The 72,089-nt window shown below is 37.7% G+C and overlaps 1 pseudogene; it reads right to left on the minus strand.

Moving 5' to 3' along the window:
• Window positions 1–33,855: 33,855 nt before the first annotated feature.
• LOC144368100 (KH domain-containing RNA-binding protein QKI pseudogene) lies at window positions 33,856–34,630 on the minus strand (annotated as a pseudogene).
• Window positions 34,631–72,089: the final 37,459 nt, after the last annotated feature.

A 72,089-nucleotide genomic window follows, 5' to 3' on the forward strand; every position in this document is an offset into this window, starting at 1 on the left:
CTATATTTTTGATACATTGGCAATCTGGCATGAGATGACATCTTAAAGTAGTTTTGATTTGCATTTTTTCTATTGTTAGAGATGATGAATATTTTTTCCAATGTGTGTGGATTGGTTCTATTTATTCTTCCATAAAGTGTCTATTCAGTTCATTAGTCCATTTTTTATTGTTTTATTTGGCTTTCGGTGTTCAGGTTTTTCAGTTCTTCATATATCCTAGAGATTAGTGCTCTATCTGAGGTTTGTGTGGTAAAGGCTTCTTCCCATTATGTAGAATCTCTCATCAAGTTATTGCTTGTTTCCTTTGCTGAGAAGAAGTTTTTAGTGTCTGTCCATCCCATTATTGATTCTTGATTTTTCTCTTGAACTTAGACGTCTTGTTCAGGAAGTCAGGTCCTGAGCAAATGAGATGAAGATTTGAGGGAACTTTTTTTTCTATTGGGTGCATGGTCTCTGTTCTACTGTCAGTCTTTGATCCACTTTCAGTTGATTTTTTTGCAGGTGAAAGATAGTGGTTAAATGTCATTTTGCTACATATGTATTTCCAGTTCTCCCAGCATTATATATTGAAGAGGCTATGTTTACTCCAGTGTATATTTTTGGCACCAGTGTCTACTATGAGATAAGTATATCTATGTGGGTTCATCTCTGTGTCTTGTATTTTTGTGTTATTGTACCACATATGTCCTTTGGTACCAACACCATGCTGTTTTTGTTACTGTTGCTCCATAGTATAGTTTAAGTTCTGATATTGTTATGCCTTCTGCTTCATTCTTCTTGCTGAGGATTGCTTTGTCTATTCTAGGCCTCTTATTTTTCTAAATGAGCTCTGTGGTTTCTTTTTCTAGTTATGTGATGATTGCCATTCATTGGTAGAGATATAATACAAATCAAAAGTACTCCAAAGTTCTCACTCCCATAAGAATGGCAGCCATAAAGATTACAAACAACAATAAAAGTTGGCCAGAATGTAGAGGCAAAGGAACACTCATACATTTCTTATGGGACTGTAATATAATGTAGCTAATCAAGGAGTAATTATGGAGCTTTCATGAAAACTTGCAACATAACCACAATTTGACCATGCTATCCCACTCTTTGGCTTAGAAAAAAAAACAGTTTACTACAGGAACAGAGATACATCAATGTTTACAGCAGCACAATTTATAATAGCTAAATTGTTAAACCAAACCTGATACCCTTCAGTAGATAAATACACAGAGAAACTTTTATTTATATACACGATGAAATATTACTCAGAAATAAAAGAGAATAAAATAATAGCATTTACAAATAAATGGTTGGAGTTGTAGAATATAATTCTAAGTGAAGTAAGCCAATCCAAAAATACCAAAGGCCAAATGCTTTCTTTGATATGAGGATTCTGACTCATAATGATGATAGCAGGGCATGGGAGGAATGGAAGAACTTTAGAGAGGGCAAAGGGAAAGTATGGGAATGGAGAGGGCGCGGGGGTAAAAATGATGGTGGAATGAGTTAGACATCATTACCCTAAGTACATATATGAAGACATGAATTGTGTAAAAATACTTTTTGTTCAACCAGAAACTTGAAAAATGGTGCTCTCTATGTCTAATATGAAAGAAATTGCATTCTGCCATCATATATAACAAATTAAAATAAATAAATATTTTAATAGAAAAGTGAATAAATAAACAGGGGGAGGCCATCACCTTGTTTTCATGAAATTAAGAAATAAAGCCCACAGCAGCCATGGAAGTGAAATTTGGCGAACATGCCACTGGCTTTCTCCACAAGAAGGTGGTCTGATTCATTAACAATGAAGCTCTCCTGAAGAGTGGTGGCCCAGAGTTCTACATGGCCTTTCGCTGTCATCCCTGGAACAAGGTAGAGGAGCGGCTTTGCAGTGTGGTAATGGACTCTCAGGTGCCTCGAGACCTCAGAGAAAATGCACCTGAAGTGCCCTTGCCCTGGGTGTGCAAGCAGTGGCCAGGCACCGGGAGCAGCAGGGGTGTCATGCCTTTCTGCTGCAGGATTAACTGGAGGAAGGTGAGGCGTCTTTCTGGGCTTTGGTGTCTGAGCTGCAGCGGCTGTATGAGAACTGTGATGATGCTACTACTAAGCTGAACTTCACTCAAGTTGTCTTGCAACAGGCAATGGATGAGCATGAAGTGCTATGTGAGAGGCTACTTCAAGCTGAGAGGTCAGTCTTGGCAGATCCATTGCCCTCAAAGTTTGTACCTGTTATGAGAGCCCAACAGCATGGTACTTTGGCATGGTCCCTGGAAGGAGAGGAGCAGGCAGAGGTGGTAGCTCCTGGAGCACAGGGCATGCAACATTTGGAGGCCCAGATGCCAGCCCCAGAACCTTTGCTTTATGTGCCAGGACACCCATGTCCTTGGCTCCAGGCAACACAACTCCATGTGAAAATGTATGTGCCCCATCCAGTGCCTATCCCAGTGGGATGCTCATACTCAACATCTCTACAAGGCCCTGTAGTAATGGAATCAGAATCAGCAGGAGCAACAGCCCCAGCAGTGGCAGCAGTTGCACCCCAGGTGCCTAGTCTAGTGACCTATCCACCCGGCTTGTTGGCTCCAGTGGAGTGCCAGGAGGGAATGGCTCTTCGATGTGTCCAGAGTTACCGGTATTGCCCAGAGTTTCCAGAGTTGCCTTTTCCAGAGTTGCTGAGTTGCTAGAGCCAGGCAGAATATCCTGAGAACCACCCAGGCATATGCAACCTGGGAGATAGAAAAACCCCCAAGCAAAAAAAAAAAAAAGGTCCTGAAGGTCCACAGGGAATGGCTTCCCTGAGGGAAAGCATAAGCCAAAGCCAAAAAGAGGGTCAGGAGAGACCCCAGGGGAAAGACCCCATGTTGGAGAGCATTAGCCTTTGCCTGGTGCTTTTAATTAAAAAAAAAAAAGAACGTCGTTGGGATTTTAATAGGAATTGCATTAAATCTTTGTAAAAGTCTTGGTAGTATGGCCATTTTGGCTATATTAATTCTGCCTATCCAAGAGCATGAGACATCTTTCCATCTTCTAAGAACTTTTTCAATTTTTTTCCTTAGTGCTCTATAGTTTTCATTGTAGAGGTCTTGTACTTCTTTTGTTAGATTGATTCCCAAGTATTCAATTTATCCGAGTCTAGAGTCAATGAGGAGGTTTTCCTACTTTCTCTTGCTGTGGATTCATCGCTTATATAGAGAAATGCATTTGATTCATGGGTATTGATTATATATCCTAATTTTCTGAATGTATTTATTGGTTCTAGAAGCTTTTTGGAGGAATTTTTTTGGATCTTCTAAATATAGAAGTATGTCATCAGCAAATAGTGATGATTTGAGTTCTTATTCTATGCAAATCACTTTAATTACATTTATCTGTCTGATTGCTCTGACTAGAGTTTCAAAGAGGGCATCTCTGTCTCGTTTCTGTCCTTAGAGGAAATGTTTTCTCTTTTCTCATTTAGTAATAATATTGGCCTTGGATTTAGCATAGATAGCTTTTACAATGTGAAGGCATTGCATACATTGTTTGTATAGACCTCACCATGGCATGTTCAACCATGAGTTTTTGTGCTATGAGATGACAGGATAGGATGAGAAGCAAAAGAATAAATTCCACAGCAGGAGTCATGGAAGAGGAAGATTAATACAAATGACTGGATTAAATTTTACTAAATAGAAAATAGTTTTGTTTTCAAATTAAAAATAAGGGGGATGTGATCTTAAAATTTCTTTTTCCTGAAAATTTCTTCAACTCTTAAAGGGTAATACTTTGTATATATTTTCATTCTGAATCAAAAAGACGTTTGAAGTTTTTCTATCTACAAATATTTGAAGGTTCAGAAAGATTGAGACATGTGTAGGTTTATAATTAAAAACCAAGAATGGAATCTTCTTTGATTCTTAAAACTATAGATATCCATCCCTTTCATCTCATGATTTTTTGATAAATGAAATAATTTTGGGAGTAAATTCTTTTTTCCTAATTTAAATTATTTTCATAAACAAGAAATATTAATATGTGGGACTAGGTTTCAGTTTTTGAAGCAATTCACAATCTATTCAACAACACACTTGGACATGAAAATACACTTACTAAGAGAACAGTAGCAGCTCAGAATACAGCATGTGCTCACAATGAAAGTTTTATGTTGTCCAGTCACCATGGTAATGTGGGATGCACATCTTTACCTTCCATTTCCACTCAGTTGTTGTGGTGAGTGAGGTGGTGTCAGTTAAGGTTGGAGAAGACTAGGGAGGTTTTGAGTTCTGGGTCAACCATGGGAAATCTAAACTACTGCAGGGAAGATATGTTGTCAGTGATATTTTCAAGGCTGATTCTTCAAAGGGCAGTTAATGTTTACTGAATATATTTTCCTCTTGATTTTTTCATCTTCAAAACTGAATCTTCTCTTCTGAGATTTAAATATTTGGTGATATTGTTTTGTCACTCAATTCATATATTTTCTTGTTCTATTGACCTGGTTACTGAAAATGTTTTTTTAAATTTAGAAAATGAACCATTCCTAATGCCAATAACAAGTGTGCTCTTAAAGTGAATTACAGGAGGAGGACACCCACTTTGCTTTCATGATATGAAGAAATAAAGTGAGAGAGAGTATATGGCTGCTAAGTAAAACAATATATACCCCATGACAGGGCAATTAGAAACCAAACCCATCTCAATGTATATGAACATCTTAAAATAATGTTAGAGAAGTCTAAATCAAGACATTTGTAAAACAAAAGAGGACTGAGATTTCAGGAAAAGTTTCCAATTGGTCGATGACTACAGGATCCCAGGTGTTTGGGGACTCCTGGGAAAAAGGCAAAAAGGACAGTGCCTCGAGGTCAGTGGAGTGGATGTCTGATAATGGAGGAAATGAGAGCCTCAGGGGTCTACAGAGAGAGGATACATTGGTGGAGGTTCACAGGTTAGAGTTAGTGGTGGTTCCATCAAGGCAGATAAGTCTCTGGACCCTGGCCATGCAGGATTCAGGAAAAGGCTTGGAAAGCCAGGAGCAGGAATATGCCTGATCAGAGCTGGTGCATCTGGAGAAATGACATTTCAATCAGGTGTTGTCTGACTACTCAGATGATGGCTCAGAATATTAGACTGCAGACATGGGGCAGGCCAGCTTCTGACATAGAAACAACAAAGCATCAGCCTAGAGTATTTGTTTTCCTGATTAATCCCCACTAACAGGTCATCCAGGTGGGAAAAGCACAAGAAAACTTCATTCTGGGCACAGCCATCAAGTGGCAGTTGGTTTAGAATGTCCTAAGTTCTTAAAATAGTTGGTGAGCCCCAGAGAACTCTGATGATTTAGATGGTCAACTGCTCATCAGGAAGGCTCACTGGGAGGCAGCTGGAAGTGAGACGACCCTGGGGGAGGATGGCTATAAGTGTGGACTCTACCATTGACCTTCAGATAGGCTTCATTTGCATGAAATCATCATTTTAAAGTCAGTAATTGTAATGAAGAGACAGGAGCCCGGGTTATAACTTGAACATTTTTCATGGTGTCTGCTACTGAAACCTCATGCCAAAGAGGCCTGAAGGAAGGAGTATTTGAAAAGAACTGAGAAGAGTTCTGGCTTCCTGGTTCTAGGATGTATGCTAGAAGACTCAATTGCTCAGGGATTTCTGGTCGGAGGTAAATAGCTACATTCCTGTCTCACATCCACTGCTCATCATTCTTGTGAATCTGGGCAAGTCACATAAAATCTCTAAATTACAAACACCTAAGCTCAAAATTGTGGTGGACAGACTCTGCTCCACCCATCTGTTTAGGCTGATATGGAGTCACAGGAGGTCACAGATATTCTCTATGAGCTTTACAGATATCCATCTGTAAAGAATGAGGAATAAACTTTCTTTAGCCATTGCTCTGGAGGATGACCTCTGTTTGACACCTCTCTGTTCAAACACTGTCAACGATTGAGCTTATTTTTCCACACATTTAATGATGTGTCCTATTTAATGACAGGACACATTAGCACCCATATGAAGCACGAGTCCTCTTAAGGATGCATGGATGTGATCATTGTCAGCCTTATACCATTACATGGATCAGATGCACACTTCTTGCAAACAATTGAGAAGGGGTGTATTCAACTGCACAGGTATTTAATTTTTGAGGTAGGATTTGAACAAAAGCCACATACATAACCACATCCTCTTCTGATGGTAACTTTTTTCTCTGCCATTCTATGTTCTGCCTTAGTAAATTTTTTTGACCACACAATATTGTTTTGGTTTATAGACCTCACACATTGTAATGTTATCCTAAAGCTCATTCTGACTCAGGTGCTTTACTGCCCCAATGGTGAAAAATGAACTCAGTAGTGTGAAATCTAATAACATTCAAATCCCTTCTTCAAAATTTATTAAACATAATTTTTGTTATTTTTAAAAATTTTTATTGGTTATTTGTGGACCTTTATTTATTTATTAATTTAAATGTGGTGCTTGTAATCAAACCCCATGCCTCACACATGCAAGGCAAGCACTCACCAAATGAACCACAACCTGAGACTCAGATTTTATTATTTTTAACTCTGTTAACAGACTGCAAAAAATACATCAGAATTTTTATTCTAATATTCAATTGTAACATTGTCTCCACTGCTCTGCTCATACTCTACTCTCACCTTCTATGATCAATTTTTCAGTTTCCACAAAAGAGTGATAGTATGCAGCATTTATCTTTGTGTCTCAGACCTATTTTGGATAACACAATTATTACCTGTTGTTGTTGAAAATGGCAGAGCAAAAAAATACAAGAAATATTTAAGTTTCTGGGCATGTTATTTGTGTATAAATATATACTTGAATTCAAAGCTCAAATTATACCCCCAGATATTTACAATGATCACTTATCAATTAAAACTGGTTGAACTGTTATTTGAATTATTATTGATGACTCTGTGTTTTCTTGCTAGCATCTTGTCAACAGCTCTGTTTTATCACATTTCTCAGGCTGTTGCCTCCCATCTTGGAAGAAACCCCCAAACACAGAAGACTTATGCAGGCCTTGGTACAGAGGAGTCTGCCTCTGGCCACCAAACAGTATTGAGCCAAATTAAAAGTCCAACGAAGGTACTGTGGAAATCCTGAAATTGTGTCCATTCTGCAATAATGATTCTAGTTGATTCAGAGTTCCGATTCTTCTTTAACTCAACTTGTACAAATTTATATGCTTTGAGTGATTCAGCAGTGCTATAGCTCCAGATGTAAAGATCTAGTTATCTTTTAATTTTGTGCACTTTATCTTTCAACTGTTGATGGACATCTGGGTTGATCATACAATGTATTTATGGTGAATGCTACAAACATTGAAGTGATTGTATCACTATAGTATGCTGACTTGTAGTTCTATAGAATAAGCAGGGAGGGAGTGTAATAGCTGAGTCCTATGAGTTCCATTCTTGGGATTTTTAGGAATCTGCACATTGCTTTCCAGAGTTGTCATAATCATTTACAGAACCACAAACATTGTGTCAGTATACCTTCTTTATCCTATCTTTCCTGATATTTCAATGCTTATCCAGTTTTCCCAGCACTATTGGTTTAAACCATAATCTCCTCTCTAACATATATTTTGGTGCTGTTGTATGGTATCAGGTGGATATAAGTATCAGGTGGGTTTTCTCTGTGTGGTATATTCTATTCAAGGATCTTCATATCTATTTTCAATTCAATAAGATACTGTTTTTGCTGCTCATCTGTGTAGTAAAATATAACATTGGTTATTACATTTGTTTGCTCAGAATCACTTTGCCAAATAATTGTTATTATTATTATTATTATTATTATTATAAAATAATAATAAATATAATAATTAATATTATTATTACTATTGTTATCATCATCATCTCAAATAAATTTAAGGGTTGGTTTTTCAATACTGTAAGAAATATCATTTGTAGTTTGAAGGGGATTGTATTGAATTCATTGAACCTGGATATTGCTGTTGATATTATGGCCACATTGACAATATTAATTCTGCCTATCCATGAACACAGAACTTCTTTCCCCTTCTGAGGTCTTCTTCCATTTTTTTTCAGTGTTCTATAGTTTTTGTTGTAGAGATCTTACATCCTGTTTGGTAGATTTATCCCCAGGGCCTTTTTATATTATTATAAAAGAAATGGTTTTCTTGAATTCTATATCAGTTGCATCAGTGTTGGAGTATAGTGACAATATTGATTTATTTGTGTTGATCTTTTATCCTGCTACATTGCTAAATTTATTAGTTCTAGAATTCTTCTGGTAAAAATTTCTAGGCCTTCTAAATATAGAATCATGTCACCAGGTAATGTAGACAATTTGAATTTTTCATGTTGTAACCAATTAATTTCCTACTTTTGCCTGATTGTGCTGACATTACTTCAGAAAAATACATTGAATAAAATTGGCAAAAGTAGACATTCTTTTCTTGCTCTTGATATTTGAGGAAGACCATTCATTTTTATCTCTGTTCAGTGTGATGTTGCCTTTTGATTTCTCATATATGGCTTTTATAATATTGAAACTAAGTTCCTTCTATTTCAGGTTTCTCTTTTGTTTTTGAAATGAATTGTTTCTCCTTTTTAATCATTAGCTTTTCTACATCTATTATATGAATCTTGTTCTTAATTCCAACTATGGGTGTGCTAGTCAGCTTCCCCCCACCCACTCTGCTGCCTGTGGAACAACATTTCCATGCTTCTTGGGCTTAGGGTCTGGGCAGCTATTAACAGCAGCCCATTTTTAAACCAGCTCCTTCAAATTCTCAATCCCCTTCAGCTTGTCCTGGAAGGCACCAGACTCAAGGAGGAAAGGACCAGAGCTTTCCTGCCCATCTCTGACTTCAGTTCCCCTGGGAAGAATGCTCTCCATGCCTTTTGCTCTAGCTCAGCCAGGCTAGGTGCTGTGGCAGGTGCCTTTCAGGTCCATGTGTGCCTACCTGCTCAGATCTCCCAGCTCCTGGCTCCTGCAGTTGCAGTATCAGCTTGGCTTTGTCAAGGTGGCTCCTGCCTTGCTCTCTTTGGACAGCAGGAATCAGAGATCTCCCTTCATGTACAGTGTGCAGTGCAAAGAAGCCTCTTCTTCAGCCAAAAAACGTTGCCTCTTTGATCTCAGGATTTTCACACTGAATCTGTCTATTTTGTTTCTGTGCATTTTCCCTCTTTCTGTGATCTAGCTGTGCCACTATTCCTGCTGCTGCTGCTGCTGCTGCCACAATCAGCTTAGATCCAATGGACTTTCTTTTTTGTCTTTGTTAAATGTAGCCAAGTTTCTGATTCTCTAAGACTCCCTGAGTGTCCACTATTGAGTTTTAGTGAAACCACTCTTTTGCCCACCTGAGAGGAAGGAGTATTCATGCTGTTTGTATTACAGGTTGTGGAGCTGCAAGAAATAGTTTCTCTCTATCTTAAATTTGCTTCTGTCTTGTAATGTATTATTTCTTTTGCTTGAGTTTTTGACTTTATATGCCTGTATGATTATTTTCCATTCACTATTAAGTTTTGGTGACTTCCTTTATTTCCCCTCTCACTGAGAAGCAGTCTTCTTGCCTTCTAAGTCTGGCACTGAAGAACTATCATGGGTGCATCCTTCCTCCAATTTGACAACTTCTCTTCTCCTGACAGCAAATTTGCACAATTTCTGAACATGCCAAGGAATGTTTTGGGCCAAAATATATTTTATCTGGATGAATACCTCATGTTAACTTAAAAACAAATTTTATTCTCTCACTGTTGTATGAAGTATTTGTACAAATGCCAAATAGATCTATGTGACTGATAATGGTTTTGGTAAATTCCTAGGGTTGCCATGTCTAAGTACCAGCTATCTTGGGTTGAAGTAATGCAAGTATACTATTTTAGAGCTCTATTCCCTAGGAATCCCACATTGACGTGTTAGCAGAAACATACTACTTCTGAAAACTTTAAGGAAGGATTTTTCCTGTCCATTCTTAACTGTTACTGGTTTGATGGACATCCTTGATCTGCTTGGTTTTCAACTGCAGCACTTTACACTCTGCTTGCATCATCACATGGCATTAGTCTCTCATGAATGTGCCTCATCTTCATGAGAACAGATGCCCTATTTGGAGAATGGGTCCACCCTTTTCAGAGAGGATACTTTTAATTGCTAAGATCACAATGACTCTCTTTTCAAATCCAGTAAAATTTGGAGGTACTGTTCAAGTTCTAATTTAAACATGTTTAGAACTTAAACATGTATTTGCGTGGAAGTAATTTGACCCATAACAGAAATGATTGATTCAAAAGCATACTTTTTCTTTACTTCCTGATTGATCTGTCAACTGTTATAGAGGAATGCTGAAACCTTCTAGTGTAACAGTAGAATGTTTAATTTCTCATTGTAGTTCCTTCAATTTTTTGTCTATTTTGTTTTGTTTCCTGGTATGCTCCTTCTCTTGCCATTCAGAAACAATCATGTTCCAGCAGTAATTGAGCCTGTGTGTGTAGAACAACCATCTCCATACACTCTAGACCCATGTCCACAGTTAGGAAGCCCCTGGAGTGTTTCTTCAGCAAACCAATATACTGACAGTTACTCTATATTTTCCTAGATTGCTATCAAGTAATAATAGAGGTGGTATCTGTTGATTTGAGAGGAGACCAAATAAATCCTATTGCTGAGGTAATGTTACCCTTCTTTGTCTAAGATATAAGTGTTGTTTTATTCCTTTTAATTCAAATTCCTGCATAAAAATATGACAGTGTTCATTATAGGTGACTCATAGGTGGTGGAATTACAACTGCTCATCTATTCCCTGTGAGAATGATTCAAGATGAAATTCACATATGAGAACAACCATTGTCAAATGATTGTAGTGAGAATTTTCTTCAGTGGCACTTCTCCTTGATAGAAAAAGAATTTTGTGCATGCCATCAAATTGTACCTGAGAAATCCCTCATGCAAAGAGCATGTCTTTTCACAGATGCCCTCTGCCTTACTTTGTGATCTTTGCCCCAACTTCTGTTTCCCATCTAGTTAACTAATGTAAACATAGCCACCAGTAGACTTGTGAAAATGATATCCTGCTCACACTATTTTCCTTTCTTTAACTACAGGTAGTCTCTGCAACAAATGAGCAAAGTAAGTATTCTCAACTCCCTAACATGCTGAGGAAAACCTCTGTATTTAGATAGGTCAGACATTCCTTCCTGTTTCCATGTAAAAAGTTATCCTGGATTTAGATTTTGTTTGGAAATGAGGATTGGGATATGGTGACAAAGTGATAATCCAGTGAAGGATTGTGGACATCTACCATTATCCTGAATCAGCTGTCTTTTGGGTGGTGTGCATTTATGTGAATGAGCATGGGGCGGTATCTCTGAGCATGTGCATGTGTAATAATTGGGTATGTGTTTGTGAGGCTATGGGAGCTTTTTCAGAAATTCTCTTCTAACATGCCCAGAATCAGCATCTATTTTCTAAAAATAAAACCCCACACTAATGCATGATTTGTTTGATAAAATTTTTTCCCACTTCATGACACCCAAATGTAAAGTTGTGGTTACTAGGCCCTCTCTGTAGATAGAGATGTTGCTGAACCAAAAGTACAGGTTCTTCACTCTGTAAGTGAAAGAAGCTTTAAGAATTCAGGAAATTATCCTGATGGTCATGCTTTGGGATACGGAACTGTATACATCACTTAGTGGTATAACACATTGCAGGTGATTACAATATATTAGTAATAACTAATCTCTTACAGATGTGAAATATTTTGCATACTTTTAAAGTGTCCTCAGTGGTCATCTCTAGAGACAAACATACCTCTAAAGGTACAAAATAAGAAACACACATATCACACCTGGTTCCAATCTACTGAAAACCCAAAAGCTGTGCTTCTCATTCATTCTTGTTCTTATCTTTGCTGTATATTTTCACTGATGTCCATATCAAGAAATGCCCTGAACTATTCATAAGTAATAAATCAGTACACTAATCATTATTCTGCATCCTCCTAGTTTCCCGAAATGGCATGGTGGAGTTTATTCCTGAAAAAGCATGAGTCAAGAGACCCCATCAAAAGCCATGGTAAGGTTGCTTATCTTCCTCTGAATTCCAAGTGTTGCTCTTTAGTTTCTCTTTCTCTTTTGATATGATATGGTTTCCTTGAGATGACATACACAATTTCCTGAGTGTGCAGATTCTCACCCGGGTGTCTGTTGCCAAATGAGACCTCACTGAAGTCAACATTAACAAGAAACAGTATCAACTACACACTGTATGATAACAAGCTTTGTGCCTGGCTGTGGTTTTCCCTCCTGGCCATCGAATTCCTTAACTATCACCTAATATAGACCTGTGATACAAATCCACTAGACAAGCTTGTGTCATTTGGTGAGAGTGCATTTGCTATGTGTTTCCTTGATTTGCCCACATTCTCAGTGGATTTTCTAATGTCACCAAGTAAACAAAAGACTTGAGAACACAGGACAGAAATGGCTTGATCTTCATAGTGACTCCTTTTCGTATTTACAGGAGGATTCAAGAGGATCCATAATTGGTATGTATCCTGGCCTCACTCTCTTCCTGTTGCAAAATGTAGATGATGCCAAGAGTCGAAGAGTCTTTCTTTCTTATGAGTGCAGAGTCTCATTGATTCCACTACCTCCTTGAGAATGAGAAGTAAGGGGGTTGTGGTCCAAATTAATTTTAAAAAAATTTATGGCATTCTGCATATTTCCTTGAAGCACCTGAGTGAGTTGAGCAAAGTGGTTAAGTCAATGAGAGTTTTATACATGTGTCTCTGTGTGCATTCATGCAACATGATTCTGAGTGTGACTTTGTGTTCGTTTATGCATATTTGTGTTTCTCTAGATATATACATGCCAAGATGCCAATGTCCACATGTTTAAACAAAAAAGCCATTATCATTAGATCATGATTTTGTATATGTGTAAATCGATCAAACTGTAAACTTTCCATGTGTGCAGTTCATTCCACACCAATACCTCAATTAACAGGCAAGACATATCCCATCAAAACCCAGAAAATTTTCATGACACTCTATAAGGAAAAAGCTCCGGATCATTCCTGTCACTGCACCAGTAGCAACTTCGTTTAATAGCAAACCTCACCTTTCAGTAGGCCCTGTATTTAGTCAGTGCATGTGATTGTTCACAACACTTCACTCATGAAAAATTTTCACGTTCATATACATTTTCTGTGAAAGGTGTCAGAATTCATCTTCCAATCCCCATTCTAGGCACAAGTTTCTGGACAGGGCCAATCTTTAACAGTGACCCTCAGGTTCACCAATACACTATGCTCACTTCTGGTGGGTAATGAGACAGAAGAGATACAAAGGTCAGAAGTTCCTGTACCTAAGGAAGGGCTTACTATGCATGTTCCAACTGACACTAAAAGCTACCTTATTGGGTCTTTTTGTAGACATTTCTTTGTAGAAACATATTTTAACTGGATGGATTTTCATGGGGCCTGATCCGCACAACTGTAGCTCATCTAGTTATAACCTCAAAGTTATGGTAGAACCACCATGGTCATCATTCCTTCTCATCCCTGAACTCCTCTCTGGGCAGAGTATCTTCATCGCAGTCCATGTCATCATTTGATAAATGCAACTCTATGCTAAGATCTCACTTTTCAAGTATGTGGGACTCTACAATGAACCAGGTATTCACCTGGGATCTGACCAGGACCAGCCAGAATCAGTAGGTAAGTTAAGAAGATAGCATTGTGTCCAAGCTTTTCACACACATATCTCATGAGCTCTAGGTGGGACGTGCTTGACCTTGTGCAGAGCCATCTAGATTTTAATGTTGACTTTGTTTATGTAGATTCCTCAGGCCCTCAGAAAGTTCCTGGCACTTTTCACTTTTGCATGTCTCCACAGTCTACTTATAAATGAGGAGTATGAGGAGTGAGAACATGCTGGCAAACTGCTGTCCAAGGATACCCAGGGGAAGGAAATCATTGCCTGCTTCATCTTTGAACTCCAGGTTGTGGCCATCCCAAATAACAGTATTTTAAATTTTATTTTAATTTTAAAACAAAACTTTCAATGTGGCCAGTAGACCCATGTGCATAAAGCAGAGAACATTTCTTTTTGTCTTTTGAGCAGCTGGTCAGATGCTGGCACAGTATATATTCTGTGTGTTTATATTCCTGAAACTGTTGGCATTACAGTTTGCATGTCAGCTTGGTCTGTTTCAAGGAGACAGTGATAATGTTCCAATGGAACAAAGTAGATCAAATTTGACTCCTTTTAGTTCCACTCTCTCATTAGAAGGTTTGCAGCATCCTGTTTGAGGCCTCTGACTCCCCAGAACTCAGAGAGGGTCTGAGAACCCAAAACAGAGATGAGGATAATCCTGACTATTAATATTAGTATCACTATGTTTTTCTTTCTAATAAGGAAACCCAGAAACTGAATAAATTATACAGGTGGGTGTGTTTAGCTTACAGTTCTGGAGATACAAAAGCATGGCACTGGCAAAAACTTGGCTTTAGTGAATACCCTCTTCCCTGCATTGCATGTTTTGTGGTTTCATCAGGGATGCAGGTGCAGGAGGGAGACTTCACATGGGGAGACAGGAAGCCAGCAAGGATAACATGATTCATTTGCTTTTCTAATATAACAGGATATAACAAGGGTTTGAGAAATCTATATTCTTACTTCTGACTCTCATACCATCAAATGTCCTCAACACCTCCACGCAGACCCTTCCTCACACAGACTTCACAAATTTTTTTTGGCCATACTGAGAACCAAGCCTCAGTCACATAATACAGTGTGGGATAAAAAACATCTAACCCTAGCAACCATCATAAGATTAATTGTGTAGAAGAAAGCATGAGTCATTCTTAAGTAACTCTGTTGGTGGTGTCTGTGTCTCTAAAGGTTGGATATGGAACAAAGATTATGATTCAAGCAGTGATGAGGAAGAGACTGCAGGTAGGAACAGCCCTTGGGATATGGCAAAATGTGAAAGGTTTCCTGGTAGGATTTGAGTTCACCTACTCATGTGGGAAATGAGAAATGGAAATAAGATTTAAATAAACCAAAATATGTGTTATTTTCAAAAAATAAGAGTTAGTGGACCTTCTGATATCCTGTTCATAAGAAGACAACTTTTGCTGTGCCAGTTAAACACAATCTTCCATGTTAAGTTCCATTCTCTCCTAAATTCGCCTCTAATAAACATCAAGTAGCTTGGCTTTCATTATTGATTTTTTTTGCATCATGCATGAAAGAAATAAGATCTGCACTTTAGGTTTTACCTACAATGGAAAGAATCTAGTGGGACATACTTTCTTAGAAGCACTTTGAAAACCTGTAATTGAAGCTCTCACTAGTGATAAGCAGTGAGTATGAAGTCACAATTTCACTCTGAATGTTCTCTTTTTAGAGCAGCACTTTCTCTTCTCTGTTTTGCCTATTTCTGGTTGAAAATAAACTCTCAAATGTGGGAAACTTAAAAGAAAATTGTTTCAGTTCTCTTTGAACAGGCCACTGTGTTCTCCTGTAAAAGAATGGAGAGAAGTTCCTCCTTCAACATGTTTCTAACCTCAAGTCTTCATCTAATTCCCAAGCCCTGGGACTAGGAGAAAAATCTGAATTTGCGTGTATTTAAGAGGCCTAAGTCCAAAAAATCAGAAAGACTGTGGCTGCCTCTTGAAGGAACAGGATGACACAGAAGCCCTACCAAGTACAGTGGCAGAATGTGAACTGGAAAAGAGCTCTTGGGATGCTAGATCAATTTCTCATTGCAGTGGTGAGGTGATGGAGGCCAGGAGACAGAAATGCATACAAGAGGAAGTATGGAGAGCTTTTACTGTGGGTTCTAGAACACCAGGAAAATGAGCAACTCAAGTTCTCACCTTGACTTTAACTCTGCCTTTCCTTTTTCTAAGGCCACATCATCACCATCAAGGCCATGGTCCACACAGAAAATAGAGAAAGTGATTAAGAGGATGAGGACGAGGAAAAAAGGACCAGAAATCTGCAAGTAATTGATTTTCTATTGGTTTCACTTAATTAATCTTTCTTATGTAAAGGCTGTAGATTTTCCATGTTTCATCTTTCCCACATTTTATGACATTTCTAAAGGTGCTTTTCTCATTAAGATCTTTGAGGTCCTTGGACTTTCAATGTCTGTTAAATTTCTCTGCATTAACATTCTTAGTCTTTCCCTGTTATTTTTCCCACAGACAACACCACTGAATCATGCTGAGCAATACTGCACACCCATACACTGAGTTTGAGATGTAGGGAGCATCAGAAATACTGAGTTGTTTCCTGATGCATAAGACACAAACAATATGGTTCTGTTATACTGACCACTGAATAGCTGGGTTCTCCTGCCTTTGCTGGTTCTGAACATGCATGAATTTACCCTTCCTTTCCTAGGTTAAGATTACACAATTCGAATGTAGGTCCCCTAACATGAATTGTTTCCAGGGGCCCTCTTCTGATTTAATAGATAGGCTCAATCCAGCAAAAGTGAAAAAGCAGTTTAGGAAAAGGAAATGTGAGTCTGGAAAGAATGGAAAGGAGACCAAAGGTCAAAATATTCTCCATTGTTTTCTTAAGGTCCTTTGTTGTACTTTATGCAATCCATCAGAACCAATTAGTGCACTGAAGGTACCATAGTTGCATGTGACCATGGCCATGCAAGGAAGGTACAATTTGGTTAAAATCAGTGCAGGACGCTCTCTGAGGAATGACACTACACAGGGTAGGGCTGGAGGAGCCAGGGTCATTGCTCCACCCTGTGTCATCACAGGTGCTGCTTCTCAGGGTCCAAGGTGTGTGCGACTCAGCCTTTTCACCCAAATGTCCTAGAGAACCCTTTCCTTTGCCTTATGTTCACTCTCTAGGGAAGAAGACTCAGAAGGTTCTGAAGGTGGATGTCCATGGGAATTTGCTCCTGAGGAAATTTATAGACACTCTTCCCACAGACAACACTCTCAACTGAGGGCAGCATACCAGCCTCAGTGCTCCCTGCCCAGACCCCCGGAGAGATCAGGGCCCAAGTTCATCTTGCATATCCTGAGGACAATTGTTGTCCTGGCCCCTCTCTGTGGCCAGCAACTCATCCCAAGTGACCTTTTTACCATGTTCTGTTTTATAGATCCAGTAAGACACTAGGAGAGCAGAGATTTTGGCCCTGGGATACGGGAGAAATGATACCTGCAGTGCACAGAAGTTGAAATAAACCTGTAAGACTCAAAGCAAAAGCTTGTTTTTTGGTTCGAAAGTCATAACTGTCTATATTGTATAGAATTTGCAGATTTATATGTTTTTTGTTTAATAATTTTAATATTAGTACTTCATGTTAAATTTTTATATTAAATTATATTTACTTGGTAACAGTTGCTTTTTAAATTCATTCTGTAAAATAAAACACACTAGGGAAGAGAGGTGGGAGGGAAAGGGTTAAAGGGGAAAGGGGAATTTCATGAAAGATGGAAGGGCAGACCCTCATCATTATACAGAATACATGTATGATGATGTGAGGAGAAAAAAAAAGGAGTGTGTCACATTACAATGGGTAGAGAGAAGTGATGGAAGGGGAGGAGAGGGGGAGGGGGGAAGAAAGGTCAGCAGAATAAAATAGACATTAGTATTACTGTATATATATACGTTACTGCATGAACAATGTGATTCTGCAACCTGTACACTCAGAAAAATGAGAAATTATACCCCATCTTATTCAAAAATATGATTTGTCAAGATCATTGTACTGTCATGTTTAATTAATTAAAACAAAATTTAAAAACACACACTACAAGAGGAATATGTTCCTGAAGCAGATCTTAATGAATTACAAAGCTTTTACCTGGTGACTTCCATCACCATCACTCCTCTCTTTCCATACCCCCCTCAGTTTGCTTTTTTGGTTGTTTTTTAGATTGGTATTATAACATTCACTAAATTATTGATGTGGGTGAATAGATGCATTAAAGAATGAAATAATTAGATTACAAGCTAAGTTAAATCCCAACTAAATTTCATAAGTGTTTAATTAATTTATCCATTCATTATCTAACTGAATCTCAAGTCAAAACACTCAATATAAGAAAGGGCTGAGAAAAAATTGGAAATATTCATTTATGAAAAATTGTGGTTTTACATTTTATATCCTTTTTTCAATCAAGTACAATATTTTTTGTAATATCACATACATATAAAACAAGTTGGAAAACTGCATTAAAAACTTGTAATGATGGCTTTAAATACATTAACTGACATGTTTCTCATTAGAAATAGGTTGGTTGCTGTATATATATAGTTTATTAAAACTACTAATATAATAAAGGATAGACAAAATATAAATGTCTGCTCTAAGGTATCATATGAGCATCACTCTAATCTAACAATGCTAAAAGTTACATAATACTGTAAAATATGTCTTAAAACTATATACTTTAAAAAGAAATAAATTCAATAAAGAATGATAATACAGGGAATTGGGTTGTGGCTAAGTAGTAGAGTACTTACCTCAAACACGTAAGGCCATGGGTTCGATCCTAAGCACCACATAGAATAAACAAAATATATATAGGCATTGAGTCCATCTACAACTAGAAATATTTTTTAAAAAATGAATGATGGGGTGGGGTTGTAGCTCAATGATAGAGCACATGCCTAGCATATGTGAGGCACTGGGTTCGATTCTCAGTGCCACATATAAATAAATAAAGGTCCATTGATAACTAAAAAAGTATATATATATATATATATATATATATATATATATATATATATATATATATATATATAAATGATAATACTGAGAACCAAGGCATTCAGATTTCAAAATTCATGCTTCTTTTCAGGTGATCCAATATTTTGTCAATTAAGTTTTCAAAATTTTCTCAAAGCCAACATTACTTATATATGTTACATATTTATTATTTCATAAATTTACTTTCCTCATAAAAGACCTTTGATAAACAGCCAAAATATCAAGGTTAAATATATTCGAAATGAAGCTGAAAGAAATACTGGTATCATTTTTCACTGTCACTTTAAGTGTTTAAGTATTACAAGTTATTCAACCAACACAACAAAGTTAAAATTATAATGGCACAGCCTGTATTGTAAATAAATCAAAACAACAGAATGTGTAACGCAAAGACAGATCAGTGGAACATTAAATGAAAACTCGCTGAATACAAACAATTGACTACTGCAGAGCATAATATTAAAACAGTTCAAGTGAGACAAAGTGATGGAGAGGTCACCATGACGGTGCCAACTGATGATTCTGCTGACCACTGTTGTCCAGAATGGAAATTAAAAAATCATATTTATAAGAACTTTGATACGTATACAATTATCTCCAGTATTAAATAAAAATAAAGATTTCCAATGCATCTGCCTTCTCTGAATAGAATAAAGCTCTAAGTTTATCTGTCAACTGGTGTTTCGATCACACAAAATTTTTACCTCTGAATTTTTTGGGTTGACATTGATGACTGTAACAACCAAAATTAGTCCATGATGACATGTTTTAAAAACTTTTTTAAAACTTACTTCTCAGATATTACAACAGTTATCAATTTTTTACAGTATCAAATTTGATGACTGTAACAACCAAAATTAGTCCATGGTGACATGTTTTTAAAAACGTTTTTAAAACTTACTACTCAGATATTACAATGGTTATCAATTTTTTTACACTATCAAATTTGCCAAATTTGCATTGCAGTCATGTGGCACACATCATATAATTCAAAGTCTCAACTCATTTGTCCCTGTGCTATCTTCTTTCACACACACACACACACACACACACACACACACACACACACACATGCACAAACACATTTCTTCATCAGCAGTCTTGTATAGTTAAAGTGTCTAGATTTTCTTCATTATTTGTGCAATATACTTCTATCTACAATTTCATTACATGCATACGACAAAAAAGAAATTATTTGTTTTACATCCTTCATGATAATATTATATACAGAGAGGTTTAAAACAGTACTTCAACATTTTGCTTAGTAATGTGACACAGAATGATTGTATCTTGTTCTCTAAATTTTAATAAGGATGTATAAACTACAGGCTCAATAATTTTAAATCAAATATACATCTTTTAAAAAATAGTGTTGCAGCATTGTTCTTAGCATTACTTTTAAAACTTTTTTAATTTTTTCTCTCATGGCACAATCTTCTAATACTTCATATATGAGAGGCAATTTTTTAAAAAATTACAACTTCTGCTTTTGGAAGAGCTCTGTAGTGACTGAATGGCATATGAATTTTTTTTATTTTATATATTTACATATATGACAGTAGAATGTATTCCAATTCTTATTATGCATTTAGAGCACAATTTTTTATACCTTTGTGTATTAAGTATGTTCACACCAATTCAGGCCTTAACACAATTACTTTCTGGTTTTCTTTTGCAATACATTTCTTATCTGACATATATACCACAATTTTTTCATATCTCAGGTTGCATATAAAGCATGTTGAGCCTTAATTCAAATATTCATACATGTACTTTGAATAATGATGCCCATCACATTCCACCATCCTTTGTAAGCCCCTGCTCCTCTCTTTACCTCCCACTTCTCTTTCCTATCTAGAATTCATCTAATCCTCTCATGCTCCCCCTCCCACTGCACTATGATTTAGCCTCCTTATATCAGAGAAAACATTTGGCATTTATTTATTTATTGATTGATTGATTGGCTAATTTCACTTAGCATTATCTTCTCCAAGGGCATTCATTTACCTGCAAATGCTATGATTTTATTCTCTGTCACTCTTGAATAAATTTCTATTGTGTATATGTTCCACATTTTTAAATCCATTCATCCACTGAAAGGCATCTAGTTTGGCTCCACTGTTTAGATATTGTGAATTGTACTGCTATAAACATTGATGTTGCTGTGTCCCTGTTGTATGCTGTTTTTAATTCCTTTGTGTATAGTTCAAGGAGAAGGGATACCTGAGTCAAATGGTGGCTCCATTCCCAGATTTCCAAAGAATCTCCATACTGTTTTCCATATCGGCTGCACCAATTCGCAGTCCAACCAGGAATGTATGAGTGTAGATTTTTCTCCACATCCTCACCAACATTGTAGTTGTTTGTCTTCATAATAGCTTCCATTCTGACTGGAGTGAGATAATAAATTAGAGTAGGGTTTTTTTTAAGAGAAAGAAAGAGAGAGAGAAAATTTTAATATGTATTATTTTTAGTTTTCGGTGGACATAACATCTTTGTATGTGGTGCTGAGGATCCAACCCAGGCCGCATGCATGCCAGACGAGCGAGCTACCACTTGAGCCACATCCCCAGCCCAAACTTAGAGTAGTTTTGATTTGCATTTCTCTAATTGGTATAGATGATAAGAATTTTTCAAATATTTGTTATTTGATTTTATATCCTCTTCTGAGAAATGTTTTTTCAAGTTTTTGGCCCATGTGTTGATTGGTTTATTTGAGTTTGTTTTTTTTTTTTGTTTTGTTTTGTTTTGTTTTGGCGCATAGCTTTTTGAGTTCTTTATATATCCTAGAGTTTAGTGCTCCACCTGATGTGTGAGAGGTAAAAATTTGCTCCCAGGACGTGGGTTCTCTGCTCACCTCACAAATTGGTTTTTTTGCTGACAAGAATCTTTTTATTTTGATTCTACCCCATATATTGATTCTTGATTTTAATTTTTGTGCTATAAAAGTCTTATTATGGAAGTTGAGGCCTAATCCCACATGATGAAGATTAGGGCCTACTTTTTTTTCTATTAGGCACAGAGTTTCAGGTTTCATTCCTCGGTTCTTGATCCATTTAGAGTTTAGTCTTGTGCTGGTAAAAGATAAGGGTTTAATTTAATATAGTTGCATATGGGTTTCCAGATTGCCTAGTACCATTTTTTTGAAGATGCTTTCTTTTCTCCAGTGCATGTTTTGGCCCCTTTTTTAATATAAGATAATTGTAATTTTGGGGGTTGGTCCCTGTGTCCTCTATTCTCAGTCACTGGTCTACAAGACTGATTTGGTGTGAATAGCATGCTCTTTTTGATACTATTGCTCTGTAGTATTGTTTAAGGTCTGGTATAGTGATGCCACCTGCTTCACTTATCCTGCTAAGTATTGCTTTACCTATTCTGAGTCTCTTATTTTTCCCTATGAATTTCATGATTGCTCTTTCTATTTCTATGAGGAATTTCATTGGAATTTTGATGAGAAATGAATTAAACCTGTATATTGCTTTTGGTAGTATAGTCATTTTGATAATATTAATTCTGTCTAACCAAGAACAAGGTAGACATAAATATTCTATATATGTCATTTTATAAGGTCTTTTTTGATTTCTTTCTTTAGGCTTCTGTAGTTTTTATTATACAGATCGTTCACCTCTTTTGTTAAGTTGATTCCCAATTATCTTATTTTTTTTTTTGTAGGTTATTGTGAATGGGGTAGTTTTCCTCATTTCCTTCTCAGAGGATTCTCACTGATATACAGAAATGCCTTTGATTTATGGGTTTTGACTTTATATATTGCTACTTTGATGAATTTAATTACTAGTTCTAAACATTTTCTGGTGGAGTTTTTGGGGTCTTCTAGTTATAGAATCATATTGTCAGCAAATAGTGCTAATTTAAGTTCTTTTCCTATGTGTATCCCTTTAATTTCTTTCATCTGTCTAATTGCTCTGGCCAATGTTTCAAAAACTATGTTGAATAGAAGTGGTGAGAGAGGGCATTCCTCTCTTGTTCCAGATTTTACATGAAATGCATTCACATTTTTTCTGTTTAGAATGATTTTGGCCTGAGGATTAGCATAGATAGCCTTTAAAACGCTGAGATATGTTCCTGTTATCCCTAGTTTTTCTAGTGTTTTGAACTTAACTGGATATTGTATTTTGTCAAATGCTTTTTCTGTGTCTATTGTGGTGACCTTATGATTTTTACCTTTAAGCCTATTGATGTGGTGAGTTATATTTTTTGATTTCCGTATGTTGATCTAAACTTGCATTTCTGGGATGAATCCCATTTGATCATGATGCACAAACTTTTTGATATGTTTTTGTATTAGATTTGCCAAAATTTTATTGAAAAATTTGCATCTATGTTCATTAGACATATTGGTCTAGAGTTTTCTTTTTTGATTTGTCTTTGCCTTGTTTGGAGATCAGGATGATATTGGCGTCATGGAATGATTTTGGAATGACTGCCTATTCTACCATATCCTGAAATAAATTGAAGAGTGTTGGTATTAGTTCTTCTTTAAAGGACTTGTAGAACTCGCTTGTGTAAACATCCGATCCTGGGCTTTTCGTGGTTGGTAAGCCTCTGATAGTGTCTTCTATTTACTCACTTGATATTGGTCTGTTTAAATTGTTTATATCTGCTTTTTCACAAGCAGTGTTCAACTGGCTTAGCCATCTGCTTGAGGCTCTGCCCTTCCACCTCTTCCCCAGACCCAGAGCTCTTTTGCTGGTCACTCAGTTTGCCCAGTTCACCTCTGCACCTTGGTTCTAATCAGCAAATGAGTGTGAAGAGCACTTTGAACCTGATTCATCAGGATTTGGTTTGTACAGTACAATAATTCACAAGATTTCAAGAACTGGGTATGCGGAGAAGATGGCTGCTGTGTACGGAGGTTGCTGAAGTGCTGAGTGTGGTGCTCAGAGCAGCAGCTTTAATCAAGATTTCGTGCAGCTTGTTAGAGCTTTTTTCACCATTAATCTGTAGTGGACCACTTTGCCAAGAAGCAGAAAGAACAAAGAGATTAGAAAAGAGATGCTTGGCTCACAGACGCTTTCCTACTCAGAGCCGTGGGCGCTTTGCACCCATCTGCTTCCTCTTTCACTTTGCTCTGGGCAGAGAAGCTGAATGTGTAATCAGCAGTGGATTGTAAGTACCTGAGGCAAAGAAAGCTAAGTGTGCCCTGCCCTTTTTTTTTTTAATATTTTCTATACAGGGAGAGTTAGTGGATTGGGATTGTTGGCTGGGCTGTGGTTTGGGGGCCGAAAATCCACTCCACAGGAGCCGGCATTTGCTTTCTGCTTGCTGTCTTGATGGCTCTGTCTACATTGTATAGCAGCTGGAACTGGGCTGCGTGCCAAGCCCTGCCCTCCGAAGGCTGGGCCACGGCCTCCAGTGCCCCAGTCACATGTTCGAAGCTGCACCTTTGGGCAGAGCCTGCTCTGGGGTCATTCGGCATCCCCCTGCGAAGGGACCCGTGCTCCGGAGGAGGGGGCCAGAGAGCTGCGGCGGCAACCGCTTGGGCCCTGGGAGCAGGGCACCGGACCGAGGAGCATTGGAGGACACAGCGGCGCTGCTAACATTGCAGAAAAGCGTGGTGCCGCCCGTGAGCGCAGCCCAGAAGTGGAGGTGACGGCAGCAGGGTTTCATTTCTAGAAATCTGGACTGGAAACAGAAGCAGCAGTTTGTATAATCCCAATATCTTGCTTATGCCAGGAAGCTGTAAGGGTAACATGAATATCATTGAGGAGGTCTAACATGGTGGCAGGCACGGAGAGAACAAGTCTCTGACCTTTTGAACTGCGCAGGCACAGGGAGCTGTAAATTATCGAAAGGCTGTTTGTTTAGGATCACTAGGCAATGCTGAGCTGACGTGGATCTGGGGCTTACAGTTTGGGCCCCTCAGAAAACACACACTGAGCACAGATCAGCTGCATTCAAGCTCCAGTTCACCTGCTTCTTGTGACTCAGCACTAATGATTCCACTGAAATAACTGGTCGGCCCTTCTGAACTTAGAGGTAAAAGCCAACTGAGCCTTCATAGGCAGTGGCCACAGGACTGAAACAGGGATTGGGAGAGATAGTCAGGACCCACCCATTGCACTGATCACCCGGCATAGGGAATGAACGGTCACCATTTGCATAGGATACCACCTTGGCAGAGAACTGACGTCACGGGCGAGACAGATGTGTAACCCCTAGCCATCACTCTCCACTCAGCGGGGGAAACCTTAAGGGCCCCTCCCGGTTCTCCTGTGAGCACAATAGACAGACTGAGGGAATCAGGAGTGGTGTGAGACTTGTGTTGTGGAACTTCCGGCTATCCAACCAGTGCGGACAGCTGAGGTCTCTTGCACAAGCTACAGGGGGCGTGACTACCAGAGGGCAAGCAAATTCGCTGGGGGTTCTCAGCCCCAAGCACTAAAAATTTAGGGTCTGAGGGAGGCAAATAGGGAGAGGGAGCCCAGGCATCCATGAAAACAGGGCTTCCAGGAGCAGCAGACCTGGCGTGTAGCCAGTATTGTGGTGAGCGTCACAGGTGAGCGGAGCCTGGCTTAAGGAACAGCAAGTGAAGGCTCTAGGCACTCAGGATTGGAGACCCACCCAGTCTGGAGGAAGAGCAGCTGCACAGTGATTGGTTCCCACCTATTGAGAGGAGAAGCTTGACCCAGTGGGTACAGCTCCACCTACTGGAAGAGAAGTTAATCAAACTCTAAGACTGCATTTATTAATATTATTATTATCATTTTTTCTCTTTTTCTTTTTTTTCCTTTTTTGTTCATCTTCAACTTTTGTTGTTGTTGTTCTTTAACTTTTTTAATGTTTTTAATTGTTTTGTTATTCATTTTTTTATTTTATTATTATTATTATTTAATTTTGATTTTAATTTTTTACTGTCATTATTATTTTTGTAAAAAAAATTTTTTCTTTTCTTTCTTTCTTTATTTTCTAATTTTTGCTTGTTTGTTTGTGTTTTTTTTTGGCTTTTCATTTCTTTTCAAATTTCTTATTCCCCCTTCCTTGACTTCTACCTGCCTACTCTCATTCTCTTTAGTGACGTCTTCCCTGCCCTTCTAATATCTTTCCTCCCAAGCATCAAAAAATTTATAAGAGTAAACAGTAACTCAGCATTCAAACAGAACAAGAAGTAACATGACCAGCATAAAAATGCAAGGAAGAAAAGGACTACAAACAATAAAGGACAGCCTAAATATTCAGTAGGACCTAGAGTCAGCAGAAAAATGGTCACATAAAGAACTCAAGGAATACCTTAGAGAGATGGAATGGAAACTTAAAGAGAATAAGAGACAGAAAATCCAAACACTGAAAGAACACACTGAAAATGAATTACATAAACAGATAAAAGAAGAAGTTAAGCATCTTTATCAGGAGATAGAGATTATAAAAAAAAATCAAACAATAATTCTAGAAATGAAGAAAACGATAAACCAAATTAAAAACTCAATTGAGAGTATGACCAACAGAATGGAGCAAGTAGAAGCCAGAACGTCAGATAATGAAGACAAAATATATCATCTTGAAAAGAAGACAAAATATATCATCTTGAAAAGATCCTAGCCTACTCAGAAAGGCTGGTTAAAAATCATGAGAAAAGCATCCAAGAGATATGGAATAACATAAAAAAGCCAAGTCTATGAGTCATCGGGATAGAGGAAGGTACAGAGATTGAAACCAGGGAAATGAGTAACCTGCTGAATGAAATAATTATAGAAAACATTCCAGAAATAAAAAAGGAAACAGATATACAAATTGTAGATGCATACAGGACACCGAGCACACAAAATCACAGTAGACCAATGCCAAGACACATTGTTATGAAGATATCCAATACACAGAACAAAGAGAAAATATTAAAAGCTACAAGAGAAAGGAGGCAGATCACATTCAGAAGTAAAGCAATAAGATTAACAACGGATTTTTCATCACAGACGCTGAAAGTGAGAAGATCCTGGAACAACATACTTCAAACACTGAAAGACAATGGATTTCAACCAAGAGTTCTGTATCCAGTAAAATTAAGCTTCAGGTATGACAATGAAATAAAAATCTTTCATGAGAAACAAAAGCTAAAAGAATTTGCAGCCAGAAAACCAGCATTGCAAAGCATCTTGAGAAAAACACTACAAGAGGAAGAAATGAAAAACAATAACCAAAACCATCAGTGGGAAGTGCCTCTTTAAAGTCAGAGGGCGGGGGAAAGCTAATCTTGGAGAAACAAACTAAAAGGAGATAAATAATCAAACATGGCTGGAAGTACAAACCATAGATCAATAGTAACGCTAAATGTTAATGGCTTAAACTCTCCAATAAAGCGACATAGGCTGGTAACATGGATTAAAAAAAACAAATCCAACAATATGCTGCCTTCAGGAGACACACCTGATTGGAAAAGAAATACACAGGCTGAAGGTGAAAGGTTGGGAAAAAAATATACCACGCATACGGTCCTCATAAGCAAGCGGGGATGGCCATCCTCATATCGAATAAAATCGACTTCAAGACTAAGTTAATCAAAATGAATAATGAAGGACATTATATACTGTTAAAAGGAACCATTCATCAACAAGACATAACAATTATCAATAATTATGCACCAAATAATTGTGCTGCTACGTTCATTAAACAAATTCTCCTCAAGTTCAAGAATCAAATAGACCACAAAACAATAATTATGGGTGACTTCAACACACCTATCTCACCATTGGACAGATCTTCCAAACAAAAGTTGAATAAAGAAACTATAGAACTCAATATCACAATCAACAACCTAGACTTAACTGACATATATAGAATATATCAACCAACATCAAGTGGCTATACTTTTTTCTCAGCAGCACATAGATCCTTCTCAAAAATAGATTATATATTATGCCATAGGGCAACCCTCAGTAAATATACAGGGGTGGAGATAATACCATGCATTTTATCTGATCATAATGGAATGAAACTGAAAATCATTGATAAAAGAAGGAAGGAAAAATCCTACATCACATAGAAAATGAAGATCAATGGGTTACAGAAGAAATAAAGGAGAAAATCATAAAATTTTTAGAGATAAATGAAAATACAGACACAACATATCTGAATCTATGGGACAAAATAAAAGCAGTTTAAGAGGAAAATTCATTGCCTGGAGGTCATTCCTCAAAAAAAGGAAAAACAAACAAATAAATGAGCTCACACGTCATTTTAAAGCCCTAGAAAAGGAAGAGCAAAACAACAGCAAATGTAGCAGAAGGCAAGAAATAATTAAAATCAGAGCGGAAATCAATGAAATTGAAACAAAAGAAACTATTGAAAAAGTTAACAAAACTAAAAGTTGGTTCTTTGAAAAAATAAATAAGATCGACAGACCCCTAGCCATGCTAATGAAGAGAAGAAGAGAGAGAACTCAAATTACTAAAATATGGGATGAAAAAGGCAATATCACAACAGACACTACAGAAATACAGAAGACAAATAAAAATTATTTTGAAAACCTATATTCCAATAAAATACAAGATAGTGAAAACATCGATAAATTCCTTAAGTTATATGATTTGCCCAGACTGAGTCAGGAGAATACTCACAGCTTAAACAGACCAATATCAATAGATGAAATAGAAGAAGCAATCAAAAGATTCCAACCAAGAAAAGCCCAGGACCAGATGGGTATACAGCGGTTTTACATAATCTTTAAAGAATAATTAATATAAATACTTTTCAAGTTATTTCAGGAAATAGAAAAAGAGGGAGCTCTAACAAATTCATTCTATGAGGCTAACATCACCCTGATTCCGAAACCAGACAAAGACACATCAAAGAAAGAAAACTACAGACCAATATCTCTTGTGAACCTAGATGCAAAAATCCTCAAAAAAATTCTGGCGAATTGGATACAAAGGCACATCAAAAAAATTGTACACAATTATCAAGTAGGATTCATCCCTGGGATGCAGGGATGGTTCAATATACTGAAATCAATAAATGTTATTCACCACATAAATAGACTTAAAGAAAAGAACCATATGATTATCTCAATAGACGCAGAAAAAGCATTTGACAAAGTACAGCATCCCTTTATGTTCAAAACACTAGAATAACTAGAGATAACAGGAACTTACATCAACATTGTAAAAGCTATCTATGCCAAGCCTCAGGCTAGCATCATTCTCAATGGAGAAAAATTGAAGGCATTGCCCCTAAAATCTGGAACAAGACAGGGATGCCCTCTATCATCATTTCTATTCAATATAGTTCTCGAAACACTGGCCAGAGCAATTAGACAGATGAAAGAAATTAAAGGCATAAAAATAGGAAAGGAAGAACTTAAATTATCACTATTTGCAGATGACATGATTCTATACCTAGAAGACACAAAAGGGACTACCAAAAAAAACTACTAGAACTAATAAATGAGTTCAGCAAAGTGGCAGGATATAAAATCAACGCACATAAATCAAAGGCATTTCTGTATATCAGTGACAAAACTTCTTAAATGGAAATGAGGAAAAACACTCCATTCACAATATCCTCCAAAAAAATAAAATACTTGGGAATCAACCTAACAAAAGAGGTGAAAGATTTATACAATGAAAACCACAAAACCCTAAAAAGAGAAGTAGAAGAAGATCTTAGAATATGGAAAAATATAAACTGTTCATGGATAGGCAGAACTAACATCATCAAAATGGCGATATTACCAAAAGTTCTCTATAGGTTTAATGCAATCCCAATCAAAATCCCAACGGTATTTCTTGTAGAAATAGATAAAGCAATCATGAAATTTATATGGAAAAATAAAAGACCCAGAAGAGCAAAAGCAATTCTAAGCAGGAAGTGTGAATCAGGCGGTATAGCAATACCAGATTTCAAACTATATTACAGAGCAATAGTAAAAAAGACAGCATGGTACTGGTACCAAAACAGGTGGGTGGACCAATGGTACAGAATAGAGGACACAGAGACTAATCCACAAAGCTACAACTATCTTATATTTGATAAAAGCATGCAATGGAAGAAGGATAGCATCTTCAACAAATGGTGCTGGAAAAACTGGAAATCCATATGCAAAAAAATGAAACTGAATCCCCTCCTCTCACCATGCACAAAAGTTAACTCAAAATGGATCAAGGAGCTAGATATCAAATCAGAGACTCTGCGTCTGATGGAAGAAAAAGTTGGCTCCGATCTACATATTGTTGGGTCGGGCTCCAAATTTCTGAATAGGACACCCATAGCACAAGAGTTAATAATAAGAATCAACAAATGGGACTTACTTAAACTGAAAAGTTTTTTTTCTCAGCAAGAGAAACAATAAGAGAGGTAAATATGGAGCCTACATCATGGGAACAAATTTTTACTCCTCATACTTCAGATAGAATCCTAATATCCAGAGTATACAAAGAACTCAAAAAATTAAACAATAAGAAAACAAATAACCCAATCAACAAATGGGCCAAAGACCTGAACAGACACATTTCAGAGGAGGACATACAATCAATCATCAAGTACATGAAAAAATGCTCACCATCTCTAGCAGTCAGAGAAATGCAAATCAAAAGCACCCTAAGATACCATCTCACTCCAGTAAGATTGGCAGTCATTATGAAGTCAAAAAACAACAAGTGCTGACGAGGATGTGGGCAAAAGGGTACTCTTGCACATTTCTGGTGGGGCTGCAAACTGGTGCGGCCAATTTGGAAAGCAGTATGGAGATTCCTGGGAAAGCTGGGAATGGAACCACCATTTGACCCAGCTATTGCCCTTCTCGGACTATTCCCTGAAGACCTTCAAAGAGTGTACTACAGGGATACTACCACATCGATATTCATAGCAGCACAATTCACAATTGCTAGACTGTGGAACCAACCCAGATGCCCTTTGATAGATGAATGGATAAAAAAAATGTGGCATTCATACACCATGGAATATTACACAACACTAAAAAATAACAAAATCATGGAATTTGCAGGGAAATGGATGGCACTAGAGCAGATTATGCTTAGTGAAGCTAGCCAATCCCTAAAAAACAAATACCAAATGTCTTCTTTGATATAATGAGAGCAACTATGAACAGAGCAGGGATGAAGAGCAGGAAGAAAAGATCACCATTAAACTGATACATTAGGTTGTAGGGAAAGGGAACGAAAAAGGAAATTTCATGGTAATGGAGGGAGACCCTCATTGTTATACAAAATTACACATAAGAGGTTGTGAGGGGAACGGGAAAATAAACAAGGAGAGAAATGAATTACAGTACATGGGGTAGAGAGAGAAGATGGGAGGGGAAAGGAGGGGGGGATAGTAGAGGATAGGAAAGGTAGCCGAATACAAAAGTTACTAATAGGGCAGTATGTACAAAGGTGGATGTGTAAACCATGTGATTCTGCAATCTGTATATGGGGTAAAATTGGGAGTTCATAACCAATTTGAAGCTAATGTATGAAATATGATATGTCAAGAGCTTTGTAATGTTTTGAACAACCAATAAAAATAATTAAAAAAATAAATTGTTTATATCTAACTGACTAAATCTGGGCAGATCATATGACTTAAGAAATCTGTCAGTTTCTTCGATGCCTTCGATTTTATTGGAGTTTAAGATTTCAAAATAATTTCTTATTTTCCTCTGTATTTCTGTAGTGTCAGTTGTGATATTACCTTTTTCATCACATATGCTGGTAATTTGAGCTCTCTCTTCTCTTCATTAGCGTGGCTAAGGGCCTATCAATTTTATTTATTTTTTCAAAGAACCAACTTTTTGTTTTGTCAATTTTTTCAATTGTTCATTTTGTTTTGTCAATTTTTTCAATTGTTCCTTTTGTTTTGATTTCATTGATTCCAGCTCTAATTTTAATTATATCTTATGTCCATCTGCTTTTGCTACTGATTTGTTCTTTTCCTAGGGCTTTTAGATGTAGTGTGAGGTCATTTATTTTTTGACATTTTTTTTAAGAAATGAATTCATGCAATGAATTTTTATTTTAGTATTGCTTTCATAGTGTCCCAGAGATTTTGATATGTTTTGTCTATGTTCTCACTTACTTCTAAGAATTTTTTAATCTCCTCCTTGATGTCTTCTGGAACGCATTGTTCATTAAGTAGCATATGGTGTAGGCTCCAAGTGATGGAGAAAATTTGCTTTTATTTTGTTGTTGATTTCCAATTTCATTCCATTATAATCCGATACAATGTATGGTAGTATCTCTAACTTTTTGTATTTGCTAATATTTGATTTGTGGCACATTATATGGTCTATTTTAGAAAAGGATCCATGTGCTGCTGAGAAGAAAGTGTATGCACTTGGTGCAGGTTGAAATATTCTATATATGTCAGTTAAGTCTAAGTTATTGATTGTGTTATTGAGTTCTATAGATTCTTTATTCAACTTATGTTTGGAAGATCTATCCAGTGATGAGAGAGGTCTGTTAAATTCAACCAAAATTATTGTGTTGTAGTCAATTTGACTCTTGAACTTGAAAAGAGTTTGTTTGATGATCATAATTGCATCAATGTTTGGGGCATATATATTTATGATTGTTATGGTTTATTGGTGTAGGGTTCTTTGAGCAGTATGTAATGTCCATCTTTATCACTTTTGATTAAATTTGACTTGAAGTCTACTTTATTTGATGAGTATGAAAACCCCTGCTTGCTTACACAGCCCATGTGAGTGGTATGATTTTTCCAAACTTTTTATCTTCAGTTTGTATATGTCTTTTCATATCAAATGAGTTACCCAGAGGCAGCATATTGTTGGGTCTTTTATTTTGTGCAATCAACAAGCCCATGTCTTTTTTTTAATTGGTGAGTATAAGCCATTAACTTTTAGGGTTACTATTGAGACATGGTTTGTATTTCCAGCCATATTTGTTTATTTTTGTTATTTAAGTTGACTTGGTTTTCCTCTTTGATTAGTTGTTTTCCTTTACTGCATACCTTGCTCTCTTTATTTTCATTGCTGTTTTTCATTTCCTGTTCATGAAATGTTTTGCCAAAGATTTTTGGTAGGACCAGTTGTCTAGTTATAAATACTTTTAACTTTTGATTATCATGGAAGGTTTTTATTTCATTTTCAAACCTAAAGCTTAATTTTGCTGGATACAAGATTCTTGATTGGCACCAATTATCTTACAGAGCTTGATATATGTTGTTCCAGGATCTTCTGGCTTTCAGGGTCTGGGTTGAAAAATCTGCCATTATCCCAATTGTTTTCCCCCTATATGTAATCTTATTCCTTATTTCTCATGGCTTTTAAAATTCTCTCCTTATTCTGTATGTTGAGCATTTTTATTATACTGTGCCTTGATGTGGATCTGTTGTGATTTTGTACATTTGCCATCCTGTAGGCTTCTTGAATTTGGATTTCCAATTTATTCTTCATGTTTGGAAAGATTCTGGTATTATTTCATTGAATAGATTGTATATTCCCTTGATTTGGTTCTCTATGCCTTCTTCTATCCCAATAACTAAAATTTTAGCTCTTAAATAATTCTGAAATTTCAAAATCGTTTTTTTTTTACTTTTCTTTTTTGCATTACTTTTAAAACATCTTCTTAAGTTTTTCTCTCATGGCATAATCTTCATATACTTCAGATATGAGAGGAAATGTATTTTTTAAAATTCTTTCTGCCCTGGGAGGGCACTATAGTGACTGAACACTACATGAAATTGTAATACTTTTCAAATCACTTCACCAATGACTTGCCTGACCGAGTTCATGAATGTTGCATCAACACACAGTTCATTCAGAGAGAGAGTATGACTTTTCTATGAGAAGAAAAGTTTTCTAGAAGTGTTTCAGTGTAACTTCCTCTGTCACTGTGTAGTCAAGGGCTATATGTCTCCCATGGAAGCCTTCTTACCTGTGTCGTGGGGTAGACATTGAAAGATGTTCAGTGCTTGTAATGATTTGGTCCATAATACTTTACTATTATTCAGTGCAGGTTCTAGAACCACTTTCATCCACACAGGGGTGGAGTTGGTGGACAAAAAGCTGAGCTGGAAGACAGTGTTTAATTTGTATTTTGTTTGCCTAGATGGTAAGAAAAATGAACAAACAACTCCCTCATCTTGCTGCACTGACCACAGGCAAGCAAAGGGAATGATCACTTAAGTGATCAGCACACAGGATGGTCAAGTATTAATTGGGCAAAAAGTTAAGAGATAGAAGTTCATAGGTTAGTTGCCTATGAACTCCACCTTCGGTCACAGCCCTTTGGAAAAGATGGAGACACATATTGTGCCTTCAAACTTTAGTAGACACTACACCTCAGACAACATTCAGTTCAATAGGGCACTCAAAGATTGAAGTGGCTGGTGCCAACGTGTAAGGTATTTGTAGGGTGTGTAGATCAACCCAGCCTCTGGCCCTGGAGGGACAATCACAGCAGTAGTGTGGAGTTTCTTTTGGCATGACAGAGGTCTGTATTTGTCTGATCAAAGGCATTATGGTAGGGTCAGCTGGAGACGAGTGCTCAGGGTCACTGGTTAGAGAAAATGTGCAGCCCCAGGTATGATCCTAGGAGCAGCCTGGGATGTTGCTAGAAGAGAAAACGCAAGGGCTGGTGATTTAACATTGGCATCTCTTTAGGGGTCATTCAGCATCAGAAGCTCATAACTGCTGTCTTTACTTTAACTTTGCTCTATTATGAGTATCTTCTACATTGATTAGTACATCTGAATCTTCATTTATATGCCCCTGATTCAGTTTGTTCTATTTCCTCCTCCTTTGATTTATCTTTTACTAAGCCTTTGCCTCAGGCCATTGTTTTACATCCATTTTCTGTCTCAAGCTCTTTAACTGTAAAGCCTCTGGGGCCAAAGTTCCTACCAAGAAAATTAAAATCTAGATATTTAAATTTTTTGAATTTTTTTATACAAATAGAGAACATCTTTTCATTTCTCTGGTTGTACATGATGCAGAGTCACTGCATTTGTTAAATCATACCATACAAAGGGTAGTAATGCCTTTCTCATTCTACCATCTCACCCCTACACACCCTCCCCTCAACCTGCTCTCCTCTGCTCAATCCAAAATTTCTCTTTCTTTCCTTGAGTCTCCCCCAGAATATTATGAACCTGATCCACTTATCACAGAATATATTTGGAACTAATTTTGTTCCATGATAGTGTCCAACTCTTTCCATTTACCTGCCAATGCTATAATTTCATTCTTTTTTAAGGCTCAGTAATATTCCACTCTGCAAATGTACCAGTTTGTTTATACATTAAACTGTTGAAGGGCATCTAGGTTGTTTCCATGAATTACCTACTGTGAATTCAGCTGCTATGATCACTGATGTCACTGAATTACTATGATGTGCTGATTTTAAGTCTTTTGCATATACACCTAGGAGTGGGAAAGCTGGGTCAAATTGTGGTTCTCTCAAAATTTTCTAAGAAATCTCCAATCTGCTTTCCAAAGTGGTCACACCATTTTTTTAGTGGCAAATATCTGAATATTTTTTTACAGACACATTCAGTTTCTGTTATAACTGAACAATAGTTCCCACATAATCAGGCAATTTTGCAGTCTTTTTTCTTTTTTTTTTGTACTGCCATTTAATTTGTGTACATGTCTTTAGGTACTCTGCTAATTTCTTCCTCTGTCAACTGCTAGAATTGGCTGAAGATCCTGCAGAATTTGGAAAGGCTGCTCAAGAGCTTCTTGTCCTTCACCAACTGCATCAGGTTATTAGGGATTACCACTTCACCTGACCATAATCCAGACTCCACAGATAACTTCACCCAATGCCATGACACAAGCACCAGCCAGGAGGAATGGGCAGACGTAACCATTGGGCACTGTCTTCTGAGGACTCAGTGTACCTCTCTGCACTGGCCCCTGCTCTGGGTCCAGAGCTGAGCCCCTTGGAGGCTTGTCTATGCACTACTGTGAAAGTTGAGAAATGTATATATATTACACTATAAGCAGATATAGTGACATATGCCACAGTGGTTCTGATGGCCCAGCTGGGACAATCTTATGCCCTAGATGTATGCTAATAGAAGAATTGATGATAAGAGACAAAATCTGCTATTTAGTGAAAGCCCCACAGAACAATCTTAATGTACACCATGGGAGTTTTGGAACAGTCATGTCACCTGATATAGATAATTACACACCTTTTGAATTACAGCTCATGGTGCAAAGCCTCGTAGGTACAAAACAACACCAGTCATCAGTTGAACATGAAGCTATAACTGTGTGATTTGCCAGTCAGAAGGTCAAATTATAGTGGATAATTTGCATCTGGGAAGAAGCAAGAGCAGGGCTTGCTCCCAGTACTCTGCATGGGCACATGGTAAAGGCCCCATATCTCCAAGTTTCCAGTTACCAGACACACTCCCAGGAGTCCCATGTATTTCCCATGGGTGGAGATGAGGCTTTGGGTACAAGGTGATGTGACACTACTGCTACCTGAGGGCTCCAGTTCAACAGTGTCTAATAATAAAAGATTAAAACCTGATTATGCAATGTCTCCTAACCACATTAAAATTAAAAAGGCATGCATAATTATTTTAATAATGTTCTATAACCCACTATATCAAAGAAGTAGCATTTCCACAAAAATTGAATGAACATTATTTATGATATAATTTACATTATGATATAATTTACATATGATATAATTTACATTATGATATAATTTACATATGATATAATTTACAAGAGAAAATCATGTCGTTTCTTTGAAATATGTTACATGTTAATTTGGACAGTGAAATTTTCTCAGAAATGTCTGATTTGTTTTCTATTTTCTCATTTACATTTGTTAAGGTAGATTTACTTAACCAAATAACCAAATCATGATTCATAATTTTCTAACCACTGAGTTGTTAACAGAAATAACATTTACCCTTTGATATTTACAAGCACATACTATAAATATGATTCATGATTTTTAGAATAAATTCAGCTTTGAAGGAAAATGATGTTTGTTTCAAAACTACAGTTTGACCAACTATCTTATGAAAGTCCATAATTTAAGTAATATAATAACACAACATTTCTAAATCTACATAGTATAATTGCTTAAGTGTTTATTTCTTCTTTTTAGATATACATGACAGTAGAATGGTTTGGGATATATATATGGAATATAATTGACCATTCTCATTATACATGATGCAGAGTTACACTAGTTTTGTATTCATATATAAAAATAGAAGTTATATAGATAATCTAATTTGGGGGTATAAAAAAGCGGTCTTTTCACTGTTCACTGTTACAAGCTCCTGACATTGTTATGTTTGTGTTCATAGAAATGCAATGTTGATTTTAAGTGACTTTTTTGATCATCAAGCTTTTAGAGTAAAAAAAAATAAATAAACTCTGTGTTTGCAATGTCAAAAGCAGCAGGAAGGTATTTTGGTGCCAGGTCATATTAAACAAAAAGTGACCTGAGAAGGAAATGATCCTGATGATTAGGTGGATCTTAATTCAATTGGTGTATCTCAGATGGCTTCCATCCCTAGACACAAATATGTTTTCCCATTCAAGTCATTAACACAATGCCAATGCTTTCATGAAGCGAGATTATTCATGTGGTCATGAAAACAGATTTCCACTCACAGAGGTGACCTTCCTACAGCCAGGTGGAAACAGCCAAATCCAACCCTGAGTTCTAATATAAGATTATTTCCTTTGGGAAGCAGACAGGTACCTCAGAGCAGACTGATGACACTAGACCTTACATCATGACAGATTGACATTAGTTCTCAGTGAAACATGCATTTACCCTTGAGGGAGCTTGGTTTTTTTTTTTTTTTTTTTGCCTGCAGTGCTTCTGCCAAAACTGTTATCCATGGACTTAGAGAAAACCTTAACCGCCATCGTGGTATTCACCATAGGGCTTCTGAGCACAATACTTATGTCAAGCCCATAAAGGGCAGTAATCAAGCCATATTCCTGCCATCACTACTCTAATATTTCCCCAAAATCCTAAAACACCAGGTCTGACAAAAATGTTGACTGGCTTTTCAGGAGTCAAAGATGAATTTTGGTGACTGGTTTCACCCATATTCAATACATGATGTTGTTTGTGGCATAGGCAGGATTCCTGGAGCTGGAATGAGGGCCTGGGACTGGGAGTGACTCCACACACTAGTGACCAACTAGCACAATGCTTCCTTTCCATTTAGGTAATTCAACCCTATATTGGTCTAGTGCAGAGGACTTAGCTCCACACATGACACAAGAATGACTGCTCTAACCTGGGTCCAAGCCTCCCTTTTGCTACTCATGACAAGGAATCATTAGACCAAGTTGGGGCTATTGAGATATGATTGGTTTGATAATTAAGGGAATTAGGTTGCCACTGCTGACTCAAAATAAGGAGGCAATGCATGGAAATAAGCATGTTCTCTATTCCTTCATTAGACTGCTCTTAAGGTCGGAAAACCAACAAAATCCACTTCAGCAGGGCTATTGGTGCACTTATGTTGTCTGCAGCGATGATTTGGGCCATTCCACCTGGCACTAGTAGCTAGAGATCAACACTAGCCAAAGCACTTTTTGGTGGTCAAGGGACATAGAAATGGGGAGTTGAAAAAATATCAATGATGAACACAGGAATTAGAATTCTATGAGAAAATATTTATTTTAATGTGAATGTGTTTAAATATGATTTCCTTCCTCTGTCTGATCCTAGTGTCATCTAACATAGGTTTGTTAAAAATAGGTAACTTTAGCCGAGTATGGTGACACATGCCTGTAATTCGAGCTGCTCAGGACACTGAGTCAAAAGAATCATGAGATCAAAGCCAGCATGAACAAAAGCAAGGCACTAAGCTATTCAGTGAGACCTCATTTTTAAATAAAATATAAGGTACTGCTGGGGACGCGGCTCAATGCTCTAGTGATCCTGAGTTCAATCCCTGGTACCAAAAAGAAAAAAAAAATAGTTAACTTTATATTTCAATATTTAACTTACAGGATATCAAAATAGAGGAAAATGAACATACTTGAGGTCAAAAAGTATATTTTATTATCTTATTGGGAAAAGATGAGCATTTTTTGTTTGGGCAGTTTGCTGGATAATTTTATCTTAGTGGATGTGGCCTGGATATCATATGAATATAGGAATGAGTTTCTGGTTATCCCAGGTGGGATACGGTGCCTTTTTTAGATACAAATTTAATAGCTTCAGTTTATTTTTTAAAATTGATTTTATGTGTATGTCTGGTAGTAGGAAAAATGCTTTCTGTTATACTATCCATGGAGGATAAAAGTGAAGCTCTGCAAACTTGTGACTTATGATTGCATATGTGTATCTGTTGAGCCACTACATAAAGAGGAGAGCTCAGGTTGTTCACATGTCCTTGGATACACATCCAGCATGGTTCTGATACTTTAATTCTTTCATAATTCACAGTAACTAGAACATCTGACTCTATGTTCATTTTATCTAATGCAAAGAATGAGTAGTACTAGATGGGGCATCTGTATATTTACCACAGAATTTAGCAGATTAGAGCAGCTTTCTGAGTATAAAATGGCCTTCCTGGTCCATGATTAGTCAGATATGTCTCTTGCTGATGTGATGAAACCTAACAACAACAATTTAGAGGAGGAATTTTTCCCCCTCATGCTTTCAGAAGTGTCAGTCCATATAGGGCCATCTCCATTGCTCTGGGCCCAAAGTGAGGTAGAATATCATGGCCAGATGGCATGAAAAAGAAAAGCAACTTTAGGCATGACCATCAGAAAGCAGAGAGACCTCAGCTCACCAAGAACAAAATATAAACCCCAATGTTATATCCCTAGTGATAACCTCATTCAGCCCTAGTCTACCTGCATATAGTTACCACCTATAGCATTGGATTAACAATGGATTAATTTACACCTCAAAACCTCTTCATTTTTCCTCTCAAGATTCTTGCATTGTCTCACACATGAACTTTTTTGGGACATTTATATCCAAATCATAAGTGTCCCTGAATGCTGATATGGAAGATCTCTCTTCATTGATTTCTGTCCTCAAATGCATATCACTGCTGGGCTCTCTGAGACCGCTCTCATTCATCTATAGATTTTTAGGGTAATTTGGTCACCATGCAAATTATGAAGCCTCTGTGCATAATACTAATAGGAAGACACTCAAATCAACTGTGGGGTCAAAAGAAGATTCTGAGGAGTTGAAAGTTCAGCATTCAGCCTTCTTCAAGCGTCTTTGAGCAAAGTATCATCCTTGACTTCCCTGAAAAATGGTTATAGTAAATTTCCAGTTGTTGACACTTTTGCCATTCTTCCAATTCTTCTGAGCTGTTTTTTTTTTTTTTTTAAATCTGGGTCTACTTCAGACAGTCTGTTGCCCTTCCATGTTCCTGTCCAAGGGCAGGGTATTCCCTGCTGAGAGACCACTGATGACAAGTGACTCAGCATAAGAACACCATGGACCCTCACATTCCTCATAGTTTCTCAGTAGCTCCCAGATGGACTTTAGTTTCCTCTTTGGCATTTCATTTAATGTTCCTTTTGTTGTTGACATGCTTTTAAGCATTTCACATGTTATACATTGTTTACTTGTTCAACTTATTCATTACTTTTTTACTTATTCATTGTTTACTTACACTTTTGTGGATTTACTACCAATTTTAGCCTCAAACATTGTGTTTGACACATCTCATTCTGCAATGTACCATTAATAGCCACTTTTTTAATCATCCATGTTTTATGTGGAATGTCTAAAAGCACCATAATTCAGCCCTGATGGACAAAACAACTTTAGGTCCTTTATTGTCTGTGAAGCTCATCAGTGTCATAGTTTCTAGGGCTGAGCTCTTAAAGATAATTTGTCAAGGATTTCTCAAGAAGAGATGATCCTGCCTCTGAACCAGGTTTAGGGCTACGAATTGAGGCTGATGAGAGTCATTGTCACTTTGAGAGTCTCCTCAAGGATACTGTCCATACTCAATGCAGGGATAAGTGAACAAGTGCCCCCTTCGCTCATGCAAGATGACATAGAAAATTCTTCCTTAATTAAGATTTTGGCTGGAGGTGGGAGGAAATTTCAGAGAAGATTGTGCAGGCATCTTTAAAAGACCCTAGGATAGTGAAGCCTTCCCAGCATTGACTTCTGGACAGTGGTAAATAGTTCCCTGAGATTAGCAGAAGGCCCATGCTGTCATGCCGGGAGAAGAAAATAGACCCTAAGAGCCCCATCTTCTCACACTGTGCTCCCTCATCTAAACCTCAGCGTGTTCTTCATAAGGAAATTCAACTAGCATGGTCTTCCATGCTTACACATACAATCAGCCTCCTTCAGTACATTTCCCAGGTGAGTTCGTCTTTGCCTTGGCTCTTGCCTGTGTCCTGGGGGTGACCCTGTGTTAGTCTGACCCTCAGAATGTGGTCACTGCAGCCCCAGATACAGTTTAAACTCTCCTGATGCCCACTCAGGGACTTAAGTTGGACTCCTTCTTTTCACCCCCAGGGCTGGCCTCACTCTTGAACTCTGCCTATGTAACCCCAGCTTCTCTCTTGGCTTCCTCTGAATGCCCTTCCACTGACACTTGCTGGTTGAGGATTAACAGACTAGCAGCCGTCCTCCAGAGGACCCCAAATCTTCTGTATATGGAGAGCCTCGTGTCAGTATGCCCAGCCTCATTCTGTGCCAGTTTTGCCAAAACGTATCCTGTCAGATTGGTGGCGTTCACAATGAACTCGAAGTCATGGTAGGTCAAGTTCCTGTTACCAGGGGCTTTCTTTCTGTTAGAAGACAATCTGTAAAACTCAACCCTATCTCCCCACACACAAGAGTTTAGAAAAATTTTGTTAAACCTTGTGCAGATTAGGGCTTCATAGGTACTGAGAAACCAAGACTCATGTGTTCTATCTAATGTCATCCCAGATAATGACAGATATCTTCCAATGTGCTGATTTCTACATGTGTTTTATCTTTTCTTAAGTTCCTTACTTATTCACTACCATCTCCCATTGTTATTAATTTATTTTTTCTCCATCATACCAATTTGGTTACCTTTCATAGCCTTTTATCTACATTTTAAATTTATTTTCATAATGGTTTCTACATGCTTTACACCAACTACTTTAAATCAATACCAACATAGTTTGCAATGTTGCTACCTGAGTTCTATTACCATGTTCCCTCTCCTTCTCCTCTCATCTATTCTTGCATATAATGCTGTTGTCACAAGTATGATGTGCATACTAACATTTTTGTGCTCATTTCCATTCTTGATTCAAACTATGAGCACTTTTCCCGTTATTTAATTCATATGGAAAAATGGTAATTATTTCAGGTGTTTGTTAGAATGATGGAAAGCTCACACAACAAGAATGCAGAACCACAGTCTAATCCCTGCATCCCCTCTCTTGTAGCTGCCCCTGCAGCCTTCCAGTAGATACCAAGCCTCCTCCCTGCAGAAGAGCTTAAACTCTTTCTGGTCCTGAGTTCCCGGCTGGTCTCTGCTACCCCTTATTGACCTCTGTCAGGGAGCATTCTAAGAAGTTTTATGGAGAGTTTGAAGTTAAAGAATTGAAATTGCCCTAAACACCACCATTGGGTTTCAGGCTGACTCCATCCCAAGTATAAAATTCCTGGTTCTCGTAGTTCTGCCTTTTACTGGTCAAGTGAAAGGACACAGACTTTACACAAACATGCTCTGTGTCTTAACATGAGAAATCCTCCCTTTCTGTAACCCCACAAACTCATCAATATAAGAAACTATAAGATCCTTGCCAGAACGGTAAGTCTGGTACCTCAGACAGCCATGAGAGGTCTACCCATATCACCAAAGATCAAAACAGGTGCCAGGGTACTTAGGTTCTCAGATGCCGCTCCAAGGGGACTTGGATCTAGAGAGCTAAACCCTAACTGAGAACTGTGAGACTCTGAACCATTGTTATGCCCCCACACAAATACTCAGTAATCCTCTGCCTCAGAATCTGCAATTGTCTACTCTGCAGTGGGACAATTACATGACATGAGAAGAACCAGTGGGGATAAAATGGAGCAAGAAGCTGAAGACACCTGGGCCTAGGAAAGATGCATGTCCTATAGCCACAGGCAGAGTCTTTGAGGCCTGTGAGTAGAAATCAGGCAGCAGGCGGCTAGTGCAAGTCCTTCTGACAGGAGAGGAACTAGAAAAAGAGACAAGCCAGCTGCTACTGAGAAAAGGGCCAGCTAGAACAAGACTCTTCTGTCACTGCCAGAATTCAGCTCTCAGTGTATGGCAGTCTGGAGCAGGGGAAGGCATGGGCATCTAGAGCTGCACCTGCAACAGCTGGGGAGATCCCCTGCCCAGTACCCTGAGAATTTCCCAGGATTTAGCCAGTTCCAGGTTTTCAAATTTGAGTGTGGCCACCATGTGAGGATGTGCTCTATGGTGAGACATCTGCTCCAGGTGCAGGAGCTAGAGGTGGGGAGGAGAGTTTTGGCTGAGTGATGGTATAGCTGGGGATGCTATGTTTAGGGACAGTCCCTTTTTTTCTCTCTGAGACCTAGTAAAGTCCCTGGGGGAAACCACAGCTTCTGAGTCCTGAGTAGTGAGAGTGTCATGCCCATATGTGGGTGCTGTGGAAGGTCTGTGCAGCCCAGACTTCTAGAATGGAACCTGCAACTTGTCCCCAGGATGTGAGGAGTCCAAGGACAGAGGCAGGAGTGAGATATACACTCTAAAAGGAGAGAAGCTGAGCTAGATCAGGGAATTCCCAGGGATTGTCCTCTGAGCCCTGCATGACATCTTTTATGCCACCTTGTTTATCTACAAGGTCAGTGACATGTGAGGTTTATTAGCATCACTCCTGGCCCTCAGAAGAAGGAGAAAACAACATTGTGTAATGGAAATATCCAGCCTGGAGATCCCTGAAATCTGATCTGATGAGTTAAGCAAAATCATTCAGTCATGATTACCATCCTTCACTTTATCTCTTTCTTTCTTCTCTTCATGATCATGTTGATAATTGTGAAGGTTCTGAGACTTTACCATATTATCAAACTAAAATGCTAGCCAGCCACAGTTTCACAGATGCTGCAGAACACAAAAGACTCCTAGATCAGAAACAAATAACATATTGCCACTCACAGTAATAGCAGGTGCCAAAACAGCAGCATTTTCTTGCACTATTTCTACAAAGCCATGCAAAGAATGTCAGGTAGCATTTGTGCACATGAGTTGAGCATCCTAAAGAGTTTATTCAGTACATCAAGAATAGCTGTTCGGTGCTTCAAAAGGAAACACACTCTCTACCTTCCAAGGTTGCTCACTCTCAAACATCCTTGGTAATACAGTCCAGAATGAAGGTGTTCAACATTATGGCTCAAGAGAAATGAAGAAATGCAGAGCCCCATTAACATTTTTTTCTGAAAATCATGATCTATACCAACGACTGGAAATACCATTTCCACTACCACACCCCATGGATATGGCTAGACTGATTTTGACCAAACATAGCAGGTATTTTGTTTAGTTTATAACTCAAAGCACGGACCAAGCAACTCCTCAAAGAAGTCTTTCAGAAAATTTATCTTGGTTGGTCCTAGGAGGCCTCTTTAATAATTGCTAAAACAAAACAAGACAAATTCCCACAGGGCTGCAGTTCTGAACTTCAAAGGATGCATTTAAGATCTCATGGTATAGAAAGGTAATTATGGTTGACAACAATTTATTGAATACTTCAAAGTAGCTAATAGAGAAGATTTTAAAAGTTCCTCACACAAGAAATTATTATTGTTTGAGACAATGCATTTGCCAATGATCCTGATCCAGTCATTTTAAATATATGCATAAATATGAATACACATACATAAAGATCACACTGTAACCCATAAATATGTACAGATATTATGTATAAATTAACATTAAATGTTTTTCAATGATTTTCCTGGCAGAAAAAGCATCAGAAAAACAAAAGAACAGATCCATACTGCAGTCCTAAGAGCAGCACAGCAGAGAGCTTTCTCATCAGGATCTAAAGTTTAAAGTCCTTAGGAACTCAGATATCTGTATACTAGTCTTCAGAGCATCAGAATGCAGAGAGGTGAAGGAGCCCAAATGGCACAGTTGCGCAAGTAAGGCAGAAGAAAACTCTATTCAATCATGTTCAGGTTGGACCCATGTTTAACTGAGCAGCTATCATAGGCCTGACTCTGAAATTTGAGTTTTCCATGCACTGAGCAACCTGACACCATCTGGAGAACAGTGGCATCATCAACAAAGAATTTCCTGGTGCCATTCAAACACCAGGCTTCAAAATAAAACCTTTTCTTTAGTACATCAAGACTAGCTGTTCTCTGCTCCAAAGGGAAACACTCTCTACCTTCCAAGGTTGCTCACTCTACAGACATCCTTGGTCTTGGCCTTATGGCATCTCAAAAGTAGGGAAACTGCATGAAAATCAACTTCTTCATCTTCAAATAGGGGAGGGTTAAAGTGTGTAAAGCACTCAGCCAGTGATAAAGCATCACTATTAACCATTAAATTATGAATAATATACCTTTCCCTCAATTCACCCCAACTCTAAGCCTGTGCCCATCCCCCTCCTCCTCCTCCATCACTGCCTAACAGAACTCAAACTTTGGCTCCACAGGGAACCAGGCACAAGTCTTCCAGGTGGACCAAGGACTAGAAATGCAAAGAACAAGTTCATTTTTAGTTTCTAGCTCATCCTGCACCCCACATACTGAACAAACTTGGACTCTACATTCATCTTCTCTGGGTCTTAGTTTTCTCATCTGTGAAACAGTGACACTTGCCCCAAGGTTACCCCAAGAGTTGTTCTGAAACCCAAAGTGAGACAGCAAACAAGGAAACCAGCATTCATCAGACACCTGCTGGTCTCACTAACCCTCATAACCTCCCTGATGCAGAATAACATTCTCCCCATTTTACAGGCAAGAAAACTGAAGCCCACAAGTGATCTATGCCTGAAGGGGCTCAACATCTTGATTTCACCACCTGCTTGTCTGAGGTGTACAGAATCATGCCCTGCAGGGAGGATCCTTTCCTGATTCAAGAGAGAGCCAGATAGGAGCAGGCCAGGCTTGGCCAACCTAGCCAATGTAGGGTTAGTCTAAACTGGCCAGAGTGCAAAGTGTAGGAGTCTAGCCTAGGGCCTGATCAGAAAAGCCACAACCTTGGCCCCTCCTCCTTACATCAAGTCTTCTGGGGCTTCTTTTCCAATGAGCCCTCAGCTAATTTCCACATCCTCTCTATTCCCCTGGGTGACAGTCCACGAACCCATGACACCCTTGGAGAAACTAAGGAAAAATGCAAAATGTGGCTCAGGAAGGCCCCACTCAGGGCTCCAGGGATGGGGCCAGATAGGTGGCTTCCCTGAGGAGCAGTTGGGCCCTGGATCCTTATCATAGCAGAGCAGTTGGCATTTGTCTCTCTGCAGGAGACCCCCAGGGGTAACAGCTATGGGCCCTGGATCAGACCAACTGAGGACAGGGACCAGAACCAGTCCAGAGTGACGAAAGGGCCAAGGGATTCATGGAACTGTATATACTGTATCAGCCACTGCCCTCAGGAGGACCACGACTATCCCCTCTACAGACCCCATACCACAAGGGCCTCTGACCCTGAGAGCAGACAAGGCCCAGGGTAGGCCACCAGGTACTGGACCCTCCTGCTTCTGCTGGACCTGGCAGTAGATTCCCATGTTAGAGGCCCCAACGGCAGCAACTGGGAGCGGGCCTTGGGCCCAGTAGCCTGATTACGAAGCAATCTGTTCAACTTGCAGATTCCTTGGAGCAGGTAAGGAGTCTTGGGGGAGCATGAGAGTCTCAGTTGAAGCTGGGAATGGGTGGTAGAGGAGGAGGGCAGCAGATGTAGCAAAAGTGGTAAGAAAGGATCAGCCTGAGACACTGGCCTAAAGTGCTGATTTTTGTCCATTGTGGGTATGTTTGAATTAATTTTCAACATCTATTGAAGTATTATTTATCTTGGTTCCTCAGTCTTTTTGCACTATGGATAGTGCCTCACTCACTCCCCCTAGTCCATTATTAGTATCTCTCATTTGCACAGGGTTCAGCCTTTCCACTCCTCCTTCTCCCTGCTTTCTTTTGGCTGTACTCTACACCCTTACGGTTTGGCTGAACCACTGAAGGTGGGAATCAGGGATCCAGTCATCAGACCCTTAGCCTAGGATTTTCAACCAGGGCTGAATTTGGGGGTTGCTTACTCCCCAGAGCTGTAGATACATGATCATGTCTTGTATTTTGTGACAAAAAAGGGAGGTGCTGAAGAGTGTGCCCAGTGATTGGCCCACGATAATCACATCTGCCACTGAGCTACATCCCCAGCTCTGTACTATAATGTTCTAAGAGAAGGGGTGTTCTGCAGAGCCCTCTCCTGAGAATGAAGTATGGATTTCACTTGATCTCCCCCAAGCATGTGCTCTCACTGCCTTGTTCATTAACATTTCCTGCATACCAGGCCTGGAGACAACAGAGAGGACTGGCCTGCACCAAGGGACCTGTCTAGTCATGAGGGACAGACTCGTGATCCTTTCTAGAAGCTATAAATTTAGAGAAGAGGTGCTTCCTCTTTGGGTTGATGCCAATCTGGTCTCACAGATTAATGGGTGCTGGCTAGTGATGCTACAGCCTAGCAGAGGCAATAGTGTTCCATGGAAATGGAAGCGGGTGGGCACCAAGAGAAGCAGGGAGCTTCTAGGAAAAAGCAGGTGGAACACCTAGGTCTGGTGCCCCAGACTAGGTTCTGCTGTCTAGGTGCAGGCTCTGGGGGATTTAAGTCAGAGTCAAACTTGTGTTTTGGAAAAACCAGCTCAGGTCTGGAGTCTGTGTGAGGCCAGATTTGAGTCCCGGGACAGAGACAGAAGACAGAGATGGGGAAGCAGCGTGGGATCTGGAAGGTGGTGAAGTGGGACCACAGACTGCTCCTGGGCATGGGGTGAAGGCACTGGTTTACAAGCCAAAATTGCTGTGAAATTGATGAACGAATTCAGAGCAATAATACCTGGGAGTAATGGGCACTTTCATGGACTGTTTATAAGGGTTTCAATGTACAACAAATTCAGGAATAGGCAGCAAGTCATGAAAGAAACCGAGCTTATCTAAAGTGTGTAATTACGTTTCTCAAAATTTTTCTGAAGGGGGAAAATAAAGCCGTAACCAAAGATTTATAAACCAGGCCGTCTATCAAGCTCAATGTTATTGATAATGGAAAAAATTGGAGATAACTCAAATAACCATGAGTAAAGGTTTGACATAGCAGTGTTTCACATCATAATACAGCATCTTTCACAAACTTCCAAACTGTATTTGAAATATTGAAACTGGCAACAAGTTACTGCTTAATAATGTTATTTTAATAATATCATGAGAAAGGAATCAATTTCATAAAGTCTGTTTCTGAAGCATCTTTAGTAATAAGAAAACTCATTTTTAAATGATAATTTGGTAATTTATAGAATGTTTTCAATGATGTTCATAATATATGTGTGCATTTTGAAAAGCTAGTCTTTTAAATTTGAAGAAGTTTATTTTAATTTTTTTTTTAATTTTCATAGTTTGTCTCCAGCTGGTGTAGTTTCACTTCATTTAAATTTTAGTTTTTAGTTTTCTGATGTTATGAAAATGTTCTCAAAATGAAATATTTCATTTTTTCTAAGATAATTCTAAAAAAATAGTAACAGTTTTTGTAAATATATTAGTACTTTCCTTTAAAAAAATAGGGGCTGGGTTATGGCTCAGTGGTAGAGCACTTGCCTCCCACATGTGAGACACTGGGTGCAATACTCAGAACCACATAAAAATAAATAAATAAATAAAATGAAGGTATATGTGCATGTAAAACTCAAAAATATATAAAATGAAGAGAAAGAAGTATATTATATACAGAAGTATAAAAATAAACAGCAGACATTTTCTGTTACCCTGTCTCTTCTAACATTTTTCCCTGAAAACCTATTCCACTTTCCATGGACACTGTCTTGTTGTTCTGTATAGTTCAACTCTTTCATTGTATGTGCATTCTTGAAAACAGACACACACAAACACACACACACACACACACACACACACACACACACACACACAAACATGCTCATTGGAAGAGAGTTGGTATTGATATTTTATTTTTGTAAAATAAAGTCATACCCTTTATATTACCTTGCAGTTAGATTTCTAAGCTATCTATGATTGATTTTTCTAGGTTGGTCCTATGTATCTATGGTATTCATATAAATAGCTATCTAGGGAAAGTTTAAGTGTACCAGAATTTTGTAATAATTCCCCTTTTAAAGATCAAGTAGATTGTTTCCACTAGAAAATATGCAAGAGATGATGCATTGAATATTTGAGGTTTGAAGGTGAGCTTAGTGTACTTCTGTATCTCTAAAGATTAAATGCCTAAAAGTGGAAATTCTGGATCTCAGAAAAACTCTTTTGAAATTTTTCAGGTAGTTCCAAACTACTTCCAAAAGGCTATTCCAATTTATACACACTACAGTGAATTAGAGTGCCCTTTCTCCTACCTCCTTGCCAATAATGTGATGTTGTTGATCTTTCTTTACTTTACCCTTGTGTAGAGAATAAAGAGAATGTGTTTGATATATTATTTATTTGCATTATTGGTTAAATATTTATCTTTTCTTATTTTTTACTTAGTGCATTCCTCCTGTGAATTAAGAAGTCATAAAGTTGCCTGCTTTTTTACTCCATTGCTTGTATCTGCTTACATTATCTATAGAAACTTAACCTTTGTTTAGAAAATGTTTTCTAAATATTTTCCCCTTGGTCTATTTTAGAACTTTGGTTTATGAGGTCTTCCACCAAAAAGTGGTTGTTAATCTTTTTGTGTCACATTGGTTTAGCATTATGTTGATGGTTTCTGTGATCCATGTCAAATTTAGAAAGGTGATTTTTATTTGGATATGATAAAATCACTCTTCTATTTTGATCTATTACTTTTGTTGTTTTGGTGCATGTGTGTTTAACTTTATCTGGAGTTCATGCTATAGGCGTATAACTTTGTTTATTTGCTAAATAGAAAGACATCTGTGAATATAAATGAGACTTCTATCAAATGATAAATAATGACTTATCACATCCTTTATGTGCTTCTCTTGAAGTATTGGTTTATTCCTTTATCTTTCTATTTTGTTTTGATTATTTTAGCTTTATAATATGTTTTTGTATCTTCTAGGGGACACAACCCATCATAATTACTGTTTTGCAAAATAGCCATACATACTCTCCATCTTTCTTCCTGTTGAACATTAAAGTCAATTCACTAATTCTCAAAAATAATTTTTTGGTGTTATGTTTGTAATTTCTAGGAATATATGGTTAACTTGAGGTGAACTGATACCTTTATAAAGCTCAGCACTTTCATCCAGAAACATGACATGCTTTCTATTCAATCACTTCTATGTTCACTTGTCAAGTAGTCTTGTATTTAATTCATTGAAAATCTAGAGTTATTAATTTATAAATCTTAGTTATTTATTTGAAAGATAGTTTCAGGCATCAAATATATTTTTTTAATTGAAAATTTCCCAAAATTTTATATTTTAAAGTGTTACTGCTTATGCAGCAAAGAAACCTGATGATTTTCACATTTCACTCTTATGTTCAGCCACTTTAAATCTTGTATGGATTCTAACAGTTCAAATAATTATCTTAAGTAGGTTGGTTTGCTTTTTAGCAGACAAGCAAATCATTTTCAGAAAACATTTTCACTCTCTTTTCTTAATACTTATAACTTTTCCCTCTTCATCTCATTACATTGTGTGGAATCTGTTGAATATTGAAAATTGTGGGTTAGGGGCTGGGCTTGTGGCTCGGTGGTAGAGTGCTTGTCTAGAATGCACAAGACACTGGGTTTGATTCTCAGCACCACATAAATTTAAAATAAAGATATCATGTCCACATAAACCTTTAGAATAAACATTGAAAATTTTTTTTAAAAGAAAAGATTGAGTGAGCAACTTTCCTAGTTTCTGACACAAATGTCTTTTTTTCCCATTACATATAAATGTTGTAAGTTTTGGAACACATCATTTAATAAGTTGAGGAAATTTCTTTGAATAAATATTTTCAAGGATAAATGTTTCCTTTCTTATTTAGAAACAAGTGTTTAATTCATATAAATATTACACTAAATTCTGAGTTGCCAAAGATAGGAGGGTATTGGGACAGTTTGAGCAAAGTCACTTACATAGAATGGCGAGCTGGGTCCCAGCACCAAAGATATACCACAGTGATTGAGGTATGACTTGTACAAAAATTCTACAATAATTTCAAAAACCCTAGTTGCATGTCTTTAATACATCCATTGTCAAATAGTACTGATGCTAAGGTTAAAATAATGGTGATTCCAATGCAATTCATAATCTTCCAATGTACTTTATTTTTAAAGATAAATCACATTTGGCAAAGACACCATCAATTCTTAGAGTATAACTTCTGTAATTTTCTTTTTATTTTTCTTTTGACAATTTTAATGTTCTATTGTGTTGTGGTATAAGGTCAAGGGGATACAAGGTGATTCAAACAGGGAAAGCATTCTAAGATGACTCCAGGCCAGTGACTTGGAGACAAATTGCTTAAATGAGGACATTGCAGGGGATCAGATTTTCAAGGAAATGTATTTAGTTGAAAGCTGTTGAGTTCAAGGTGCCTGCCAGACATTCAAGCAAAGATAGGTTCAGGAATCAAAATAAATGTAGATCTGGATCTGAGAAGAAATGTCAGAGAAAGAAATAGAGATCTGAGACCCCTGGGCAATTGTGTAGTGCATCATAAGAGTCAAATCAAAGATAGTGGGAAGAGTACAGAGGAAAATCACGTGGTCATGGTTTAGGGTCATCAGCTATGCATGGGTCAGAAAGAAAAGAAAGCTATAGGAACAAGAGAGTGGAGCATCTCTATAACTAAGGAGAAAGAAATATTCAGAAAAAGAGGACTCCTGTGGAGACCCCAGGTTACTGGGAAAGACCTACAGATTGAGACAATGGCCTTTTAGACCAGGACTTGAGAAGTTTCAGGAAAATATGAGGGTGAGAACCAAGGGAGTTCTACCATGTTCTAGAATGCAAAACAGTTTCTGGTGTATCTGGGTGTTTCATAGACATTTTGGATGGATTAACAGATAGATGGATGGATGGATGGATGGAAGGATGAATAGATGGATGCATAGATTAATAAATGAAAGTATGAATGAATACAAAGTGTGGTCTGAGAGATCAGGGGAGGTTTCATGAATGTGGCAGGACTGCCCTATGTCTCCACGGAGAGAAATGCAAGTAGAAGTGTCTCCATATTAAAGTTCCTTAAGTCAGGCATGACTCAGTGTCTGTGGGTCCAGCGAAGAAACTTTCAAGATTTGAGGACTGGGTATTTGTCTAAAAAAGATTAATAAGTTCTAAAATGAGGCCAGAAAAGGTTGAACAGGTCCAAGCCAGATCAGGACTCTCTCCCACATCACATAGCCACTTCAGAATACGCTCCACTATGGGATTCTTGGAAGTAACTATGCTTAGCTTTTTTGTCAGTACTGAGAAACTCAGAGATAGGGGACACACATGGGATATCTCCAAGGCCATGTGCAAAGCATGCCTGGGACAGGGTGATGAGTGTCTGGAGAACAGTCAACAACCTGTAGTACGCCAAGGACAAAACCCTACCCATCACACCCAATAGTTTCCACTCTTGTTTAACCCCTAGGAGGCAGACCCCAGGTTCTGACACTGTGGGTTTCAGTCCAAGCCTCAATCACTGTGGTATGTCTTCGGTAGTGGGACCCAGCTCACTGTTCTAAGTAAGTGGCTCTTCTTACTTTTCTCACTCTGTCATATACCCCTCCTGTCTTGGAAAAGTCTATTTTCTCTCCTTAAGGGCTTCTTACCTTCTTCCCTACCCTGTCTTAAGGAAAGACCACTTACCTTTCTCCATGGAGTATAGGGAAGGTTGGTGGTAATGTGGTAGCCAGCAGTAAGGATTGATCAACAGAAGAAGCCATCTTCAGATTCCAACAGTTGGACATGGCCTTGTCCTGGATTCTTGGGCTGAAGACAGGAAGAGGGGTCCCTTTCCCTCCTCTGAGGCTGCAGACCATGTGGAGACCAGGGTCCAGGTCTAATTAGGGAGCACTAGGCCATAGTGAGAGTTCACAGGACCACAGAATCTAGGCTGAGGCCTGAATGTTCATCCAGTTTTGAAAGGCTTAACATAATACACAGTGACAAGACTGGAGTAGAAACCCTAGCCCCTGGGCACTCAAGAGGTTATCCCAAATAGACACCAACACAAGACAGATAGAGAGAGATCTGGCTCACTCTAGGGTACACCTATCTGATCCTCTAATGGGTCATGTCGACAGAGGGATTCAGAGCCAGGTAAGACTAAGCAAGATGACCAAAGTCAAGCCCTGGGAGTGTGGTCCTCAGAAAGAAGCAAAAACTCCTCTATCCTTGGAGCCCCTTTACCACAGGGAATGACACCTTTATTATTCTTGCATGAGACTCCTGCCTTCCTCAAAGCACAAGTTAAATTCAGGAGATGATAAATGAGAAAGCAATTGGAAGTCTCAGAGATCTATTTGGCTGCTAGGTGAATTCAAGGGTCATTAAGGACTGTGAGGGTAGGTGAGGGCTTCTGTGCCCCATACTGTGGGGCGAGGAGTGGTCCCAAGAACACAGCAGAGGCAATGGACTTATAATGAGGAGATGGCAGACTTGAAGGAGCATCCTCTTGTCTAGGTACAGGACAACTCCTTGTCAAAGAGGTGAGAGGAACAGGCTGGAGCAGAACCTGATGCAGAGGAGGACAAGAATTTCAGGAACACTGTGAACTGAATACAGTATCAAGACTTCCCCACACCCACCAGAACCATCCTTCCATCCTGGATGGACGAATTTCACAGTGGAGGTTCTGGGCACTAGAAGGAAAGAGAGGTGAAAATATGGACTGTGGAGAGGGCTCTAGGAGTCAGGGCCAAATTCCAAACTCAGACTTCAGACCAGGGGAGAGGGTGCACAACATACTCTGGTGATATCTGGTAAACTAAGGTTACAAAGGAGAGGGACACAGACTATCTGGGAGAGGTAACTTGGAAAGGGCTGTCTGTTCTCCAGGTGGCTTAAGTTCACAAGAAAGGAAAGAAGAGGGAAGGAGAGTCCCCGAGAAGAGAAGAAAACCACAATGAAAATGGTTACAGAAAGTTTGGGGATTATTCCCAACAGCCTGGCTGTCCTCTGCTCACCCATATCACTTCTCTGTCCACACAGGTCAGCCCAAGTCTTCTCCTTTGATCACTATATTTCCATCTTTCTTTGAGGAACCACAGACCAACAAGGCCACACTGGTGTGTCTGATCTATGACTTCTACCTGGTGCTGTGACTGTGGCCTGGAAGCAATGTAGTACCACAATCACCCAGGGTGTGGGGACTACCCAGCCCTCTAAATGGACCAGCAACAAGTACTTGGCCAGCAGCTACCTGACTGTTACACCTTACAAGTGAAAATATCACAAAAACTTTAGCTGCCGGGTCACACATAAATAAAACACTGTGGATAAGAGTGTGTCCCCTGTAGGATGTTCTTAACCTTATTTCCCACACCCCACTCTAATGATCCTGGAAGTGAAGGACCCTAGTGAGGGACTCCTTTTTTTTTTTGTCTTCCCACTAAGCCTTTCTCTCTAAACCCACTGACTGCTCAATAAAATATCCCATTGTGAATCAGAAAACTTGCTCTGTCCCATTTGTTTTTATTTTTAGTTTAGTTGCAGTGGTCTCAGAGTTCTCAGTGTAGTGTGAAGGGAATCCTGGAACCCAGTAGGAAAATTAGGGTATTTTGGATCATCTCTTGGGGAATCACCACAGGAGGTACCTTCTTCAATCACATACCCATTTCCCCAACTCTCTACTGTATTCCTGAGCTCCCAACACCTAAGTTCACACCATGTATATCTCACATGTTCCTCATTCCTAAATCTCATCAATAAAGACCTAATAATCATGTATCATTTCATATTTCTAATGTGACACTGGTAACTCGTTGTGTCTCTAAGTAGAAAGGTCACTGCCTGGATCCCATGAACCCTGGGGCTTGGGGCCTTCCTTATTTATGCATCAGACTCCTGCCTCCTTCAAAGGGAATGCATGTGTGCTAAACTCAGGAGATGAGATATGAGAAAGCAAATAGAAGGTTCAGAGAACAAGATGGCTGCTAGTTGAAATCAAGGGTTATCAAGGACTGGGCTGTAGTTCAGGGTCAGAGTACTTGCCTTGCATTCATGAAGCACTAGATTTAATCTTCAACACCACATAAATATCAACAAGCAAAATAAAGGCATGCTGTACATCTACAGCTGCATTGTATTTAAAGAGACACAGAGGCTGTGAGGGTGGGTAAGGTCTGCTGTGCCTCACAGTTTGGGGGTGAGGGGCACTCCTAAGAACACAGCAGAGCCAAAGGCTCATGAAATGCCATCTCCTTCTCATTTGATCCATCAAACCCACCATAGACTTGGTGAGTTCCTAATGCCGATTGGGACTGTAAGCAGAAATTTTATCCCTGCAGAATGGCTTTGCCTACCTGGAAGGGAAAGAGGCCTGTTAGAACAATGGCATTGAACATAATGAGGAATTAGGGAGAATTAAAGGGACTCTGATGCTCAGCTACAAGCTAGAGGTAGAAACATGAAGATAAAGAAGAACCTTAAGCCAAAGTGATGAACTTTCCATATCCTATGAGAAACCATTTTGGGAGACTATTAACTAAGTTTATTCTCCATAGTTTGTCATCACCAGGAATCCGATGGAAAAGTTTGGAAAATGAAACCTACATGGCATTCCTAAGGCTTTCAAATTGCATGTTAACTAAGTAAAGTAGGAAAAAGTGCTGATATAATGAAACAGTATTTTCCACACTTTGTTCACCTGCTTCTTCACTTTTGGGAGTCCTATAATACTCTAAAAAAGACTCATATTTCATGGAGATAGTTAGGGGAACATAGGGTAAAGCAAAAACATACAGGAATGATCACTGTATGATCTAATGAATGCGAAATTGAGATTAAGTTTGACAATATCATGGGGTTGGAAAGAAACCCTGAAAGTTTGGACCACAAGCTTCCATGATTAAGGTTTACGGTTGGTTGATGGCTGGAATTCTGTGATGGTCAGCCTGTTAAAGGAGGAAATTGAAAGAGTTGGAAAAGATATGAAAGAAATTGGGCAAGTGAGAAAAGTCACCAAACTGGGCACAGAACCAGCATTCATTTATTGTCCCCAGGAAGATGTGTCAGAGATCATTTAAAGACAAGAACTGGGTAAAGTTAGAGTAAATCATGGGAGGATGAATACATCAAAATAGCTACAAGTAAAGTCTAGTTTCCACGAGGACTCAGAGCTCCCAGATTCTCCATCCCACAAGGTCCACACCCTTCCTCTCTCATATGGCTCAATCATGTGCACCTCCAGCCCAAAGTCAGAGACACACTCTCAAGGGCCATGATAATAGGTTAGATAACCTAAATATGCATCCCTACTGTCTCTATTAGTCTTCTGTGGCCAAAGTGCTCACAGAACCCCCTTTTTGAGAGTCCACCTCATCAAGAACCTGGCAGATGTCCTCACCAGAGCTGCCAAAACAAGGACAGCAATTGCAAAGATAGGAAGTTATAGTGTCACAATGGGACAGAAAATAAGTCCTCTTTGACCTTGATTATGGACACACCTGATCACAAACCTCATCTTTAATATGCGTCAGCACTAAACTGACTCCAAGGTATGGATATAGAAGCTGAGACTATCCAACACCCTATCAATGGCCTCAGTGGATATAATGCCAGGGTCCACCCCATCCCAAAACACTGCCCCAAGAATAATCTCCTGTTAATTTTAAAAATTGGTGTTTGTGGTGAGAATTTTCAACACAAAGAAAAAACAGGAATAACAATGACCCCCATGGTCTCATCAACCACCTATCAAAATGATCAATTCACAGATGATTTTGATCCACCCACAACAGAATAACATCACGCTTACATGATATTTTGACATAAAAGCAAGACATCTTGTCTTTTCATCTGCAAATACTCCGCTTCTGTTCTGGAAAGTTCAGACATAACTAAAATATTTTTATCCAACCTAAGCCAAAATTATCAGTGATATGTGAATATCAAAAGACAATGAGGGACTCATAAAATCTCTCCCAAATATCAAATGTATTTACTTTGTTCTGAGTATAGTGCTGTGGTTATTTGTTGTTGTTTTCTGTGTGTAAAAAGCTGAAACAAGAGTTTAAATGGTTCTTTCTGCATGTGTTCTTGACCTCTCATCATCTGGCATAGTCCGACATTCCTCTGGTGACTCCAGTCCAGGCAGGAGGTAAGAGGAGCTGAGCTCTTGGTCCTGGTACTTTTCCCAATTTCCACCCAGCCCATGGTCTCCAGGAGTTGTCACTGAGTACTTCTGTTTCTTTCTTTCCCAAAAAGTGGTTCTTCCATGGAGAACATGAAAAGGTCTAGTTGACATTTTGGTTGACATTTTCGGGTCGCTGGGCCTGTTCTGCCAGTGGGTCACAGGTCCGCCTACCTTGCAGGCACTAGGGCAGCTCTTCCCCTCTGCAGGCTGCTGGGCCTGTTCTGTTGGTGATTGCAGGTCCACCTACCTAGCAGGCAAGGGTGGCGGGTCTGTCCCTCCCCCAACTGGGGTGATGTATCTACCATGCTGTCAGGCCTCTGGGCATGTTCTGCTGGTGGATCACAGGTCCGCCTACCTTGCAGGCGCTGGGGCAGCTCTGCCCCTCCACAGGACACTGGGCTTGTTCTGTGGGTGGTTGCAAGTCTGCCTACCTTGCAGGCCCTGGGGTGGCTCTTCCCCTCCTCAGGCTTCTAGGCCTGTTCTGTCGGTGGTCGCAGGACTACCTACCTTGCAGGCGAGGGGGTCAGCTCTGCCACTGTGTGGTTTGCTAGGCCTGTTCTGCCGGTGGGTCACAGGTCCGCCTACCTAGCAGGTGCTGGGGCGGCTCTGACCCTGCTCGGATTCCTGGGCCTGTTCTGCCAGTGAGTCCTGAAAAAGATTTTAGAAAATGGAAAGATCTCTTATGTTTTTGGATAGGCAGAATTCGTATTGTCAAAATGGCCAAACTATCAAAAATGGTTTACAGATTTAATGCAACTCCTATTAAGTTTCTGATGATATTCTTCATAGAAACAGAAGTAGCAATCATGATATTCATTTGGAAAAATAAAAGCCCAGAATATCCAAAGCAATCCATAGTGAGAAAAGTGAAGAAGGAAGCATCACAATACCAGACCTGAAATTATACTACAGAGCTATAGTAGGAAAAAAAAAAAAAAACATGGTACATGGTATTGGCACCAAAACAGACATGAAGATCAAGGAAATGGAATAGGAGACACAGGGGCAAACCCACATAAATACTCTTATCTCATACTAAATAAAGGCATCATAAACATACATTGGCAAAAAGATAGCCTCTTCAACAAATAGTGCTGGGGAAACTGGAAATCCATATGTAGCAAAATGAAACTATACCTCTATCTCTCACTCTGCATAAAACTCAACTCAAAGTGAATCAGCGACCTAAGCTAGAGACCCTGTACCTACTAGAATAAAGAGTAGGCTCAACTCTCCATCATGTTAGCTTAGGAATCAAATTCATCAATTAGACTCCTAAAGTGCAGGAAGTAAAATCAAGAATAAATAAATGAGATGGTATCAAACTAAAACTTCACAGCAAAGGAAACAATCAAAAAAGTGAAGATAGAGCCTATAGAATAGGAGAAAATCTTTGCCATCTGCACCTCAGAGCCTTAACCTTCAGGATATATAAAGAACTCAAAAAACTTAACACCAAAAAACCAAATAACCCAATCAATAAACTGGCAAAGGAACTAAACAGACACTTCACAAAAGAAGAAATATAATATGGTTAACAAATATATGAAAAAAGGTTCAACGTCTCTAGCAATTAGAGAAATGCAAATTAAAACTACATTGAGATCTCACTGCAGTCAGAATGACAATTATCAAGAACACAAGCAATAATAAATGTTGGTGAGGAAGTGGGGAAAAATGTACACTCATACATTGCTGGTGGGATTTCACATTGGTGCAACTTCTCTGGAAAGCAGTATGGAGATTCCCAGAAAACTTGGAATGGAACGACCATCTGATCCGGCTATCCCACTCCAGTTTATAACCAAAGGATTTATCATACTACAGTGATGCAGCCACACCAATGTTTATAGCAGCTCAATTCACAATAGCTAAACTATGGAACCAACCTTGATGCCCTTAACAATTGAATAGATAGAGAAAATGAGGTACATATACACAAAGGAATATTATTTATCCTTAAAGAAGAATGAAATTATGGCATTTGCAGGAAAAAAAGAAGGAGACGGATAATACTAAACTAAGTGAAATAAGCCAAACCCTCCAAAATCAAAGGCTAAATGCTTTTTTTTTTTTTGACAAGCAGATGCTGAACCATAATAGTAGGAAAATGAGGGGACTTTGGATAGTGCAGAGGGGATTGAGGGGGAGGGAACAGGGTATGGGGAAGGGAAGGACAGTGGAATGAAATGGACATTATTACCCTACACACTTTTGGTGTGACTCTACACCATATTTAAAAAGAGGAATGAGAAGCTGTGCTCAATTTTTGTACAATGTGTCAAAATGCATTCTACTGTCATATATAACTAATTAGAACACATTAAAAATTAAAAAAAAAGAAATGACTGATTTAATGACTATTTCTTCCTTTTGTCATTTAGTGTGCTTCCCTAAATAATATAACTTAGCATTTCCTGTGTTGAATTTTTTACAAATATAACCAGACAGAACATAAACTTTCATGTCTAACTTATTTAGTATCATTATTTAAAGAGTCAAAACATGTTGGGTATAGTTATACAGTTGGCTCTCTGACCACAGATTTTGCATGTGGGAATTCAGGCAATCATGGATAGAAATATTTGGAAAAAAAGCGTCTGTACTGATCACATGCAGATTTTTTTTCCTTTTCATTATTTTTTAAACAACATAGTCTTAACAACTATTGAAGCAGCATTTACATCATAATCTTTTGGTTTTACTAGCACTCTCTACATTTTTACTTTCTACTTCATTGATCTCTGCCTTTGTCTTTATTTTTTTATTTCTCACTGGCTATATCTCTTTATTTCTCTTTTCCTTTTTCCCCTCTGTGGCTATTTACTCAATTTATGGATATGAATGGTAGTTCATTATAGTTAAACTTTCAGGTCTCCTGAAATGCATATTTAATGTGCTGCTAGCAATCTGCTTTAAAAGTTAACATGCAGTGTTTTCATTGGCATTCAGTTTTAAGTATAATTTTTATGAATAACTTTATGCTTATATTTAACATGTCACTGAATTTTCAGACATAAAGAATTTTTAAAACTATTCTTTTATTATTTTCTTTTTTTGCACTACTCTGAATATGTAGCTTATATGACATTTGTCTTTTCTTTAAAATTTTTTTTAGTTGTAGATGAACACAATACCTTCATTTTATTTATTCATTTTTATGTGCTGCTGAAGATCAAACCCAGTTTCTCACACATGCTAAGCAAGCACTCTGCCACTGAGCTACAACTCCAGCCCCTGACACTGATCCTTAATAATATAATAAAGCTTCGTTTTATAATCTAATTATGATCAATACTTGTAAATTTGCTTGAAAAGAATGTTTATTTTCTGTTTACTGGATATAGAACTTTTCACAACTAAGATATACAAATTTATACCACTATATAAATAAACCTGTTAGCTGCTCTGCTTAGATTCTAGATAGTTCTTACTTTTGTTTGCTTGATGACTTTGTGGAGGGGAATGCTAAATTCTCCAACCACAGCTGATGCTTGATACAGTTTCACATGTTGAAGTCCAAGTTGGTGCAGTGAGAAAGACAAATAAGCTAAAGCTCAAGAACAGAAATGGAAGGTATAAACTCTTTATTATCTGAAGATGATATACTGTATACCTATAAAAAATTATATAAAATTATTAGAATAAATGAGGTTAGCAAAGTTGCTGATATAAGACCGGTATCCTAATATGAATTTTATTTCTATATGTAAATAATAAAAAATTAGGAAATGTAATTGAAGAAGCACCATTTACTGAAAGGTAGCTCGGAATTAGATATTACAGAGATGTAGGCCCAAGAAATGCCCAGGGATGATGTCATAGCATCAGTATTTTTAGTAGTGAACACTGCAAACTATTTAACATCCATCAACTAAGAACTAGTTAAATACATTTTATTACATTATATAGCAGAGATTGTGCTACCATTAAAAATGAAAATGTTGACATTGACACAAAAAGATGTCTGTGACACACACACACACACACACACACATATATAATTCTAATTGTAAAGATGTAACATGTGTGTGTATGTGTATGTGTGTGTGTGTGGTTCTAGAAATGGAGTCCAGGGTCTTGTTCATGCTCAACATGTACTTTACCACTGTAATATTGCCAGCTCCTTGAACATATTTCTTAGTAAAATAAAACCCAAAAGGTGACAGAAAAGGTAAACTAATTTTATTTATGTAAAATAATTCATACATCTCTATTTTTTTTTATACATACAGAAAGGTGTCTAGAAGCATGTTCACCAAAACATTGTAGCTGTTGATTCTTGATGAGATTTTGGTAATTTCATCTTTGAACTTTTTTTTTTTCATAACTTCTTTAAATATTAAATATGCATCATTTTTATTCTAAGGCAATGGCTATATTCTATTCTTAACTGTGGTAATGGTCACACAGATGTTCAGTTTCAGTCTTCTTTACAATTTACATGTATGAATAAGATGGTGTTGTGGTTTGGATATTAGGTATTTTCGAAAAGCTCATATGTTAGACAATGCAAAATTTTTCAGAGGTGAAATGACTGGGTTATAAAAAGCCTTGACCTAATCAGTGAACTAATCCACTTGATTAACTGGTTGGTAACTATAGGTAGGTAGGGTGTGGCTAGTGTGGAGGTAGGACACTGGGGTGTGCCTTTGAGGTTTATATTTTGTCCCCTGTAAGTGGAGCCCTCTCTGCTTCTGGATTATCATGTCCTGAGCTCCTCTGCCATACTCTTTCTCCGTGGTATTTTACTTCACCTTGGAGTCATTTATCTATGGATTGAGAACTCTAAACTGTGAGCCAAAATACACTTTGCCTCCTCCTCCTTTGTTGTTCTTGTCAGGTTTTTGAATCACAGTGATGAAAAATCTTATTAAAACAGTCTTTTGATATATGCTTCACAATGCAATAATGGTATTTTAAAAGAAGGTATCACTGTTACAATCAGAACATAAAATAAAGCTATTTTTCACTTCCAAAAAGTTGTACTTTGGGACAATGATAAGAAAGAAAGATTTTTTTTTAAAAAAAAGAGTTGATGTGTTTTAGAAGAAACTGTGGGAAAAATAGCTTTTTTAAAAATATTTATTTATTTACTTATTTATTCGATGCTGAAGATTGAACCCAGAGCCTCACACATACCAGGCAAGTACTGTATCACTGAGCCACATCTCCAGCTTCATGAAACCACTTTTAAAGAGAATTACTTACAAAGTTATTTAGACAATAAAAATTGGAAGGGAAACCTTACCATGGAGAGTAGGCAGGCCACAGTTGCCTGTGGATGCAGAACGTGTGGCCATGCTTGAAATGCTCAAAGGATCCTCCCTTCCCCCAACCTCCAAGACAGCCACTTTAGTGTTGTCCTTAATTACCTGATCAGTGTACCCGTATAACAAGGAGATAGTAGTGGTGCCAAAGATGAGGCCAGGCCAGGGGATGTCTCAAGAGATGGGATCTCGAAAGATATGGAGAGCATCTTGGCGAGGCATGTAGCACTCTGGCTTGGCAGTCCAGTTTCCTTAGCTGATCACACTTGGGATGGCGTGGAAGTACATATGTGCCATCCCCTCATATCCTGCCACTTCACTAAAAGCTTAAAAAATGATATTTATAAGTTTTTTAAAGGGCATAGTAACACATGATTGAAGAATTAAGACTACACAGTAAGAGCCAGTGTGGTATCTTATCTCTAAAGGGCAATGAAGTTACATGTAGTCAAGACCTCATGTGCTTAAGCAAAGACCAGCTCTTCCTTCTTCTCTGCTATACTCCATAGAGTGTGCTTTTAGATAGGCCTGGTCAAACTGTCTGTTATTCTAATCTGATACATGACCCCGGCCTGGCCAGCATTTCCTGTCTCCTGGTAACAACTGATGTATGAGGAATGGACATGAAACCTATTCAGAATTTGCTCTAAGATTCTTCTGCTGAAGAAATAGACAAAGAATGCTTCTTCCACTGTGTTCTTAACCAATATGTAAGTTTGAAGCTTTTTTGTTTACCCAGTTCATTCAGAACCCTATATCCAGTTATGCCTGAAGGTGCTCCTGAAATATTTTATTTTAAGAGCCAAGAAAATTCTTATTTGCCTACACCAGTTTTGAACTAAAATTCTATCATGTATTATCTAAAGAATTTTGATTAAAACAAAGATTAATATCCTTTTTCCTGAAATGTCAGAAAAATGTTTATAAAGCTTCCTAGTTGAAGTTTTCTTCAGAATCTATGGCATTTCTCCCCTATACCCTAAGTGACATAAAATATTAACATTAAAAAAAACTTTGAAAAATCTACTTAACAATGTTTTATTTATTTATTTTTTGGCATATAAAATCATGTTCCTTTGAAATGCACTCAATTTTTGAAGTGGGTTCAGAGTCATTTGGATTCAAGACTGACCAATAAGAGGATACTGAATGACTATGGATTCAGCAAAAGCCATCTCATGGCATTTATAAAAATGAATTCATGTAAATTAAGAAAGGTAAAACACAAAGCTACAAAGATATTAGAAGACAACAGAAGAACATCATTATAACTTTTGTTAGTGAGAACATTCTTAAACATGATATGAAAAGGAAAAGGAAGGGGTAGTGGCTGTGGCTGTGGCTGTGGCTGCTGCTGAGTAGTAGTGTGCTTGCCTAGCAAGTGTGAGGCTCTAAGTTAAATTCTCAGCACCACATATAAATAAATAAATTAAATAAAGGTCCATTAATAACTAAAAAATATTTATTAAAAAAAGGTTGACAATTATGATCTCAAAATTTAAAATTTATATGATAGAAATCACACTAAAAGTGTTAGCCTGAAAGAAGAGATTCACATAGAAAAGATATATGTAAATATAAAATATTCATATATAAAAGATTCATGTGCATCACTGATCAAGAAAAACTACTGGGAAGAAATATGGCAGGAAATATAAACATGGAATATATATTTTTTAAAAAATTAATTGATTTTTAAAAAATAAATAACAGCAGAATGTATTACAATTCTTATTACACATATATAGCACAGTTTTTCATATCTCTGGTTGTATATAAAGTATGTTCACACTAATCTGTGTCTTCATACATGCGCTTTGGATAATGATGATCATTACATTTCACCATCATTTATAAGCCCATGCCCCCTTCCTTCCCCTCCCACCTCTCTTCCCTATCTAGAGTTTGTATATTCCTCCCATGCTTCCTCTCCCTACCCCACTATGAATCAGCCTTCTTATATAAGAGAAAATATTTGGCATTTGTGTTTTGGGGATTTTCTAACCTCACTTAGCATTATCTTCTCCAATGCCATTCCATTTGCCTGCAAATGCCATGATTTTGTTCTCTTTTATTGCTGAGTAATATTCCTATGTGTATATATGCCACAATTTTTTAATTCATTCTTCTACTGAAGGGCATCTAGGTTGGTTGCACAGTTTAGCTATTGTGAATTGTTTTGCTATAAACATTGATGTGGCTGTGTCCCTGTAGCATGCTGTTTTTAAGTCCTTTGAGTATAGACTGAGGAGAGGGATAGCTGGGTCAAATGGTGGATCCATTTCCAGTTTTCCAAGGAATCTGCATACTGCTTTCCATATTGGCTGCACTAATTAGAAGTCTCACCAGCAATGTATGAGTGTACCTTTTTCCCCACATTCTCACCAACACTTATTGTTAAACATGTAATTTATAAAAGAGGGAATACAAACAGTCACTAAGTAAGTAAAAAATGATTGGTCTAACCAGTATTTGGAAACTTTAAATTGAAACAAAAACAAGAAGTGGAATACTTAAAAAACTGTTAAATGGGCAAAATATTTTAAAGGTTTTAAAAACATTTGAGTGTTGGCAGAGGGTGAGGTTAGGATACACATTATCATATACTGCTAAAGATAAAAGGATAAAAGTTACCAGTTTTTTCTTCTTCTTCCTTTTTTTTGTGGTGCTGGGGATCAAACCCAAGGGCTTCACATTTGCTAGGCAAGTTCTCTCCTACTGAGCCACATTCTTAGACATGAGAATATGTTGGATAGCTATTTTGGAGAGGAATTTGGAGTATCTTTGTCAAAACTGGGTTTATTTCAATAGTGAAAGTTGAATTAACATTAGAAATCAAGTCAGTATAGTTTACTGAATTAACAGGAAAAGGAAAACAATCACCTTAGTAGGTGTGGTAAAAACACTTGATACAAGTCAAAAGTAATTTGTGACAATTTGTAGTGAACTAGTAATAGAAGGAAACTTTGTTAGTCCAACAAAGGACATCTATAAAATATTGACAGAAAATATTTTATTTAATGTTGGAATATTCCAAGTTTTTCCTCTAAGACTAGGGATGAGGCAAGTATGTTTGTTCTTTCCAATTTTTTAAAAAATATTTTTTAGTTGTTGATGGACCTTTATTTTTTTATTTTTATGTGGTACTGAGGATCGAACTCAGTGCCTCACACATGCTAGGCAAGTATTCTACCACTGAGCCACAACCCCAACCCCTGTTCTTTCCACTTTTATTCCATACTATATTAAAGGTCCTGGGCAAAAAAAAAAATGTTTGGAAAGAAGGGAAAAAAACCACAAATTTTACTTGGTTATTGGTAATTAGTATGTATTCACCTTGTGATAATTCAAATGACTTTGCTCTTTGATGTGAGTACTTTCTGGTAAAAATTATTATATATACAAAATAAAAATGATGCAATAGATCTATACTTGTTGTGTAGAAATTTGTCTATGCAACAGGTGTTGGAAAATGGTATAAAACTGTATTTTTAAAAATGCATTTTATATTTGATGGACACAAATTAATTGTACACATTCATAGGGCACACAATGTGACATTTCAATACATGTATACAATGTACAATGGTCAGATAGGGGGAATCGCATATCTATCATCTCAGACATTGATCATTTCTGTCAGGAATATTTAAAATCCTTTCTACTAGATATTATAGAATACTCAATTAATTATGGCAACTAGGTTGTCATACTGTGCCATATAAAATTCCTTTTTACTTAAAAGAATAACTATATCCCTGTAAACTTTATATTTTGATTCTATTAAAATATATATACATAAAAATGTTTGTATATGTGAATAATATATTTCAAATGATATACCCAAATTTATAATAGTTGTTATTTTTTGAGTAATTAACCATGAAACTGAGGATGATCTGTATTTCACTGTATTCCTTTTGGTTTACTTAGCATGAAGAATAAAATATGTAGATATTCCATCTTATTGCATTCAGAACAGCAAGTATCCAGGACACAAGTAACAATAAACGTTGGCAAGGATATGTGGAAAAAAGGTCCACTCATACATTGCTGGTGGGACTACAAATTGGTGCAATCACTCTGGAAAGTAGTATACAGATACCTCAGAAAACTTGGACTGGAACCACCATTTTACCCAGTTTTCCCACTCCTTGGCATATACCTAAAGGACTTAAAATCAGCATACTATAGTGATACAACCACATCAATGTTTATAGCAACTCAATTCACAATAGATAAACTATATTGGAACCAGCCTAGGTGCCCCTCAACAGATGAATGGATAAAGAAAATATGGTATATAGAAACAATAGAATACTACTCAGCCATAAAGAGAAATAAAATTATGGCATTTGCCAGTAAATGGATAGAACTGGAGAGACTATCATACTAAATAAAATAAGCCAGTCCTCCAAAACCAAAGGGCAAAAATGTTCTTTCTGATAATGTAGATGCTAACACACAATAAGGGGCAAGGAAGGAAGAATAGAAGTTCATTGGATTAGACAAAGGAGAATGAAAGGAAGGGAGAGGATGGGAACAGGAAAGACAGTAGAATGAATCAGATATAACTTTCCTTTGTTCACATATGAATATAAAACCAGTGTAACTCTACATCATATACAACCATAAGAATGGAGTCCTAATTAGAATAAGTTATACTCCATGTATGTATAATATGTCAAAGTACACTCTATTGTCATGTATATCTAAACAGAACAGCAACTAAAAAAAGGAATAAAAATATAATTGTATGTGTATGGGTTCTTACAGTGACTAGACTGAGAGACAATGCTGATTTGGATGCATAGGGGTTGTATATTTTTAAAAGAAAACAATTGTTTCATAACTTTATAATAGTTTATTTCTCAAAAAACTTAACCTGAATACCTACATTAAAAATCCCATTAGATTTCTCAGTAAAAATCTAGAGATATAACAGTTAACACTATATGGAACATTGTATCCTCTCCTTAGTTTATTTTATTTGGGCACATTGTATCCTCTCCTTAGTTTATTTTATTTGGGTACCATTATCAAATTTTGGGGTAGACTTCATAGTTTTAAAAAATGTTGATATGTAATACTAGCCCAAAAACAAACACATGGTTTACTGTGTTTTGTAGCTGAAAATTTTGTTACTCAAATTAGTCATTGCTCTCCATACATTTAAAAATGATACAATTCCTTGGATCACGTTTGACCTGTATTTTGTTTTCCTGCACTGAGAACAATTCATGGTATTCTAATACTTCCTAAATGGTAATAAAGAGAACTGTGTGATTCTGTTTTATCTTATCTGTTCTTATTCCATGAGACTCATCAATATACTCTCTGAAACTACAATCTTTAAATTGTGTTCACATATTATTTCAATAATTTTCTATTACCCAAGCCCAGAACTTTTCCTTCTAAATTTCTGCAAGACCAATCTCTGAGCCATAGGGCAGTAGTCCCATCAACTTGCTAAGCTCACACCACTAGCTGTGGAAAGAAATTTTCATTTTAAGTGTCTCCTTGCCATTACTGACCAATAATATGTTATAGATTAGATTTTGTTATTAAAAAGAGAGTTCTTGGTGTGTCTTACTCTTGGTATATTTCATACACAAGCTGAGACTTATTTTCCTCATCTGTAAAATGGGAGTAACTAAAGTAATTATGCCTCATGGTGATTGCGATAATTAAATCAGACAAAATAGATAAATGCCTACCTGAGACCTGATAATATTCAACTTGTGTCAGCTACAATATTTAAAAATTCTTTTAGTAGTAGATGAATATAATACCTTTATTTTGTTTTATTTGTTTTTATGTGGTGCTGGGTATTGAACCCAGTGCCTCCCATGTGTGAGGCAGGTGCTCTACCACTGAGCCATAACCCCAGACCTCAGCTATAATATTTTCATTCTCATAACTTAATAAGTACCTACTAAGTACTAAATTCATTAGGCTGCACAATGGGTGGGAATATTTTGTGTGGATCAGAGAAGAAAGATGTGTTGAAGGAATAATGATAAAATCACACTATTTGGGGTGAATAGTCCATTGAATTTGACAGATGTATTTAATTGAGTGAATGAAAGGAAAGGGTTTTTCAACTGTAAAGGAAGAACAGGTTAAAATCGCTGGAATGGGGATGAGTATGACAGGCCAGATACTGGAGTTTATTATCTCTGCTTTATTACTCAACTTCTCTTTATCCTGAATTGAGCAGAGGTTGTCTCCCCAGTTTTCAGTATAAGCTTTGAAAACACTCTTAGTTTTTGAAGGCTTCAGTATCCTCATTTGTGAGATGAAGGTGCTGATGACCTAGGACAGCTACAGATTTAAAGATTCTACCCTCTGATGCCCAGTCTTCTTAAGTTTTTCTTACCAAAACTCGTTATTAACAAGACTGATCCTAAAATCATAACAGCAGCATGTAAGACTTCAGAATAAACCACAGCTGTCAAACCATCTGAAGAAAAAGAGAATGAGAAATGAAAACCACATCTGACTTTGCTGACTGTAATTTCTGAATCACCTACTCAATTCATCTTTTTCCTCCTATCTCTCTTCATTAAGACTTTATATCCCTTTAAATCAGTGTCTTTTAAACTACTTGTACTTGGTTTTGGTACTTTCTCTTTTTTCTTGTAAATATCCTTGAAAATATTTTATAAGATTATTAGCTTGCTGTTCTATATCCCAATTTTCCTTTACTTCCAAATTGTTTCAGATAAAAAAATCTGATAGATCTCTTAAGCAAAAATAATGCAACCTTCATCACAAAAATCTCAGTTTAAAGGAACAGTTAGTAGCACCCTGGCCTCTACCCACTTGGTAGTATCTCCTGTGAAAATGAAAAATGTCTCCAAACATGTCTCCTGAGAAGCAAAATCCAGCTCCTATTCCCATGTTTTGTGATCCATTGAATACACTCTACTTCCCACCGATTCTCTTTACTTGTTCTCTAGTGAACTCGTGGGAACATAAACCAGTGCTGTGGCTGGAATAGAATGACAGGAGCTCCCATTCTCCAAACCTAGGTAAAGGCTTCCTAGAACACAACTGCCTACGTAAAAGATCCCATCTGGGGAGGAAAGACGGTGAAATGAGATAGACATCATCACCCTAAATACGTGTATGAAGACATAAATGGTTTGAATATACTTTGTGTACAGCCAGAGACATGAAAAATTGTACTTTATATATGTAATATGAATTGAATTGGATTTTGCCATCATTTATAACAAATTAAAATTTAAAAAAAAAGATCCAATCCAAAGACCTTGCGAGGTGAATTTAGGCCTATGTATCCCCCTAATTCCCTTTCTGTACTCTTACTCTATCACTTTATAACCTGAAGTAACAGCCCAATTCTGCCCCAAACATGGTCACTATTGACCCAATTATTCCCCTTGAAAAACTCTTGAGAGCCCAATCTAATTTCTAGAAGTAGAACACCACTTAGGAATCCCTTCCTCCCATATTTCCACTGTCTTTGATCTATATACTTAGAGAAAATTGTAAGGCCTACAAACTGCTGCCTCAATGTCTACTAGTACTCGACTAAGTAGAGAGTGTTTGAATTAGTATAAATCCTGATTCATAGGTTCAATTTCCAGCACCCCCCCACAATCCTGATTCAGTGTTTGAATCAGGGCAACCTCACCTGTGATAGTGTACATGCCAGAAACTGTCAGCAAGTCTAGGGTAGTCTGGTAAATATTCAAGTTCTAAATCATTTTCAAGAACATAGCACCATAGCTGATCTCCAGCTGAAATAAGTACAAGGTCAGCATACTGCACTTTCTTTTCCATCAGAATCAACAACAATTCAAGAAAGAAATGGGTCTTGGAAGCCATATGCAAGAGGTGGTCTCTGACTGGCACCGCATTGCATGGATGATAGGTGAGATCTATTGTGAGTTCAGCCTGTAGAGCTGAATTAATTCAATTTGCCCAGTTAACACAACTTAGCCTTTTCCATTCTGAAGACTCAGAGTGGAAACTGTGGTTCTGCCACCAGAAAAAGGCCACGGGAACAGCATCTCAGAGATTGGCAAACTTTTCATGTAAAGGGTAACATGGTAAATATTGTAGGCTTTTTGGACCACACAGTCTCTATTTTTTATAACCTTTTAAAGCTGTAAAAATTGTTTCTAGCTCAAGAGTTGTACAAAGCAGATTATTAGCTGGATTTGTCTACAGACCAGATTTGTGGAACCCTGGCTTAGTTAACACTGGTTTTTGAAACATCTGCACATCATTTAACCGGATAACCTCTTGATTTGTTATTCTAGCCTCCAAAGCCAGGGATACAATGGGAAAAGATTCATCTATAAATTTGTTCACCAAATTCTTACTGAGTGCCAACCGTGTCATTGATACTTAGCAGGTTCAGAAGACACAAGGGTTACCAAAACTTAGTAGCTGTCTTCAAGAAGCCTATGTTGAATGAAGGAAACAGACTACTATATAGCCTTGTTCTCAGTGTGATAAATGCCACTCATTTGATTATTTAAAAAACATTTATCAAGTGCCTTATGTGCTAAACATGTTCTCAGCACAGTTCTCAGTAATGCAGTGAAGAAGCCAAGCAAGGTCCTTGGTCTCAGGAAGATTGCACTGAAGCAGAGAATATAGACAATAAACAAATAAATTATTCATAACTATATAAACATTACAAAGAAAATAAAAACAGAGCAACGGAGTAGAGACTGACTAGGAAAATCTGTGAAGGCTTGTTGCAAGGAGGTGACATTTGTGAACACTGTAAACAGTATACAGCAAGTATAAGGGGCTTGATGTGGGAATAAGTTAGCTGTGTTTGAAAATCAATAAGGCAGTAAATGTAAGTTAAGGAGAGTAAATAAGAAAAGTAAGGCCAAAGAGGCAAGCAGGGACTTGAACAAGACAGCCCTTATAGTCTTATTCAAGAGGTTAAGTTTTCTTGCAAGAAGATGGAAACTCTTATATTTTTTTTGAGCACATTACCTAATGACATTAGATGGATAAGCCCAAGGTTCTTTGACCTGTGACCTGCAGTTGAGATTTAAGAAAGATGCCTCTGCCTTTTATTTTTTGCAAAATAGTTTTAAACTATTAATAGTAAAATTAAGTACTCTTAGATACTCTACCTTACACAATAGAGATCAATAAGTCATTTATGAAGCTTCAGAGTAAACTATTGGGATAACTAAGCATAATCCTGAATCCCACTTGTTGGTTTTTGGTTTTGTTCTTGTTCTGTTTTGGGGGGGTATTTTACTGGGCTGGTTTTTATATAACTCACTGAGATCATACTAAAGGTATAGACGAGTAAAAACATAAAAGAGAAGAGAAACTGGATCCGGAAGCCACCAAATCTCTTCCTCAAATATTCTGGTTATGTCACCACCCACAAGCCGCAAGATAAGTCACCATCAGATAGTGATTGTGGAAGAGGCAGATCAATGGGGATGAGCCTTGCTCACAAAGTGCTGTTTGCCCCAGAGATGTTGCCAATGGTGGAAGTGGCCCAGGAGTACAAAATGTGGGATCACTGCCTCTTGCACCAGTCAAGATGGGGCAAATAAGGAGAGGCAATATTGCTGTCTTCAAGAAGTCTTGGAATCCAGCTTCCTGTGCAATCTTTGGAATGCAGAAAAAAATTTAGCTAATTAAATTTTCTAAAGATGATAAATAACTTTTATGGAATGATAATAGAGTAAATGCAAGTACCTTGTCATGTACTAAAAAGATAGCTA

This window comes from Ictidomys tridecemlineatus, chromosome 2, assembly GCF_052094955.1.
Source record: "Ictidomys tridecemlineatus isolate mIctTri1 chromosome 2, mIctTri1.hap1, whole genome shotgun sequence".
Classification (NCBI taxonomy): Eukaryota; Metazoa; Chordata; class Mammalia; order Rodentia; family Sciuridae; genus Ictidomys; species Ictidomys tridecemlineatus.